We start from the raw sequence: 72,089 nt of genomic DNA on the forward strand, positions 1-72,089 counted from the left end.
ATCCTCCATCCTCAATTTCCATAAAGTATAATTTGATGTCGTTAATTTGACCATTGCTCCAAATCCTAAATCCTCCATGTAATGGACTTGAGTTTTTGGTTCCTACTTACTTAAATGATATTATTGGAGTGAAATCACACAAAACCGATTGCACGGTTGTGTCAGGAATGGCCCAAAACCTTATAAAAAAGTCCAACTCGATAAAAAAAATAGATTTGAAGCGGGTTGACTCTGCCTAAAAACCCGTTCCAGAGTGAGTTGACTTGGTAACGGAATATTACCTCACTGGAAAAATATTCCCTAGTTGTTATAACGCCGTTTATGCTAATGTGATGTTGATTACATGGCAGTGATGGGGCCCGCTACTGACATGGCACTCATGACGTGGCAATGGGACCCATTGATTACGTGATAGTGGGACCTATTGCTTACGTGGCACCGATGGTGTGGTTGTGGGAGGGATAGCTACTGTATGTATTTTGAAAATACAGAGGATGGGGAGGAGGAGGAGACACAATTCTCACTCAAAACTCTCTCAAATTCTCACTGCTCTCTCTACCTACACTACATATTAAATAAAAATTAGCTATTATTCACTGATATAATTTACATTCACAACACACACACATATTTGTACACGGAAGAGGGAACAATCAGTCGAACAATCACTCAAAATTTGCCAAAAAACATGCCCAAAAATCTCTCCTAATTTAGTGGAGAGAAATCCCTAGGAAATGGAGAACACCTAAATATCTGCTCCCATAATTTCAGCCTTAACTAGGGTATGAACCCATAAGAAAGTGGAGCACAATTTCTATTGAATGATGATGCCCAACTAATTTCTATTGAATGAAAGTGGAGCACAATTTTTCAAGTCATCTTAACTTTTATTATGATTGTCTTAGAGTCAATGGACAGTGAGTTCAAATTTTAAGAAGCCAAATAGAAAGAAAACCAAAATATCAAGTTAAAAAATGAATATGTACTATTCCACGACTAAAACATTCCCATAATACTACATATTAAATAAAAATTAGCTATTATTTACAAATCTCTGTCTTACAAATTTGTAACAATTTATAATACCTTGAAAATATACAAGAAATATCTACATTTAAAAAATAAACAATAATAAAGATTAATTAATTTTATAAAATAAAAATAAAAATATGGTACACACTCTTCTATAAGCCCACCGACTACAATAGATTAGGTCGTGTGCCAAGAATTCGCGAAATAATAATAATAATAATAATAATAATAATAATAATAATAATAATAATAATATATAATGTGTAAAATATGATATATTATATTATTATAATGATATATGATATAAAGTGTATTATTATTAATATTGTAGTACAATAGAATGTATAATGTCGCGACGTCCCCATGGAGCGAGAGTGCCCCGGGGTGGGCGAAATAAAAATTGTGGTTTTGATATTTTTGTGGAAAAATGGATGATGGTGGAATCGTCACTAACCTTTTGGAGCGTGGATAGAACACTTGATGACTACCCAATTAATGGTAGAATCGGTCTGCATTACCAAAACAGTGATCAGGAGTTCAGATACGTGATGGGAAGGTATTAGCATCCCCTACATGCATGTTATACGAACGGTACTTAATTTATTGACAACTATCCCCAAATTAAATTTAATAGCCTTTTTATTTTACTCATTTTAAACAATTTACAAAATGCACATGCAAATGAATAAACGACACAAGTATTTACATAGTATACAATGTAAATATTTCCCTCAAAACTAGGGCACGTAAGACTCAAAATGTCTGTACCCCTTTTTTGAAATCATAGGGAAGAAATCAATAAAATATGTTACGAAAATACACTCCCATAATTTTTGAAAAGCTTTTAGGATTTTCTAAGGAAAAATATTTTTTAGGAATCTTGGGAGGTTTTGAACTAATTTGGGATGAAGAGTCTTGCAAATCAAATTTCTTAACCTAAAAAATATATTTTTTATTAATTTCCCTCCAATATTCTGAATTTTATTTGTGAATTTTCTATATTTTCCCCAAATTTCAAAACAATTAAATAATATGGCACAAAAACTAATTTAAGGAAAATAATGAAAATAGAGTCAAAAATATTTGTTAGAATTTTTATGAATTTTTTTTTGGATTTTTCCAAAATTTTTATGACCTAAATAAGTAATATAATACAAAATAAATAGGGAAATAAGCCAACTGGTTTGAAATCGGTTCAGAGGTCAACGGATCAGGGGAAACCGGTCAAAGGTTCATGGGGAATTGGTTCGGGCCAGCTACTAAGGCCACGCGCCGGTAGTTGAGCGGTGGGTCAAATGTGACCCGAATAGAACACGTGGCCTCATTGTATTTGTTGTCATGAGGGGGCGATTAGACGGTTCTTAGAAAGCCACATGAGGCTGGGCATATGTGGAAGTGAAGATGTCAGGTGTCGATGATTAGGTGGGGGAACAAACATCAATGGGACTTCTGACATAGTGTGATCACAGTCGTTGTTGTGGTGTATGGATCCGATGGATCCGACGACTGTGGTGAGGCGCACCCGGATTGCTGACATGGCTAGATCCAAGGCGTCTAAAAAAAAAAAAAACACAGATCGTGCAATGGGTATCAAGGCGTCCTCAGATTGCTGATATGGCTTCATCCGGAGCGTAGATAGGAGGTTCAAATCGAACGGCTGCGTAGCCTTCTAATCGAACTGGAAAAAATGTGCCACGTGCTGGAATCCTATGGTCCCAAGGTATGAGATATTTAAGAATTTTTTTTTTCCTTTCTCTCATTTCTACCTTCTCCCTCTCTCTCGAGTGCTCTCTACCCTCTCTCTTCTCTCTTCCCTCTTCGCTTTTCCCTGTCTTTCCTAGAGCTTTCTAAAAAACCCTAGGGTTACTGAGATCTTCTTCCTTCTCTCTGCAACTTACCCATCTGAAACCTTAGCCCCCTACAACTCCCTCTCTTCTCTCACTCATCTTTCCCTTTGAACGAACCACTCTCAGATGCCTTCTCACTCTCCTCTCTCTCAAACCACTCTCAGAAGCCCTCGAGTGGTCTGAAACTCTACCTTCCCTCTCTCTCGAGAGCACTCCATTCTCTCTCTTTTCAACCCTAAAGCCACTGAAAACCCTAGCTCTCCCTCTCAATCTCTCTCACTGCTTCTCTCTCTTCCTCTCTCTCTTTCCCTCGGCTCACACTAATACCACAGTTTGTTTCTGATTGAACACCCGAGGGTGTTCAAGGTGATGAAGTTGGGTGCAAGAGCTCAGGAGGGATGGTCCATTTGGTTTTTGAAGGTTGCAACTAGATAAGTCTTATTCCCCTTTTTACTTTTTGTTTATTCGGTGTATGATTCCCTCGATTCACATTGATACGACAGTTTTTTTGTGATTAAACACCCGAGGGTGTTCAAGGTGATGAAGTTGGATGCAAAACCTCAGGAGGGATGGTCCATTTGATTTTTGAAGATTGCAACTGGATAAGTGTTATTCCCCTTTTTACTTTTTTTTTATTCTATGTATGCTTGTTTGTGTGTTTCACCATTGTCGCTGGGTTGAACGCTGGGTTGTTCAAATCTTTGTGTGTGCATAGGTGGTTTGGGGTTACATGTTCAGAAGCTAGGGTTCAGGGACGAGCTTGACTTGTTCAAACCTGGTGAGTGGTAACAAGGTTGACTCACACGAGTCAACTCGTAGGGTCGTGTGACTCGATTAGGCCCGAATAGGCTAAGGGGGCTCAAAGGGCTCAATGCCCTAGGCTAGAGTTTGATGGGCTCTCGATTTTTGAAAATGGGCTTGGGGTTTTTTTTTTCAAATGGGCTTCGTTTTAAGACTTGGTTTGGGCTTAGTGGGTTTTAAAAACAGAAGGCTGGGTTCGAGTCTGTTTTAAAATGGGTCTCGGGTTAAAATTTTTTTATAACGGGCTTTGGGTTTATTTTAAAATGGGTCTGGGGTTAATGTTTTTAAAACAGGCTTGAGTCGGAGCTTTTAAAATGGGCTTCGGGCTTTGGGTTGATTTTAAAAAGTTGGGCTTTTTAAAGACACATGGGTTTCAGGTGTTTTTTTTTTTTAAAGGGCATTAGGCTTTATTTTAAAATTATTTTGGGCTGGTTTCTAAAAAGGGGAGTTGGGCTTTAAAAAAAAAACAAGTGGGGGTTTTGTCTGGGTTGGGTTTAGGCTCAGTGGTCTAAACCTGAGTTCGAGTTCGAGTTCGGGTTCGGGGTCCTGGTTCAGATTGAGGCTCGGGTTTGGTTTTAGTCTTGCACGGTAGATCAAACCTGAGTTTGAGTTCGAGTTAGAAATTCGGGCTTTGCTTCTAACTTGGGCTCGGGGGGAGGTTGCTTCCGATTTAAAGGATTCAGACCCAATTTCAGGTTCAAGTTTGGGGAATTGGGTTCTATCTCAGTGGTTCGGCTCAAATGTGAACCTACGCCCTCGGTATGGGTACCTATATTAGCACGCACAGTGTAATAGGTTTTAATCATGTAATTCAAAAGAAGAGAGTCATTTCATTTTACCTCAATTCTTCCTCTCCTCCGATATTCTTCCTCCTTCCATGCCTGTCTGGGTGTCTGGGTATTCTGAATGTGTTCTGCTTTTGTTTCTGAATGTGTTCTGCTTTTGTTTCTGAATGCTACTCCGCCTTTGTTTCCGAATGCTGCTTTGTGTTTTGAATTCTACAGAACTTTCTCTTCCTTTAATTGTTCTATGGAGTTTTCCCCATTTGCTCTGCAGTTCCCTTCAATTTTTGCAGGGCTTCTCTAATGCTCTCTACTCTCTTTTTGATTGCTCTAGCTCTCAATTTGGCCGAGCTTCCTCTCCTTGCTTTTTTCTCTTTATTTCTGTAGAGTACTCTCTCTAAAGCTCTGTTTTTTTAATTTCTCCCACTCTCCCAAATTTCTCTCTAAGGCTCTCAATTTTTGTAGAGCCTTTTTCCCTCTCTATTTTCTCTATGTCCCAGTGCACTGTGCGAGATAGGGAGTTTGGTAGCTCATTTGGCGCCAAATTGGTTCACTCTTTACAAAATTCCCTTTCTTGTATTTTTTTACTATATGTGTTTGTGCTGCACCTGGGCATGTGCTCCCCCTTATAATAAAATGTGACTTCATGTATGCTTTCAAATTTTGACTAGAAACTCAAACCAGAGTTGACCCACCTTGCCTAAAAATGAAAAAAAAAAACTAGTAATAAAATTTGACCTTAAGACAAAATACCTGGCTTTTAAAAAAAAAAAAATTGAAAGACTTAATTTAAGATCTAAAAATTCAATTCAAACATTTGAAAAATTCAATTTAAAAATTCACAGACTCAAATTAAAGAATTGAAAACTCAATTTTTAGAATAAAAAGATTAAATTAGGGAACTCAACTAAAAGATTAGAATAACTCAGTTTTAAGACTAAAATTAAAAAGACTCAATTTTTTTTGGAATTTCAAGACTTAAACCACAATACCTACCCTAATAAAGGGAATTGATTTTGAAATTAAGGGGCCTCAACTAAAGTAAGTTCAGTTGAAAACTTAAAATTAAATGGACTCATTTTTTTTTTGAAAAATACAGGGCTCAGTTCATAATTATTTTTAAAATTAAGGGATCCAACCGAAAGTAAACGGTACTAAGACTCAACGTTAAAATTTAGGACTCAAAAGACTTAACTTTTGAAACTCGGGATTATTCAGAATTTAAAGTCAACCTTTATTATATCGGATCTTTTCAAAAAATGAACTAATTATTGTGTGTTTGCATATAATATTATAGTATATGATTTTGCCAAGAATTTCTTGACTAGAGTGAAAAAGTGGGAACTCTGGTGAGTGGGAATATGTAAAAAAGTGGGAACTCTGGTGAGTGGGAATGGGTTGAAAAAGTCTAGCCTCGGAATTGGTCAAGTCTGGCTGCTTCCCAGTTTCCACGCCCCTTCTACACGAGATACTCTCTAGTGCATAATAATTATTAGTTGTAAGAAAAATATTTTTTTATTTTTTGATTTTTATTGGAAGAATTCTTTATTTTATACTTAGTTTTAGCTTGTTTTTTTGTTTTTTTAAATCATATTGTAATTTTTATTTTTATATATATTTAAAAAGTATACTACTAATGATACAATAATATCTATGCATATATAGGGAGTGTTAGAGAGCATATATTTTGGAATTTGAAATTATTTTAGTGTAGATTTTTTTAAAAAAAAAATTAACTAATTTTGCATTAGGTCATTTTGTTAAATTTATATAAATTCAAATCAAAGATTCTAATTTTTTGCTCCATATTGAATATAGGCCTGTACTTAAATAATTAATTTGACGGACAAGTATTGAAAAACTTTATGAGCTTTGAATTTATATTGAAAAGTTTTAGTCATTTGCAAAATCTTTAAAGTGTTGCTCCATTATATCGTCTCACATTTTTGAAAAAAAAAAATTAATTTCTAAGTAATTATAATGTCATAACATTGGTAAATAATATTTGACAACATAAAAGATAAGTGGTTGGGATTTTCCTAATTTACTTGTCTAAGATTTGTTATACACTTAAAAGTTGTTACAAATTGATGAGATCTGGTTAAACTAGTTAAATGAAGGTGGTAGGGGCGGTACAGTATGAGTCCGAGCACAATATAATTATATACCAAATAAGGATATTTTGAAACTTTTATATAGGATTATATATAGTCCTAAAGCAGTTTTTCATTCAATAGTGAAAATTGGATAGGAATTCGGTCGATATAGGCATATTATTGTGTGTGTAGCATATATTCCCTTCATTCTTAGAAAAAGTATAGATCTTGTTGTCCATTTACGAAATAATAATAATAATAATATTTTGAAGTATCATAATATATATTAGATAAATATTGTATAATGTGTAAAATATGATATACTATATTATTATAATGATATATGATATAGTATGTATTCTTATTAATATTGTAGTGATTTTGCCAAGGCCTTTAATTTATTGACTAAAGTAAAAAAGTAGCATGACTGGTGAGTGGGGGTGAGTTGAAAAAGTCTAGCCTCGGGATTGGTCAAGTCCATGAGATTGATGACCCTCTTCAATTATAATTAGTAGCAAGAAAAATATTTTCTTTTATTTTATAGGAAGAATTCTTCATTTTATACTTACTTTTAGCTTGTTTTTTTTTTTTTAAATCATATTGTAATTGTTATTTTTATATATATTTAAAAATATATGCTACTAATGATGCAGTAATATTTATATATAGGAAGTGTTAGAGAGCATATGTTTTGGAATTTGGACTTATGCTTGTGTAGATTTTTAAAAAAATAATTAACTAATTTTGCATTACGTCATTTGTTAAATTTATACAAAGTCAAATCAAAGATTCTAGTTTTATGTTCCAACTTGATATAAACAAGTACTTTTATATATATATATATATATATATATATATATAGTTTTTAAGTTTAAAAAATAATTAATTTGACCAATAAGTGTTAAGAAAATTTATGAGTTTTGAATTTATATTGAAAAATTTTCGTTATTTGCAAAATCTTTAAAGTGTTGCACCATTATATCGTCTCACCTTTTAGAAAAAAAGGATTCAATTTTTTAAGTAATTGTAATATCCTATAATAAAACGTCATAACATTGGTAAATAATATTTGGCAACATAAAAGATAAGTGGTTGAGATTTTCCCAATTTACTTGTCTAAGATTTGATATACACTTGAAGGTTGTAGAACCTCGAACCCGAAAAATAAGGAAATAAATAAGAAAAGAAGAAAAGAAAATTTAAAAAGGGTAAACAGCAAGACTCGTTGACGAATCCCCTCTTTTCATCGACGAATTCCCTTCTGTGTTTCATCAACGAAATTCAGGCGTTGTTGACGAAGAGATCCCAAACAATAGGAAAATATCAAACTTAAGGTTCGTCGATGAACCCCTCTTTCGTCGACGAATGTCCTTCTGCAATTTGTCGACGAAGGCTCCATTTCATCAACAAATTGTGCCTGGTAGTTATAAATAGGTTTTAAAATTTCTTCTTCATTAAGAAACATAAATCTCTCTCTCTCTCTCTCTCTCTCTCTCTCTGATTTCTTGTCGTTCATCGCCTGATTCGACGATAGAAAACCGCCACGAGGATTTAAAGGAATTCTCTACAAGTCTAGCAGAGTGGATTTTTGAATGAAGTCTTTCCAAGCAACACTTCAAAATTGAGGTAAGGGTAAAAATAAGCTATCTGTTCAGCATGTAATTAGTTAAATGGGGTGTATGAGCCTGAGAATGTTTAATGGTTGCTAATCTAGGATTTGAGTTGATTAAACTGGAGGAAATGTGGTTTCAGGATTTTGAGCTCCATATCGCCGTAGGGTGGCCTTTAGGAGCGTCGTAGGAACCTTTTTAGTAAACAGGTAAGGGGATTATATTATGTCAGTTATTTTGTGAAATATGGACTGATTAAATGCAGTATATGTTTTTGGGGAAATTAAAGTGGGTGGTTTGATCATCTCCTATTTTCTATAAAATAAGTCGTTTAAGTTAAATAAAACTCTAGAGATGTTTAGACCCTGTTTTCAGCAATTTATGTCTTTCCCAGTCAGGTTATTTTATTTATGGTTAACAAATGAAAATTGTGTGGCATGAGAACAGTTTTAAATGACATATGTGAGCAGAATGTTTTAACTGATTTTTATACTGTATGTGATATAATGGTCGCGGGCCGAGTCTTGATATAACGGCCGGGGGTCGAGTTTTGATATAACGGCTCGGGCCAAATTTTGATATAACGGCCGGAGGACAAGTTTTGATATAACTACTGGGGAACGAGTTTTACAGAATATCAAGTTTTATATTAAATGAGTTATAATACAGTTTTTATTGTGTAAATTGTCATATATGATTCTAGAACCCTATGGATTTGCGATATGTGATATTGTGAGCAAGGTACCGTATTACCGTAGCTATATATGGGTAGTGAGTGCAATCACACGGACATGGAAGTGTGATAAGTCGACTGGATACTTGGGATGCAGTACTACTTTGAGGTTTTTGCTGAGGGGTCCCATCCATGGTATACCGGGTGACCATGGGTAGGCAGGGCCGACTCTTCACAATATGGGGCCCTAGGTGAATGATTTGAGATGACACTAATTCTTCTATTTTTTTTTCTTTCTTCGTTTTTTATATCTGGATTCATATTTTCTCATTAACATAATTAAATTTCAAAATTAACACTAACTATAAATTGACAAATTATGTAAACAAATAAAAATAAATTTAATAAATCTATAAAAATAATAGATTGAAACAATATAACCTGATTATTATTATTATTGCAAATCGATCGGCGAGCGAGACTTTAGAGATATCGGATTCTTACTGGATACAACGCTCTAACCTCAAAGCTTCCAAAATCTAAGAAAAAATAATAAAAAAAAAAATCAGAGTGAAAATAATAGAAAAATAATACACAAACATTGAAATTAAAATTAGAGTTGATGAAAATTATAGAGAATTGGAGGTCCGAAGATGATGAACACAAGAGTCAGAGCAAAAATCATGGAGAGACCAAGAGATAAGAGTGAGAGAGTGTGAGAGATGAAAAAAAATTTTTAGAGAGACTAAGAAAGAGAGATGAGAGTAATAGATAATTAGAAATATAATAAAGTTGTTAGTTGGAAGTCAATAAGACTTGAAAATAAAAAAGAATTAAATTATATTTATTTTATATTTTAAAATATAATTTTATTTATTTGTTAGTTGGGAAGTTAATTATGGGAATATAGCATAATAAATAATGTTAACATTATTTAATTAAAAAAATTTGGGGGCTCCAAAATTTTTGGGGCCCTAGGCGGGCACCTCAACTGCCTAAAGGCAGAGTCGGCCCTGTAGGTAGGTACAATTGTACTTGTAACGACTTGCTTAATTTCCACATATTTTTTTTCCTTTTAAAATAATAAAACACAATATCAATATATCAAATCCAGTAGGTCACAAACAACCTGAACCCGTGGGTATCAGGGACATACCAGAAACATAATACAGAAGCCTAAGCAGTAGGAAACATAAAATCATAAAATATCATATACTCATCATCACTCATCACAATATTAAAGTTACTACATCCATTGTATTTATATATACTTAATACACAACCCAAACGATGTCCTAGGGCCACTTCTCAAAAATTCCATCTGATCATATCAACAGTACTTACCTTTTTTAAAAAGAGCAGAATAGCAATAACTGCCTCAACGGAGCTTTATCCGCTCTCCTATTAGCGGCTCTTGAAATGATCATAAAATTAGGGGCGAGACACCACTCAGCAAGGAAAATAAACTAATACTAGTGTGTGGTAACATGCATTTTCCATGTTATACGTAAACCATATTTAAGCATATTTAGCAAACTGTTATATCATATCTGGGAAAACATATATCATCATAGCATGACAAAACATACTGCATTTTCATAAACATAATTTATCTCATATAGTAATAATACGAAAACAATCCTAGAGGTTAGCTGGTTGTTGTCATGTATTACCCCCACATGACTGGGTTGTGCGGCCCGAAGGCGGGACCTGACAATAGTTGGCCAACCACTGTCAAGTCAAAAGTACAGTTTGTAAGTCCGATGGGTCTACCAAACCTGGTTCGTACACTAGGGATGCTCACATTTCTTAAAACCACATCGACTACCCGTCCTTACGCTACTTCGTACAGCAGTGTTAACATAATATCGTGATGATCACGAACACATAGCAACGGTACTGTGCGAGTGCTAGCCTAGACCAAGCCAACCAGGTTCTAATAATATATAGCATATAATCAAACTGTGATACATGAATATTTCATACTTATAGTTGCCAGATTAATATCATCAAATCATTTTGCATATGTATACATATAATGAAAATCATTGGCCCGTACGTCGGCATTTCATATTTTAACATAGCTCGGCCCGTATACTTACAAAACATATCCATAGCTTGGCCCGTACGCTGGAAAATCATATCCATAACTAGGCTCGCACGCCGCCAAATCATATCCATAGCTCGGCCCATACGCCGGCAAATCATATCTATAGCTCGGCCTATATGGCGGCAAATCATATCCATAGCTCAGCCCGTATGCCAGCAAATCATATCCATATCTTTATCATATTCTCAAAAAACAGTATTTCATTATAAGTTCTACTCATGCCACATGAAATAGGTTTCATATATATATATATTTAAACATATCATCTTTTACAGCAGTATTTCCCAAACATAAAGCATGTATAAATATATTTATTTCCCGTTCAACACCCAGAAAATGACATTTCCCATAATTAAATTTCAGTATTTCTACGTGTACTACGCTTTCTATAATTATCAACAAGTCAAATATTGAGTAAAAAGTCTTACCCTGAATTTGTGATGAATTCCAAACTTGACTCACCGACGATCCACTCCAACAGATATGCAGAGAACTTCCCCAAAAGTGTCGTGGTGGCTTCGGATCGTCAATCCGATAAGAGATCGGCCCGAAATCCTAGAGAGAAGGATGGGAAACCGAAGAGGAGAGAGAAAATGAAGGTTGTGCGTGAATTTTCGGCCAAAAAATGAAGATTTAGCCTATTTATACATTGGCTCTCGTCGACGAGGTCATGAAGACAACTCGTCGATGAACCCTCTCATCGTCGACGAAATACAGAATCACCCAAAATCTCCTCTCGGTTTTTTCTCGTCAATTAAGGGCACCCTCGTCGACGAGCCCAATATGTTGTGTCGTCGACGAATGGGAAGTGTTCATTGACGAAGACCTGCTATGCCCCTTTTTATTTCCTTTTCTCCCTCTTTAAATACTATAATTTCTCTAGGTCGCTACAGTACTTGCAGTGTTAGTTTTAACTCGGTTGCAGAACCGCCAACTGCGAGTTGAGTTTAGCCTTCAGGCCGCACGACCCGTCATAGGGGGAAGCATGTCATATGAGTATGTGATAGCATAACGACGCTACTTCAGCAGTCCAGGTTGTGTATTTTATGCATATATGGGCAAATTTATTATAAAAGGGCTATATTGAGCTGTCAGTTTATTATTCAGAAATTATGAATTTTCAGATATACTGATTTCTATAGTTTAAATGTCATTTTCGTATATAGTTAAATGATGGAGGTTTATTTTCACACGAGAACTCATGCTAGTCACGCACTGATAATAATATAATTCGTCTTACTAAGAAGTGTCTCACCCCATTGTACAAATCATTTTCAGGACCTTTAGGGAATCATGCCTAGTGTACTACGAGGTAAGGATTATACATTTTGGGGGTGTTAGACAGACCTAGTGAGTCACCGGTGGTTTTTATATTGTCATTTAGTTGGGTTGTATTAAATTGAAAGGTAGTTAGATGTATGTATTTGAGAACAGTTATAACTCTAGTAAAGCGTTTGAATGTTTTAGAAATCTTGTGTTGTATGGTTTTAATTTCAGTAATGGCAGGTGCACCCGGGATTCCCTAGTTAAGGCGGGTTGCATTTATATATATGTAATGCCCCGGACCCGCCTTGGGGGGCCCGGTGCATTATGAGAACAACACGCGTCTCAGATACCTCCACACAGCGAAAAAAAATAAATATCTTCTATAGAAAATACAAGAGTGCTATATCTACATACATTGATCCATAATAATTACAACCTAATCCTTCATATTATAAATCCAGAATTAATACATATTAAACATAAACTAAATACATATCCAATTTGCTATATTTAACTCACAAAACTACCCCACCCTGAAGCTATCTAAGCTCGATCACCTGGATAACCTGAAAAGTTTTAACAAGTGACAGGGTGAGACACCTCTCAGTAAGGGAAATAATCTATAATAGTGTGTGACTAAAGTGTTTAAAATACAATTTAAAATATCCATATCAGGTGTACATACAGTTCACAAGAAGCCAGATAACATGCCCATAATCGCACAGGATCAACGTCCTTATCATCCAATCACATACTCATAACTAATTAGTATTTTAATGTTAGTTTCCAAGAATAAGGAAATCTACCGGCCCATACAAGTGGGTTCCCTTTACTCAAGTGCTAACACCAGGGCACTCACCTTTCTCAGTAAGCCTTTGGGTTATGTATTCAGGTAAAGTTATCGAGAAAGGGAAGATCACTCGCCCATACAAGTGACTTCCCTTTACCCTGGTATCCATAAATAATTACTAGAGTACTCGCCTTCCTCAGCAAGCTCTCAGGTGGAATAATCTACTTTACCCAAAATACTTAATTTATTAACATTCGTACACAGCCAACACAATCGCATCACAGAATTTCACGCATACGCCCATATCATAATCAATCCACACAGGATCAAATCAAATCACACAGCATCAATGTCCCCACAGGACTGCTCAGCTACAACATTAACGTCCACACAGGATCAAATCAAATAAGACAGCATCAATATCCACACAGGACTGCTTAACTACAACATCAACGTTCACACAAGACTGGTCCACACAGGACTAATCAAGTACATTATAAATGTCCACACAGAACTGTTCAAACCACATAGATTACAAAATAAACACCCCGTTCATGATAAGTAGGTAAATAACCTCCTCATACCACTACCAATGTTTACCTCCCAGTATAAACGTCCATATAACGACCTCCTCATACAACTGCCAATGTTATATGACGGTTATACCAGGTACGATATAATGACCTCCTCATACCACTGCCAATGTTATATCATCATTTACATGAATCACACCACAGATCAATTACAAACCTGCCCAATCAGCCAAGTCCATGCAAATACCACAGTATACTCAACCATTCAATATTTTCAACCAAACAATGTTCACAATCCAATCAATGTATTCAACCAAACAAGAATTTTAGTCAGATAACATTCACAATCTCAACAATTTCTTCATTCCACATAAATCACAATCATTTAATTAGCAAAATGGTCTCAACCACCCAATTTTTCCCAATTTAATACTTATAAAATTAAAACAGCATTTTCAATATCAATTTGATTTAGAAAAATTATACCTGTATATGTAGGATTTTATACCCAAAATTAGTCATTTTAATAATTACTAAAAAGCTATTATAAAATATTTCCCCTTACCTAATTCCTGAGAAGCTTCCTAAAATCACCAATCCTGCACCCGCAAGGTTCCCTGTTCAACACCCTGAAAACCACATCTCTCATAACTAAACTTCAGTATTTTTTCACATATAATATTTCCTACAACTAGGCTAAAGCCAAATTTTACATAAAAAGCTTTACCTTAGTTTTGGGATGTCTCCCAAACTACTCAAATCGAAGATCTACTCTGCCTATATTGTAGAGAATCTTCCCAGGAGTCTCGTAGTAGCTTCAGATTGTCGAACCGGCAGAAATCCGGCCCGAAATGGAAGAGAGAAGGTGGAAGAGCCGAAATTCCTAGAGAGAGAAGGGGAACATGCAAAATTTTCGCGCTGGAATGAAAAGAATTCACTATTTATACACAGGGATTCATCAACGAGACACGTCAATTCGTTGACGAGTCCTAGTACATAGTTCGTCGACGAGTCAGCCATCTCATCAACAAATTTCAGTCATACTAAGAACCCCTCTCGGTAATTCCTTGTTGACGAGACACATACCCTCGTCGACGAGTTTTGAACAACATTCATCGATGAGACCAGTTCGTTCGTCGACGAATGCTTGCTACCACTTTTTTCGAATTTATTCTTTCTTCCTTTCCCATCTTCTTTACTATTTCAAATTATTAAAAAATTTTCGGGTTGTTACAATATATGTGTGTGGTATCAGAGAGTATTTCTGTATTTATGTCAGTTTAGATTTTCGGGTTGTTACCAAGGTTGTTACAAATTGACGAGATCTCTCTTTTTGGTTAAACTAGTTAAGTGGAGGTGGCGGGGGCGGTATAGTATGAGTTCGAGCGCAATATAATTACACACCATATAAGGGTATTTTAGGACTTTAAGTAGGGTTACTTATAACCCTAAAACACTTTTTCATTTAATAGTGAAAATTGGATAGGAACTCAGTCGGTGTAGACATATTGTCGAACCATATAAATTCGTGCTCTTCTTCTCCTTTTTGATTTTCTCTAATTTGTTAACTCTGCAGTTAATTCTGCAATGATTTATTTCCTCTCCCATATTTTTTACATTGAAAGAATACATTTAAATAGAAAAATTCCAATCCTATTTTGGTAATACAAACATCACAACAATTGAGGATTTACATCTATGGCTATCTTTCCTAAATTTTAATTTCTCACAGCTCACGCCAACATAATTTTTTGTATTTATTGTATGTGTGTGTGTGTATAATCTTAGGAATAATTTGACAATATTATATGTGTTTTCTTGCAGTGATTTTTATCTTCCGATTAACAAAATAAATCACACAAAGATCATTCACGGAAAAATGGAGACGAGAGATTTTACGTGGTTCGACAAGGTTGCATACGTCCACAGAGCATGCACTTGGAGAAAAGTTCACTATGAAACAATAGCAGTACAAGATCTGATCAGTCTCTCCCCGATCCCAGATCCTCTGTACACGCCTTTATCTTCAACCCGTTGAAAAAAAGTTTTTCCTAGAGAGAACCCCCCTTTAGTTCTTCTTGCATAAAATGACAAGTAATCCCTACATTTTTCCATGACTTACAAACATATATATGACACCACACAATCGCTGGATTTTAGAGACGATCCAACAATTGTGATAAAAGCCGCAATAAATAAATAAAAATAAACATATTTTTTAACAATATGAATGCATTCACAAGTAATTGTTTAATACGCTTGGTGTGTGTGTGTGTGTGTGTGTGTATGTGTAGCGTATATTCCCTTCCTTTTCAAAAAAGTATAAATCTTGTTGTCCATTTATGATATAAGAATATTAATGGGAGATAAAAATTAAGAAGAGGATGCTAAATTTTACATTAAATTAAGTTGAAGTAGAGGAGCAAAGGATCCTAAAAGAGAATGAAATATTTGAGAGATTGTGTGTGAAAGTTTCAATATAAAAAGGAGTCAATTATAAAGTTCAACTCTATAAATTATAAAATAATTCGATTTAAACTTGTGTGCTATTTGAATTCAAGTCCAACTCAAGAGCAATAATAAAGTGAGTTAGTGGGAGCTAGCTTGTTAGCAGAGACCGGCGCCAGTTGAATAATGACCCAGCCACCAAGGAACACTATTTTCTTTTCTCTATGACCTCTAGAAATGAAAGGCCAATTTCTATACATATATATAGGGAGGACACAGCTGCGAATTGAGTAGGGTAAAAATAGAAGAGCAGTAACTAGCTAGCCATAAGCCAGTATTGTAATTAATAATGAAGGGCGTAAGAAGTAGAGCACACGGTACTACTACTGAGATGTTAGTGGTGGTGGTGGTGGTGGTGGCGGCGGCGGCGGTGTGGAATGCAGGAGGAGCAGCTGCGGGGGGTTTGACGGCGAGGCAGTGCAAGGCGGAAAGGGATGCGCTGATTGGCGCGTGTATGCCGGCGGTGGCGAGGAAGCCGCCCAGCACCTTCTGTTGCCTGCGCATAAGGGTTTCCCACACCGAGTGCGTGTGCCCGGAGATCACCCCCAAGGTCGTCTCCTTGATTGACATCAACTATGCTATCAAAGTCGTTCGTGGCTGCGGCCGCCCCGTCCCTCGACACTTCAAGTGTGGAAGTAACATCTCTCTCTCTCCTCTCACACGCTTATAAATTTGTGAAGTTTATAATTTTTTATTTTTAATCTGCTGTGTGTGTGTGTTTGGGAGTGAATTTAAGATTTAATTTAGACAAAAGTTAATATGATTTTATATTTTATTTTATTCAAAATCATACAAATTTAATTTAACATCCGGTTCCAAAGTGAAAAGTTAATTAATAAGTTTGGACAACAATTATTATGTGTGGGAGCATAGTCCTTAAGTTTTTGATTTGAATTTGTATACATTTGTACAATTTTTAATACAATTTTATATTTAAATTTTTAAAATTCATAAAAATTTAAATATAAAATTTAAAATTTGTATACATTGAAAACATATTCTCACTATTTATATATCCACATAAACTAATTGATGATTGATAATAATTAAATTGTGTATTGTGCGTGCAGGTATCACTACACCATGATCGAGCTGCGTGTAACCGTATTTATGTTATTTAATGTAATAATCAATAAATTAAGTATAATAAACGTGTTTTAATTTTAAATAAATAAACTGTGGTTATATCCACATAAACTAATTGATGATCGATAATAATCAAATTGTGTGTATTGTGCGTGCAGGTATCACTACACCATGATCGAGCTGCGTGTAACCGTATTTATGCTGTTTAATGTAATAATCAATAAATTAAGTATAATAAACTAGTTTTAATTTTAAATAAATAAACTGTGGTTTTGTATGTGTTTGTATAAGAGGATTGATGCGACAAAGGGATCGATCATGTTTCTTGGAACTAGCTTATAATCAATCTGCGAATTGGAATAATATATACATGTGGAACTTTTATTTTTAACATTTGTTATATATTTATTGAGTATATTGAACTACTTTAAATGAACATCACCACAAGTACACTAATTTTTTATTTTTATTTTTTGGGTTGTGACATATATGAGCATATATGGCGAACATAACATGCTCTGTGCCACCATGGCGTTCGACAATTAGTAAAGAGATCCTAATTAATCATTAAAAATAATCTAAGATTCGATCTTATAAAATGCTTTTATTAGGTAAAAATGAGGTTGATGTATGGTCATAAGAGAAGAATAATTAAAATATTTTTCCAAATAAGTATTTATAAGATATTGGTCACCTTCTTGTCAACATCTACAAGCTAATTTTAATAATAAAAAATGACATTATTATTGTAGTGACCCGAATTTTATATAGCAGAAGACTTCAAATTCATTATATCAAAGTACTAAATAACCTCATTATATCAACACTTACAAAATCAAATTTAATACGTCTTTAGAAATTTTAAGATAAACCAAAAATAATAAATTGGGTATTTAATCCAAACCACTCTTTCTAATCCTACCCACACTTCTGCTATGCTATTTTGAATTCAATTATACTTCTCAAGATATCTGAAATGTTTGATAAAAATTGGGGTGAGACACCTTTCAATAAGTAAGAACTAGATTATTATCAGTGTGTAACTAAAATGAGTTTTAGAGTAAAAATAATATAACTGTTAAAACTGCATTTGAATAATTGTAAATCAATTGTATAAAATTAAACTTACTTTCCTTTAAATCATAACTTAGGCCTAATAAATGGCTCTGATAACATAAATATATAAATATGTATAAAAGACTCCCTTTGGTCTTTGCCTATCATGTTTAACCCCCATGACCGAGTTGTGCGGTTCGAATACTGGATTTAGCCGGTTGGCCGACCAACCAACCAAACTAAGTCAAATATCATATGTTTGTAAGATCGATTTGCCTACCACATCTTGGTCCGGAAACAGGTGGGTACTCCATCTCTACTTAGGCCAAATTGACTATCCACCGCCAACACTTCCACAACAGTGTGACTGCACTAATATTCATCTCCACCTACAGTACCGAGCATTCACCACATTCAGACAATCAGGATTCTTAAAACATATAAATATAATTTATGCAATAAAAACATTATCATAATCTCGTATGTGTAATCCTACATAAAAATCCCGAACTTACTCATTATTCACAATCAAATACGTAATAAATATATCACCGTAAAAATCTCATCATTTTCCCAACAAAATCTCATCATTTTCTAAACATATTATTTGTAACAAACTCTCATCATTATTCTCAATAAAACATGTAATAAATATATTACTGCAAAAAACTCAAATCTGCTCAATTATGAAATGAAATAAAATAAACTCATACCACACGATTTGTATAACAATTATAATTTCATAATGTTTAAAAATATATTCAGATATATTTTAATAAAAATGCGGGTACGATCACCTTCCCATATTGAAATTTGTTCAAATCAATCCAAATCTAAATCTAAGGTCCGGAATTCATACTCTCGAATGCAATGAAAGAGTATGAAATATATATTTTAGGGATTGTGTTTGAAAATTATAATACATATGAATGAGTCGACTATAAAGTACCATTCAAGCTCAACTCCATAAAATAGTTTGGACTCAAACTTTTCTTCATTTGAGTTTGAGTCAAACTCAAGAGCAACTTGAGTAATTTAAGGTCAAATTTTAATTTGCAACATTATTGATTACCTCATGTGAACTTAATTGAGGTTAATTAATCGAGTTTTTAATATTTTTATTAGGCGCTCATGTTTTACATATCTGATACATATATTATAATCGCCTTCTGTACATATAATAATATAAAAATTTTAAAATTCAAATTAAGTTCAAATTAAGTAATAATCATGGTTCAGCTAGCTAGCTGAATCACGATGCGGGAATTGGCCCAGCTATGAAGAAACACGATTTTCTTTTCTAAGATTTCTCAGAAATGAATGGCCAATTTCATATATATAAAATATATATGGGTCAAATGTAGCACGGAGGAGGACACAAATGTGAATTGAATAGAATAAAAATAAAAGAGAAGGGAAAGCGAGCAGTAGCTAGGGGTGAGCAAACGGTCGGTTCGGTTAAATTCGGGTAATTAACCGAATTAACCGAAAAATTTGGTTAAATAATACCATTAATCGAACCGACCGAATTGACGAAGGACACTGAACTGACCCCGACCAAATTGCCCATTCGGGTAATTTGGTTAATCGATTTTAACCGAAATCATTTAAAATTAATTGCTAGAAATAGAATACAATTATAAATTTTTTTTTTTAAAACCAAATCCAGCTTAATTAAATACCTTATTATTAATTTTATTAATGAAAATAATATTTTACCATAGAACAAAGAATCCAAAACAAGAAAAACAAAGACAAAAAATAATAATAATAATGCCGAGTATAAGCAAGCTTAATTAAACTCCTTAATGCACTTGCATAAGCAAAATTTATATTCATAAATTATATTTAAAATCTAATTAATTAGTAATTCGGTTAATCACTTAATCGAAATTTTTTTTACCCTTAACCGAACTGAAACCGATTAACCGAAATTTTGTAGAATTATAACTGAACCGACCGAACCGGGATTTTTACCCGAACCGAACCAGCCAATTTCGGCCAATTAATTTGGTTTTCACCGAATTATGCTCACCCCTAGCAGTAGCTATCCTAGCTGGTAGCTACTGTCTGTCATTAATAATGAAGGGCATAAGAAGTAGAACATACACTACTACTGAGATGTTAGTGGTGGTGGTGGTGGTGGCGGCGGAGGCGATGGTGTGGGATTTAGGAGGTGCAGCTGCAGGGGGTTTGACGGTGAGGGACTGAAAGGTGGAGAGGTATGCGCTGGTGAACACGTGTATGTTGGTGGTGGTGAGGAAGTCGGTCACCGCCTTCTGCTGCTTGTAGGGGTGTACAAAATTTACCGAAAAACCAAAAACCGGACCGAAACACATTTCGGTTCGGTTTTTTGGTTTGCGGTTTCGGTTTCGGTTTTGGAATATAAAAAATTTCGGTTTCGGTTTGGGACCAAAACCGAACCGAAAAAACCGAAAACCGAATTAATAAAAATAATTATATAATTATATATTATAGATGCTGCTGGTGTTGCCGTGTTGGATCGCCAGTCGCTGGCGAGAAACCACCTCCAAATCCACCTCTGGTCGGTCTAGATGGCGAAGATTTCTGGGACGAAGTCCATGGCTCCATGCGACGCTTGCGCTCCTCTTCTTCGAGCTTAAGAGAGATGCCTCGGACACGATGGACACGACGGACAGAACACAATCAACACAGAACCCTTCTGCCTTCTGGATCCGTTTCATGAGGTGGGTGGAGAACAGGAGAAGCCGGTGATCTTGTTTTGGAGGCGCTTGGAGGGGATAATGGCCACTTCTTGGATGATCTTCTTGTTGGTGAAACGGATCCAGAACTTGCCGTGGAAATCCAGGGTCATGCGACTGCCGAGAAGATTTCTCGATCACCTGCCGGCTGCCGAGAAGATTTCTTCACCGTCTTGGTGTGCAGTGCACAGTGCGCACCTCCATCTCTGTTTGTGTGTGTGTGTGTTTGCGAGAGAGAGAGAGAGAGAGAGAGAGAGAGAGAGAGAGAGAGAGAGAGAGAGAGAGAGAGAGAGAGAGAGAGAGAGAGGCCGGTGGCCACCGGTGAACTGCAAAAAGGGCAAGCAGATCTGCGAAGGAACATGCAGCTGCAGGAACCTGCTAGCCATCCCACATCGTTTGGAAATGGGAAATGAACTAGGATCCCACCCTATATATTTTATATGGATCCTTCTTTGAACATGTATCAAGGTTTGGGCTTTGCAACTAAAGCCTTGGCCCAGCAGTTCTGTGTCGTGATGGGCTGTGGCTCCTAGGCCCGAGTATTAATATTATTTTGATATTTTAAAATTCGGTAAAATTGAAAATAACCGAACCGAGCCGGAAAGTTCACGGTTTGGTTTGTTCATAAACCGACGGTCTACGGTTCGGTTTCGGTTCAGTTATTTTGAAAATCGAGGAGTTCGGTTCGGTTGGCGGTTTTGGCAAAAACCGAACCGAACCGAACCGTGTACACCCCTAGCTGCTTGCTCTTGAGGGTTTCCCACTATGAGTGTGTGTGACCAATGATCACCCCCAACATCGCCTCCATGATCGACGTCAACTATGCTATCAAAGCCGTTCGTGGCTGCGGCTGCCCGTCCCTCGCCACTTTCAAGTTTGGAAGTAGCGTCATCTCTCTCCCTCTCTCTCTCCCTCTCACACATAGACGCACGTACACACTGACATACAATGTATCAAGTAGTAAGGGTGTCTTATGACTTTGGTGACCCCAATATCATGAGTTCGATTCACCTTTCAGAGTTTACCTTGATTGTAATGACCTAAAAAATATTTAGGTGTAGTGATCCTAGAAAAAGATAAAAATAAATAAATAAATAATAAATAAAATGAATAAATTAAATTAAATAATTAATTAAAGTAAATAAATAATTAAATAATTATTATTAATTAAATAATATTATATGTATATATAAAAGTAAAGCAACTTGAAGCTTAAAGCTTTAGGAAGCTTGTCCCACAATCCATAACAGAGCCCCCCCCCCGGTGCATCTCCTTCGTTCTCTCTCTCACTCTCCTCGATTTTTTCGACCAAATGGGCATCGATCAAAAATCGAAAAATACCACTGGGCTCCATTCTCCGTCACCAACATTTCTATCAAAATGGATTTGTCATAAGAGTGACGTAGGCATACCTCTTGAGGTAAGGTAAATTCTCACTCTTACCTCAATTTTTCTTAAATCTTAAATCAAATTGATGATCTTTAGAAATGATTCTCTACAAGTCTAACAAAACTGATTTCTCGTGGGGTTGTCATAAGTATAACCCCAAAACTAGGATAAAGGGGGGTATTTAGAGATTAATTGTTATTTAATTAATTTAGATTTGGAAATGTTAGAATATTGAGTATTCTGGGGTTGAACAGAGGTTATTGAATTTAGGATTCGGGTGAGCGCTGCGGGTATGATTTCAGGATCCCTGCAAGCGTAGTTCAAGAAACTAGGTAAGGGGAATAAATTATAACAGTAATTTGTGATTATTGATTGAATGATTATGTGAAAATTGAAGTTACGGTATTTTCCCTGAAAACTAGTATGTTATGAGTATTAGATGAAACTGTGTGGCATATGACAAATACTGAAATGTGTTATATGATGTTGTGTATTTTTCTGAGAAATGATGAAATATGAATGTACTGGTATGTGTACTGGGAAATGATAAAACGTGATGTATATGTGTGAGTATGATGATTTTTATGAAAACGAAAAAGTATGAAAACTGATTTGATCATGTTGAGAAGTACTAAAAAACTTGAAATGAGTTATATGCTAGCATGAGAATGAAATGAATGTTGAAATGAGAACAATGAAAGGGGAATATTGAACTATGAATTCTGAATTATGAATATGGAAATGGGAAATATCACAATGTAAAATTCTGCAATATGAATATTGAATTGTAAGAATTGAAATATGAAATTCTAAAATGTGTATATTGAAATATGAATATTGAAATGTGAATACTGAAAAAAGTATACTGAAATAAGAGTATAACAATATAAATGCTGAGTTGAGAATGAGAAAATGAGAATATTGCATCGTGAATACTGTAATATGGAAATTGAAATGTGATGATTGAATTGAGAATATTAATTGTAAATACTGGAAAATGTGAACATTGCAAAGTGCGAAAGTTGCAATGGGATCATTGAAATGTGATTGATGAAATGCCAATATTGCATAACGATTGCAGGTATGTGGTAATGATAACTTTGATGGATGGTTATGGAAACCCTAATGATGGGTTGTGATATTGAGCACGGTACCGTTGTTAGGGGTGATAGTGCAACCACACAAACTCTTTGAGTGTGTGGCGTGACAGTCGATTGAACTGTTTAGTAGAGTTGTTGTGCCCCCTAAGTCCAGATCAGAGCTATAGGTCGGCCAATCGTACTATAGACGTGGGATATATGATATGATATTTTGATCTAACCGAGTCGACAACCACGGTTAGATCCAACCTTCGGGCTGCACAACCTTGACCATAGGGGAAAGCATGGCATGGAAAAGAGATCCTCAGTGCAGCCATGAGTTATAGACGCGATATTGGTACTGGGTACCGAGGATACTCATGTGCTGGATAGTGAAATGGAAATGGAAAGTGAAAGAATGATAAAGATGAGCTGAAATGAGAAATGAAAGAAATAATGGAAAGTGAGAAATATAGAATGATGAAATTGAGAAATGAATATATGTGAATTAGTAACATAAATAATTGAGACGAAGTAAAACTCTCTGCCTGAGGGCTAACTGAGTAAGGTGAGTGCCCTGATGGGTATCAATTGTAGCCGAACCCGAGTTAATCAGGTAAGGTTACAAACGATATCAGAGCAGATGAGAGCTGTATGTATGTAACAACCAGAATAAAATGGTAGTTTAATAATAAAAGAAAAGGGATATGGAACTCGGAAACAGAAGGAGGCCGTTGACATTCGTCGACGACATTGAACTTTGGGAGGAAAATGGAAGGGGGATTAGCAAGACTTCGTCGACGAATACAGGGGATTCGTCGACGAAAGCTTTAAAGATTTCGTCGACGAACATAGGGCTTCGTCTATGAGAAAATGTCGAGAGGGGTTTTTGAGTTGATTGAATTTCGTCGACGAAATTTGTGAAAGACTCGTCGAGGAAGGACGGGCTCATCGACAAAATTCGCTGTTCTATAAATATGGGGAAATCCGGATATTTAAGCTTCTTAAAGAAGCTAACACTCACTCTCTCTCTCTCTCTCTCTCTCTCTCTCTCTCTCTTCGTTTTTGGGCTATTTTTACGCCAGATCGACAATCCAAAGTCACCACGACGCTCCTGACGGAGTTCCCTCCAAATCTGCTGGAGCGGATCGTGGGAGAAAGCTAGTTGGAAATCATCCCAAAGTTAAGGTAAGGCTTTTTAAGCCATATTTGGTCTTGCGCTAGTTATAAGAAATGTTGTGCGCATGAAAATATTGAAATTTAATACTGGGGGTTTTCAATTTTAGGGTGTTGAGTTAGGAACCCTGCGGGTGCGGGGTAGTTCTATTAAGGGCTTTCCAGGAATTAGGTAAGGGGATAAATTAAACTAGTTTCTGTTTTTGAGAAAATGCTTATATATATATATATATCGTTTGATTTATGGAAAATTTATATGTATATATATATTTTATATTTGCAAAATACTGTGAAAATGGTCGTATGTTAAATATGTGGAAATTCCGTTTGTGTGGCATAAGTATAAAATGTTGTGAAATACTGTTTTCTGGGAATGCGGATGATATGGATTTTTATGATGGAAAACCAGCGTACGGGCCGAGATATTTTTATATATATATGATTTGCCGGCGTGCGAGCCGTGCTATGTGGATATGTTTGCCGGCGTACGGGCCGTGCTATGTGGATGAGATTTGCCAACGTATGGGCTGTGCTATGTGATTTGCCGGCTTACGGACCGAGCTATGTGATTTGTCGGCATACGGGCCAAACTATGATAAAATGTGTAATACCGGCGTACGAGCTGATGATTTTCATGATACATGTATATATATGCAAATAATATGAATGATGAGAAAATGAATGATATGAGATATCTATGTATCACGATTTTAGTATATGTATATGATATCAGAACCTGGTTGGTTTGGTTTAGGCTAGCACTTGCATGGTATCGTTGCTATGTGTCCATGGTCTTCGTGATCATGATATTTGTGTTAACGCTGCCGTACGGAGTGGTGTGAGATTGGATGGTTGATGTGGTTATTTTCAAGAAGTGTGCTGTTATCGCCCCTAGCGTACGGACCAGTTGGGTAGACCCATCGGACCTACAGACTAGACTATTGACTTGACAGTGGTCAACCAACCATTTTCAGGTCCCGCCTTCGGACCACACAACCCAGTCATGTGGGGGTAATACATGACAACAGCTAGCTAACTTGTCAGGATGATTTTTATGTTATTATTATTATTATGATATGAGATGAGAAATGTTTATGCAAATGCAGTATGTTCTGCCATGTTTTGATATACATATGTTTTCCCAGATTTGATAAACAGTACTGAGTATGATATGTATGGTATATGTAGCACATGGTATACTCATGTTGCCACACACTAGTATTAGTTTATTTCCCTTACTGAGAGGTGTCTCACCCCTAAATTTCATTAACTTTTCACGAGCCCTAGATAGGAGAGTCGGAAAAGCCCCAATGACATAGTGTGGATTATCAGTCCTTTTTGGAAGGGTAAGTTTTTGGTAGGGACAGTTGGGTTTTTGTAAGAATTGTCCCTAGATTCCATTTTTTGAATGTATATACGGAGAGATAGTTTTTGTAGTACTCTGGTATGTTGTATTGCACATTATGATGAGATGTATATGATTTTATACTTTCTGCTGCGTAGGCTTCTGTTATATGTTCTAATGTATCCTTGATACCCATGGGTCTAGGTGGATTGTGATCTGTTGAGCTGAAATGTGAGATGTGTGATGTTGATATTATTATATATAAAATAAAAAAAAAATATATGTGAAAATGAGCGGGTCGTGACAATGTATGGGCGTGCAATCTTCCCTATCCTCAGAAATTTCACTAGTAAATATGAATTATATATGAATGAACTTGAGAAATGATTTTAAAACTTATAAAAACTTGTGTTTTATATCTATATGATTATGAGCATATATATATCAGTGTATTTTCTCAGATGAATTGATGATTTGAAAAGTAAAATGTGTTAAAACTAAACTCATATTGCCACACACTGTAAATAATTTATTCTGACTTACTGAAATGTGTCTCACCCAAATTTCTAAACTTTTTAGGGAATAGAGACAGATCAGGTGATAGAGCTCCGATATAGTGGGGAGCTGGGACCCTGATATACAAGGTGAGTTTTTGGACTAGGGAGGTGTGTTTCCCCTAGGGTTGTATTGTTTTTGGGTATGAGATAGAAATATATGTACATGGATATTGATACTCTGGGTTTTATATTCTGGATGGTATGTACATTATGTCTTCCGCTGTTAGGTTAATATAAATAAAATGCTTGTTCAGTCGGTACCCAATGCGGGTTGGGTCATGTGAGTGGTATCAGAATTGTTAACGTGACCGATGTGATGTTTGATGTGTATGATTCAATCATTATTGATGATTTAAAAAAATGGCATGAAAAATCGGGGTGTCGCATTGATGAATTACCAAGGGTGTGTTAATGGACGGGGGACTTTCACCCTCCTAGATTTGGTGCTACACTATAGTGTCCAAAGTGGAACGATGGTGGCTGGAGTCATCGAATTAAAAAAAAAAAAAAAACAAAAAAAAAAACATCTTTGACTTTAATTTTAGTTTTTTCTCTTCAAAATCTTAATTTGAATTTCTTCTCAAATAAACTAGTTGAAAATTTGAGTTTAATCTTGATAGAATTCATAATCCAATACAAAAAGGAGAGAAGGGAGAGAGAGACAGAGATTGCAAAGAGGGAGAAGAAGAGCTGTGCACAAGCAAGCCTTCACAGTTTATAGAGCACACTAACAAAGAGCAAAAATACATAATATTAGAAACCTAAACTTAATATATGTACAAAGACTAAAATACCCCTAATGAAATATATATATATATATATATATATATATATATAATCTAACATCCTCCCTCAAACTCAAGATGGCGCACCAAGAAGCATCGAGAGTTTGCCGAGTAGAAACTGGAAGTGACCAATAGTATGAGACTTTGTGAAGAAGTCAGCCAGCTACATGGTTGAGGAAATAAATGGGAGAGAGATGTACCAAGGCGAAGATGATGACGTGTGAGATGACAATCAATTTCAATATGCTTAGTGCGTTCATGAAATACAGAGTTATTAGCAATCTGAATAACACTTGTGTTATCATAATACATAGGAGTGAGTTTAGTAAATAAGAAACCCATGTCAGCAAGTAACCAACACAACCAAACTATTTCAGTAGTAATTGAAGCCATGACACGATACTTTGCCTCAGTAGAAGAACAAGAAACTAAATATTGCTTCTTGCTTTTCTAGGAAATGAGAAAGTCACCAAGAAAAATACAAAAACCAGTTGTGGACCTACGGTCTGTAAGATCTCTAGCCCAATCAGCATTAGAATAAGCATTAAGTTTCAAAGTAGATGTAGAAGGAAGTAATATACTTTGATACAATGTCCCTTTAATATAGCGCAAGATACAAAGAACAACCCAATGAATCGTAGTGGGAGAGGAAACAAACTGGCTTACAATATGAACTGCATATGTAATATCAGGTCGAGTGATGAAGAGATAAACCAAACTGCCAACAATAGTACGATATAAAGTTGGATCCGCCAATGGAACCCCATCAGAAGAGGTATAATGAACATTGAGTTCAAAAGGAGTTTCCACAGTTCGAGTATCAGTAAGACGAGCTTTTTGAATGACATTAGCTGCATATTTAGACTAAGAAAGGAGATAACCTTTAGGAGAATAGGCTACCTCAATGCCAAGGGAGTATCTCAGGGATCCCAAATCTTTTATTTCAAAGTGGTGGTGCAGCTCGGATTTCGATTTTGCAATCCCATCTGTATCATTTCCAGTTAAAATCATATCATCTACATAAAGAAGGAGAATAATACGCCCAATAGATGTATAGCGAGTAAACAAAGCAGAATCATGATCATTTGAGTGGAAGCCAAACGAACAAAGTACTTTAGAAAACTTCTCAAACCAAGCCCTGGGACCTTGTTTAGACCATACAAAGTTTTTCTCAGTCTATAGACCTCCCTTGGATGATGAAAAACACCAGGGGGTGGAGACATATAAACTTCCTCTTTGAGATTCTCATTTAGGAAGACATTCTTTACATCCAGTTGTGAGAGGTTCCACTGGTTAATAGAAGCTACCACAATCAAAGTACGTACAAATGTCATCTTAGCAACTAGTGTAAATGTCTCCTCATAATCAAAACCAATTTGTTGAGTCAACTCTTTTGCAACTAAACGAGTCTTATATCTTTCAACAGAACCATTATACTTAGTTTTGATCTTGCAGACCTAGCGACATCCCACTATCGTTTTACTAGGGGGAAGAGGTACCAACTCCCACGTGCTGGTCTTATACAAAGCAGCAAGTTCTTCATTCATAGCCTGTTGCCAAAGAGGGTCAAGAGCTGCCTCCTTATAGGAAGCAGACTCACAATGGGAATGAAGAGAAACTAAAAAAGTAGCAAAATTAGAAGAATAATAAGAATTAGATGCAAGAATATATGAATCAAGATGAGAAGGGGGCTTATGCAGTCGCGTTGGATAACGAGAAGATGCAGGGTCCACAGGATTGGAAGATGAAGAGGAGTCCACCAAGGAGGATGGGGGATTTGTACCTATAGAAGAAAGTGAAGAACAAGGAGAAGAAATAGGAGCAGTTGGGGAAGACTCAAAATCAATATCACAAGCAAACAGATCAATATTAATAAGTTCATACTCATTCAAGATGCTAAAGCTAGTTGGAATAAAGAAGAAAGGAATAAGTTCAAGAAAGGTAACATGACAAGAAACATAAAGTTTTTGTGTTACCGAATCATAACAACGATATCCTTTTTGTCCATCACTCTAACCAAGAAACACACACATAGAGGATCGTGCAGATAACTTAGAATGCTCAGTATGAGGACGAAGGACAGAGCATGTGCAACCAAACACTCTCAAATGAAAATACTCTAGGGTCTTGTCGTACAATTTCTCATAAGGAAAGACTCCCAAATTAAGAGCAGTAGGAATTCTGTTAATCAAATATATGGCACTAAGAACTGCCTCTCCCATAAAACTTTGGGAACATCACCAGAAAGAAGAAGGGAGGGAGCTATCTTAATGATGTGTCGATGTTTTCTTTCAGTCACACCATTTTGCTTAGGAGTGTCTGTGCACGATGATTGATGAATGGTACCATTAGAGGTAAGTAGGGAGAAAAACTCAGTAGAAGTAAATTCCCCTCCCAAATCATACCTAAAACACTTAATGACAATTGAATGTTGTGTTTGAATCAATGCATGAAACATTTTATAGATGCCAAGGAAATCAGAACATTTCTTCATAAGATATATCCAAGTAAAACGAGTATAATCATCAATGAAAGAAACATAATATCGGGACCCTCCCTTTGAGGTAATAGGAGTTGGTCCTCAAACATTAGAATGAATTAGATCAAAGGGTGAAAGAAACGCTGATGTACTTTTATTAAATAACAAAGTAGAGAATTTTGTAAGCTTACAACAACTACAATCAGAAATATCATGAAAGGATAAATTTCCTAAGACACTTGTGGAAGCCAAAAATTTCAGTCGAGAACTAGAAACATGTCGACGTGAATGTCATAAATAAAAAGTAGAAGAATGGGAACTCAAATGAAAAGAAGACAAGTCAACACTAGAACTAACAAATTCCTTAAGCCGAAGCTCTTCGAACACATACAGTCCCCCCTTCCTATGGCCTGTCCCAATCAACTTCTTGAAATGTGAATCCTGCACAAAACATGAGGTTGGAGTAAAAGAAACATTGTATCTAAAATCACAAAGTTGGATAATAGAAATCAAATTTAATGAAAGTTAAGGAATGCAATAAACATCAGAAAAACACAAACAGGATGAAATGATAGAATCAATACCTACCAATGACATTGAGGTTATCATTGGCAACCAAGATAGACGAATGTGTCAAGGTAGAAGATATTGATGTAAATAGAGAAATGCTATTTGACATATGATGAGTAGCACCCGAATCAAATACCCAAGTAGATGGAGATATACCTGAAGTGGATGAAGAGAACAAAACTATGGAGGAAGAAACATATATGCCATTAGGCTCTGATGTAGAAAGAAGCTTATGCAACTGCTCTGTAATAAGAGATAGTTTAGACATAGTGAGAGACAACTCTTCTGATGATGTAGTGGCTATAGTGTGAGAATGCCTAACTTTCCAAGTATGTTGTTGTCCCTTTCTTAGTAATAATAAGCATTGAACTTTCTAATGATCCTTTTGCTTGGAATAACTACACTCATCAACGGTAACAACCATCTTAAAAAATAGTACTGCACTTATTTATTACAAACCGCACACAATTTCAAGCAAACAGAACCCAAATCCTCTAGAACTAGCAAATGCTGATGCGGCAAGTCTTAGTTGCTACAAATTCAACGAATCTCCATTCCACATTGAACACCCATTGCTGCCATTGTAAGTATAAGCACTGCTTCATTTATACAATTGCTCCAACATGAATCCATCCAATCAGAAGGAAACCCCCCACGTTCACTCCAACGCTTTTCCACCATAAGCTTCTCTACTCCTCACTGTATATCAATAAAACACAAAAGAAATTCCGATTGATTGCTAGTTCCTGCAGCGTCTTCTCAATACTCCGAACCCTCTCCTGCAGGCTTCTCATGCATTGTAGTTGATAAACAAGATACAAAACAATAAAAGAAAACCAAAAAATTACAAACTCCAAACAGATAACGTTGTTTCGATCTGAGGCCGACTAACAAGACGACACCTAATTTCCGATTGCCAACAGACAACGTTGTTTCTGATTGCAGTCGCCGACTTATTGATCTCCGACTCTATGAGCTGTTCATCCGATATGAGATTGACAGATCAGAGACGAGACGAGAGGGAAATGAAAGTAAGACCCACGGTGTAAAACTCCAACCGAGACTAGAGACGAGACGAGACGAGAGGGAGACGAATTGCAGAGATGCAGTATTCGGAGAAGCACGGCGACGATGTTTGCAAGAGCTCCGAACGACCACAACGACGGCGTCTGCAGGGAGGAACGGCCACGATGACGGCTTCAGTGCTGGGAGGAAGGTCACGACCACAACGACGACTTCAGTGCTGAACGACGACGTCGTTCGCGAGAGCTTTGTGCTCCAAATGACCACCTATCAGCGAATACGAAGAAGATCGGCTGCTCTGATGCCATGATAGAATTCATAATCCAATTCAAAAAGGAAGGAGGGAAGGGAGAGAGAGAGAGACAGAGATTTCAAAAAGGGAGAAGAGGAGTTGCGCATAGGTAAGCCTTCAGAGTCTACATAGCACACTAACAAAGAGCAAAAATACATTGGAAACCTAAACCTAATATATGTACAAAGACTAAAATATCCCTAGTAGAATACATATATTATCTAACAAACCTAAACTCGAAGAACCCTAAATATTATTTTTAACCTCCATATTTTTCCTTCATTGCTCAAAAGGACTTGTTTGGACTATTAATTTTATTATGAAAAAAAGTATTTTTTATTATATTTTCTTTATGGTTAATATTACTAAGAATGAAAAATAATTTTGCTATGATTAAAAATTTTAAAGAATCAAACACTAATGATTTGTTGAATCAAAATTTTGTTTATTAAGTACATATTTCATCACAAATATATTTTTTGTATTTTATTTTCCCCTTTTTCATTAATGTGTTTTTACGCAGAAGTGAATCGGGGCTGTTTGGGAAGACTTCTTAAGAAGCCTCTCTTCTCTTACCGCTTCTAACTTCTTATTCGGGCGGTGGCTGGTTGGCCTGGTTTTTAACTGAACTTGGTTCAGAGGGCGTGTGACCCGATGCGAGTGCCCCCACCCCCCCCCCCCCCTCTCCTCCTCCTCCTCCTTTCATGACTACTTTTCCTTCGCTTCTGTAACTCCCTTCTGTCTCTCCCCTTCTTCTTCGAAAAAGATGCTCCCTATCCCGTAAATTTCCTACCAGATTAAAACTCAGGCGGCCATCGAACTCTCGTTCGGTCGATAATCAGGCGAACGCAGGACGAGTATTTTAATAGCAACAAAGATTTGAGTTAGAATCGTGATATAATCCAGCGACAGCCAGGTAAATTAATACGTTCGTGGTAAATCATCGTAAATTTTGCGATTAGTTTTCGATCTTTTCTCTTCGGTGCTTGATTTTTTAGGTCTAGGGTTTGTGGTTTGATTTCTATTTGCTTTTGTGGAGATCTTAGGGTTTGAATTAGGATGAGCCCATAGGGATCGTGGTTCTTATTGTTGTTATTTTTCCTGAAATTGGGGTTGGGGATTCATTTGTGCGGGAGGCAAGCGTTATTCGTTTTTTTTCCTTTTTTTGAACGTTTGAATCTGGTTGCCTTTGTATTTATATAGACGAAATTGATTTGAAAGCAATTAGTTTCCCGAGGTCACATTTTCTTGATCATGCATATCCTTAGTTAATCGGATCTGGATTTTCTTTGGAAAACAAGGAAATAAATGAAAACATTCGTCCTGATTGATTGTCACAAAATTATTACCTTTCTTTTAATAAGCGAAAAAAGAAATCTTCACAATTCCCTTGCTTTTTACGGTTTCAATATCAAGGAATGTTGCTTATTCACAATTATAAAGCACAGGCATTGAGTTCCATTTCAATCTCTAAATAGCTTGTGAGCTTGCTTGTCAGACAGTGGATTCCTGTAAACAGCCTAAACACATTAATGGAGAAACGAGTTGATTCTAGCTTATTCGTTAATGATGGTTCATTCATGGAGAGATTCAAACAACTTCAACAAGAGAAGGAGAAGGAGAACGAGAATGGCAGCACCTTAGGGGGGCCTAAAGCAAGCATGACTGTGTCAAGGACATCATCTCATAGTCCTGTCATTAGTAAAACCATCACTGAATCTAAGGCTAATGATAAACGGAAGCCCACATTGGCTGCTTCGAGTGGCAAACTTGCATTCAGCTTGAAACAGAAGTCAAAGCTTGTAGCACCTGCTGTTAAGTTAGGCGAAGATGAGGATGAAGATGACCCAGAGGCTGGAAATATATCAGGTGATGGACCAACAAAAAAACAGAAATTGGGTCAACCAGATGCTTCTGAGCAATCGTCAAGACAAGTGGATGTTGGTAATTACTGCTTATATAAATGTTCTTTTATCTGGTTGTGTTGGAATGGGCAGCTCTGGAGGTCTTTGACTGTATATTTTTGGAATCAAATCTGCAAGAAAGAGCTTGTCAAAATATGCATTTGTTATTGTTTGTTTAAACTTTCTGGCCTTCCTATTTTTGTGCCTTACAGCCTTCGCATATTTATAACTACGCATGGAAGTGCTTCTGCTCATCTTTGAATGTTGTTGCTTGTCTAAGCTCTACACACCTTTATTTGCACCAAGTAGCTTGCATCAGATTTCCAATGCTAGTTTCTTTATCTTCTATAATAGTTATATATTTTTTTACTGGATTTGTTTTTAACTATGAAATCCAAATTAACTGCACATTTGGTGCATAGAAATGGAATGGAATCGAGGGGAATGGATTTGAATTTATCATTTGATTTTGTCACTCTCTGTACAAATTTTCATTCTATCCCTTTCCCACCCCATTCAATTCTGCAAATCAAACAAGATGTAAGATATTTTGCATATATTTACTTCCATGATTCATAATTGATTAGATAAATAGAGTTTTTTGGGGATGTTATGTTTATTTATTTAGGCTTATAGGATTTAGGTTAATTAATGAGAAGGGTACTGTCCCATATGTCAAGAATTTCTAACCCCTGTTGTTGGTTATTCTTAACTTTACACTACCTTAGTGGTATTTGTCTTCTAGACAAAAAAACGTGTAAAGTTTGATGCTTAGAAGTTATTGAATTTATATTTTTCTAATAAACAATGACTTCCTGGATAAATTTTGCTTCGATTTTATTGGGATCCACTGATCTTTAGTTGTTAGTCTGGTTGATCCCTTTGCAGCTTGTGGGTATATATACATTGAGAACAAAAATTTGTCTGCTCACCATTATTTAGAAAATTGCCTGAGGTTGTGTCATCGCTACTCTTGAACTGGTGGATAAAGAGGACAAAACCTTTTTGAATATTTTCTGTCTCATGAATGCAGCTTATACATTTAATCCCCATCAACATTGGTGGAAACAGATGTTCAATGAAAGATATGGAAAATGTGGCAGGCCTGCTACAAGAGTAATTTGCATTTCCCTTGTTCATGCTCTTGGTATTAATCAGTTCTTTAAGTGACATGCAGCACCTCCTTCACCAAGTGATCCTGCAGTGAAGAAAGTTGCAGACAAACTAGCAAGTTTTGTGGCAAAAAATGGAAGACAATTTGAGCACATCACACGTCAAAGAAATCCTGGAGATACTCCATTTAAGTATGCACTTGTTGACTTGCAGTTATTTAGATGGAATATTAAAATTTTCTTTTCTGTCACTCACCCATCCTTTTTTCCCTAACCATGATGATAGAGCTGGTGCATAAGTAATATTGTTCAATGCAGAACTTGTGAACTGCTGTTATGGATCTATGTGCTGTTGCCTTACTGCCTGCTTATTGATTTGCAAATATATTGTTGTATAAGCTTATTTTTCCCAATGTGACACTTAGCAATTTGAGAAAATTGAATGATTTGTCCTTAATCTGTCTCCCTCTTTCTCCGCCCCCTCCTCTCTGCCCCCGCCCTCCACAATTATACTTCAAATTTTATAATGAAATATGCAAATTTTCTTACTCAGATATTTCTATATGTACATAAAAAAATGCACTCTATAATTTATTTTTTCAAAGGCTAATGTTTTATTAAATCCAAGAGGTTTTAGCGGGTAGAAATTAGCAAAATTTATTAAGATGTTGAATTACCTAACGTCTTACTTAATATCTCTAGTTTATACAGAATTTTTTTTTTTGCTTACTCTGCGTTACTGAGCCCTCTGAATAATATTCTTCTTCGACGTTATTTTGCTGGTTTCCATCTTTATTTATATGTACACGTGATGTTTATTTTAGTTCAAATTTGCAGATTTCTATTTGATGAAGGCTGTGCAGATTACAAATACTATGAATATCGGCTGATTGAGGAGGAAAAGTTTCTCTCACAAGCTGGAGAATCACAAGCATCACATAATGATTCACACCTGAAAACAGAAGTAGGAATTGCTTCTGGTAATGCTCAAAAAGCTCGTGTTCATCACCCTAGTCTATCATATATAATAGCTTATATGGCATTTGAACTTGCATGATTACATTCTTTGTTGTACTACATTATGCAGTTCTTTGTCTCAGTAATTTTTTCCTGAATTTTCATTAGAACTTTCCTCACCTGCATTTTTTAAATGAATAAAGTGTAAAGGTGCTAAAATTCTAGAGCTTTATGCCTGTATATATGTTTCATTAATCAATTGCATCAAATAAATAAAGGAATAATCCCAGTTCAAATTTCTGTCATGTAAAAAACAAACAAATATTAACATATATTCCTGTGCCATTCAATTGACAACAACATAAGAATAAAGGAAATCTAAAATCTAAAATTATTATGCTCATTGTTTAGCATATGGAGCATTTGTTTGATTTGAATGACCTTTGAATAGAGGTTATGATTCGGGGAACCAGTTAGACATAAGATCTTTTGGTGGCAGATATGAATTTTCTTAGAATTCCTTTGATATAACTTCAGATTTAGTGGTTATTTTTTTCAATTTTATCCCTTGTGAAAAATGAAAATATAAAAAACTGAATGCCCAAGCGATTAAAATTGTAATAATAATTTTTTTATAATAATAAATTATATTTTTTTTTACATGTAGTTATTAAAATATATGACAAGAAAAATATTATTTATGCTAAACTAAAAATTTCAGCTTTTTTATTTTTTTTATTTTAAAATTTTATTAAATATTTATGCTCCAAAACTTTGAGAAAGTTAAAATTGAAAAACAACAAATATTTAAATATTATATACCAAACAATTAAAATAATTTAGGTAGCATTTGGTTCAGAGTTGGAATCGGAATCGGAATTGGAATTCACTGGAATTGGAAACGGAATTGTCAAATTCCTCTCTCATGCTTGGTTCGACACAAAATTAGAATCGAAATTGTATTATAGTGTTTGGTATATGTAGACATAGAAATCAGGAGACAAGAATGAGTCTAGTTTATCAATTATCTTATTATAATATAAAAAAATTTATTCAATTAATTTAATATGGAATAATAATATTATAAATGTATAATTATTATACAATATTATTTTATTTTTTTACAGTAAATCATTTTGATAATCATGTACTTGATTATACTTTGCATATTATATTTTACTATATTTATTATTTTTAACTATATTATTAATATTATATTTTAATATGTAATTTATTAAATGTAAATAAAAATTTCATATATTATAACACTATAACATAATTTATTATTTAATATGAAATAATAATATAATAAAACAAGCATCATAGCATTATATTTTACTACATAATCGTATTTTATTCTTGACTTGTATATTGTATCAATATTAAAATTTTCTATTTTATATTTTTATTAATGATATTAATAATCAATATTTTATTTTAAGGTTATATATAATAATAAAATAAATAATCATTCCACAATTATGTCATAGTATTCTATAATTTAATACTATTCTGTTAGTTTTTATGTGTTTATAATATTATTATGTATAATATGACTGTTAATAATAATGATTAAAATATTTATATTTAAAAAATTATTATATATTTATATTTAATGATGTCATAATATTAATGTTATTTTTTAAATTTATGTAATATTATATATAGTATTATATTAATATTATTTTTAATTTTTTATATTTATGTAGCATCTATTTTAATATATTATATATAATATACATTATAATATATATGTACCTGCACATATTTAATATACAATAGTAATATATTTTTTTTCTATACTATATCATTATTAAATTTTGTTATTATAAACTTACAATTGATGATAGTAATAAATATTTTATTTTATTTTATTTTTAGTAGTATAAATAATAATATAAGAAATCAGTACTCATACCACAACTATATCATAATATTTAACATTTAATCCTGTTCTATTAATTTCTATATGTTATAATATTATTAAATGCAATAAAAATATTAATAATGGTGATTTAATATTTGTATTAAAATATATAATTATATTTTAAATATTGATAAAGATATCATAATGCTAATATTATTTTTAAAATTTATGTAATATATATTATATAATATCAATATAAATTATCATATTATAATAAATATTTTTTTTCTAGGAATCAGGATTTGATTCCAAAGTAACAGTCAGGAATCAAAATGTAGGTAAAAGGAGGAATCCAATTCCTGCATGGAATGGGAATCGGAATGAGATTATTGTAAAACATATGTTTTGAATGGGAATGAACCGTTCCGATTCCGATTCTGATTCCTAGAGTTGATTCCAAATTATCAAACCCCACTTTAGATTTTAAATTCAGTTGCCGGTTCAAGTTCAATTAAGAGTTTATTCACAAAATCATATTTGAATTAAATGTTCAACACTTAACACTTAATTTTACCAAGCGTCCCCATAGTATACTCTTATAAATATTTAATTAACAAAGCATAACAAAATTTATATTAATCTCACATTGTTTCCAGCAACCAAATAAGAAAAAAGAAATTCACTAGTAGGATTGAGTAATAATGATTTATCCCAGTGAATCTCCAAGGTTTAGTAGGGGGGCCTACCCTGCATCTCCAATTTCCCTTGTTTTCAAAACAGTGTCTCCTATTTGTTCTCATTTTTTTGGTGAAAATTTGAGAAATATATTGCTACTTTGTTTGGAGAAATTATTAGGTACACCCAGTGTACCACCTAGAATGCTGATTGGTACACCGGGATCAATCTGATTTCAACATGTGTCTGGTTTGTTGGACAAAAAATAATTGTTACTGCCTAATTCAGTTAAAATACAGACACAGGTTGGAATTAGATTGGTCCCATGTACCAATCAGCATCCTAGGTGGTACACCAGGTGTACCTAATATTTTCTCCTTTGTTTGTCCTCTGCGGAAATGAAAACTGATTACAGATTAATAGATGTACACACGGACACACATTATTTCCACTTCTATGTTTTGAAAAAATAGAAATAGAGAAATGTAAACAAAAACATTAACTATCAGTCCTTTAAGTAAGTTGGTTATTGGAACTTCCTTTAAAGCTGATTTTGGATCAATTCTCACATCCCAACCTACTTGTTCTATGTTAACATTTACATTGTGAGATCACCTTTACTCCAAACTGTTCTAGAGATGGTACTTTTCCTAGGAATTGCTGATTTTATACAAAGTTAATGGAAGTATTATAAACTAGGCTTGAGCACAAATTGTTTTTTGATCAGATGGGGACTAAAACTGAACTGGTGTGGCTTAACTAGTTGTGAACATCAATTTTTTTGCTGTACAAATCATAGTTTTTGGGTAACCACATCTTTTGAAAAGGTTCTAGAGTTGTTAAAAGTTGAATTTAGTCGATGCCTTCCAAAAATCTCATTCCTTGAACATGCTGGCTTCTAGGGTTGTGGTATGGGTGTGGGGAGGGTCTCCTACCTAGCTTGTTTAGTGGTTTGTGGGGAGTAGGTGTGGTTTGCTATTTGGAATCATGTTGTGTTTTGAAGTACTTTGCATGTACTTGGGTGCCTTACTAAACATTTTAGGTGGTATAGTGATTATTTCTCATAATAAATGTCCTAGATTGTTTACCTTTTCTATTTCTTTCATTTATAACTGCCTTGAGATTCAATTTTCGCCGTGTGCTCAAATTTTTAATTCTATTCCTTCACTTTCTTTAATTGAATATGATCTCCAATTATTGTAACCCTGATCGCATGTCATTGTGATCTTGGATGTGAGAGTAGCATGAATTTGGAATGTGATTCTCAATCACAGTTGGAGGGTCAATATAGAGATCCTGTAGCTATGGTGTGATTTCTAGATCTTTTCATCATGCTTAGTCTTGTTGTTGAATGGGATATAATCCAAGAAGATTAATTATTTTTTTTTTGTTGGTTTATGACAAAGTGACTTTCATGAAAAGTGTGTGCATCTATTTGATAAATGTGAAATGTAAATATTGATCCTTGCTATGGCATTAAAAATGTAATGTGGGACACTTTATCTTTGTAGGTGGCACAAACACTTCAGCTATTAAATTCAATGGTGGTTCTTCAAGGTCAAGTCAGAACAATTCAAATTATCAAATTCCTGCCTCGGCTTTATATGAAAGCGTTGAGGACACAAGGGCTTCTGCAACTTCAGCTCATGCTGCATCGTCTGGAGGAACTGGTTATGGTATATAACATTTAATCTCCATTTTTCAATTTTGGGTTTTATGTTATTGTTTATCGATGTTTTTTTTTAATAAAAAAAGTATTTAGTTGGTTGCGGTGCTGCAGCAGGGTAATTATTCTAATTACTAGTTTTAGTTCATCACAATTTAACTCCGATGTCATTTAGTATTGATAGACAGATAGAGATGCAGTGGTGCACTAAAAGAATGCCTGATTCAATTGACAATAGAAGCTAAGTGAAACCAATTCTTGTTGTCTTGTTGCAGAATTATTTTTTAAAAAAGATTTTTTCAATGGGCTCCTCCTAATGCATGATATCTTCATGTATTTTTTTTTTTTTTGCATTTTGAACTACCTAACCAACTCAACTTATCTTGTGACTCTGATTTTGGCTTTTGTAAGGAATACCCAATTTTCCAACAAAGCCTGCTAGAGTCAACGAGCTAACTTATTGTGCCTTAATCCCAACTTGCATCCACAGAGGATTGCAAAATTAGTTATAAGCAGGTCCTAAATTTCCGTTTCAACTCAAATTTTGAAGCTCTAAAAGTACAGAAATTTCGATTTCAATTTGAAAAAATAATGGAAATAAGTAGTAAAGGATGGAATTCTTTTATGAAACTTTAGAAATGGTTAATAGACATAATAATATAAGTTTTAGGACTAATATATTACAAGTTAAATACATCTATGCTGTGTATGCGGTGGAAAAGTTGTAATATAATATGTGTATTAAACATATTTGTAAGATAATGTGCATTAAACATATTCAGTTCATACGAATGAAATTCCTAAATCATTTACATATTGTTTATTATACAAATAATGATAATTTAGATATGAATGGTTAGATAAAATGTTGTTGCAAGTTTATTTTTTCATTTAATTTCAAAAGCCCTCATATTGATCTTTTTTGTTTCAATAAAAAAATAAAATAAATTAAGAGAGAAATTTCACTTTGCATCTCTCATTTGAATTATGAGGAAATTTCAGTCTTTGGTTAAAATGTCAACAAGTTTTGCTAAAATTTCGAGATTTTGATAAGTTTATGTTGATTTGTTGATATTTTGACGGAAATTATGTAAAATGGAAACTAATTTCTATTTCAATTTGAGGGTAACGGAAATCGGAAATTTAGATGGAAATTTCGACAATTTTGTAGAAATTTAAGATCATGGTTATAGGCCTCCTTACCTCCTTACTATGTAATGCTTGTGTTACAAAGCCTTAATTTGGCACTTCTTGCTTAGAACCTTGCACTAATCATGATGAAAAATGTTGCTTTCATCATGATAGAATCTTGTTTGATTCATAAAAATCTGAAAATATATTGGTAGGCATATGCCAGAGAGTTTTATCATTTTGGATTATGGTGAAAAAGTTGCAATGCAAGTTTTACAACTTGAACATTGTTATGCCAAAACTTTATGTAATTATGTTGTTGTCTGTTGGAGTTATGTTTCTCGTTTAAGAATATTATATCTGTTATTTTATGGTTCTATACATATTTTACCAATATTTTATATGATCGTACGAATATGCCCCTTAGATGCTTCTAACCTTTTAACTCTTCAACTTCTTCTCCAATCTCCATCCTCACCTCACCCCAACCCACACCTACATCTGCCTCTGCTTCATATAATTATGTTGCAAATTCGCTGAGTTGTGTTGAATAGCACACTGCTCAATTTTGGTTTGAAAAAACAATTAACGAGCTCCAAAAACAACATTAAACTTGCATAATTTATGCTACTAATTGAGATGAGGTGGGGTTAACTTGGTTTGTTTAAATTTTGTAAGCTTGGCTTTGAGATTGACCACTTTTAAAACATGGTTGAGAATTAATATGGTTTGTTCTGCAGAAAATATCTGAGTTGATCTGGAGATTGGCTCAGGTAGCTTAGTTTGCCTTGCTGTCCAACGGACTGTAGCTACTAGCTACCATTCCTTATAGTTGATCCATCTTGGACTTCACATTATCATGTTTGGAAAAATATTGTGGTTTCATAATTTTTGAGTCAAATTCAGTTCACATTTACCGGTGCATTATTCTTCGTCTACTTTTTTTTTTTTTTAAATATGAAGTCTAATTTTTTTGATATGAAATTTAATGTTTGTGAGAAAGCGATGTACAAATTGCTATGCATTTAGGTAAACAAAAAAAGAATAAAGCTAGAAAGGGGCCCTCTATGGCTACTGGGTGGCTATTTCTAGGAGAGGCTTCTCAAAAGGACCAAAAAAGAATGGGGGATGCGTCTGCTCTGCTCTATGTATTGCTCGATGCACTTCAAATTGTATAAAAAAGCATACTGCGATACATTCTGAGCTGTGTTGTGTTGTGCTGGGTTTGACCCAAATTTGGAGCCAGGGGTGATACACGCTTGTTGGGATCCTGGGGGTTAATGTTGTCTTCCTACTGTTCTAGGATTATTCAATGTATGGTTCTTGTAGGCAGTGCTGCATCTGGGGTTTTCCAACTTTGCCCATTGTGGTATAGTTAGTGAAGGATTGATGGGCATTCTACTCCACAGTGAATGTTGAGAGCTGAAACTCGTGTGACATATCTTGGGACCTAGTGTACAACCTAGATAATTGTTTTACCTGGGTTTTGATGTTTGATTTTTAGGCTTAAAGAGTCATAAAAATGGCTCAAATGTGTACTTAATAGTAGCAACTGTTAGCCACCAACTTGGACCCTGTGTTTGTTTCTTCATGCAATCTAACCTGTTTCAATTGGACGCCTGTGGGAGGTGTGGTTGCGCCAGATGTCCCATAGGTAGATGGTCAATTACTACCAGACCTCTGATAGAAAAAGCTTGGTTTTTTAAGCACCTCTTAGCTTTTAGATTAAATTTCAGTATCGTCATTGTATAGTCAGTGAAGGATTGACGGGCATTCTATTCCACAGGGAATGTTGAGAGCTGAAACTTCTGTGACATGCATTGGGATTTTGTGTACAACTTGGATAATTGTTTTACCTGGGTTTTGGTATTTGATTTTTAGGCTTAAAGAGTCACAAAAATGGCACAATGGCACAAATGTGTACTTAATAGTACCAACTGTTAGCCACCAACTTGGACCCTGAGTTTGTTTCTTCATGGGATCAACCCTGTTTCAATTGGACGCCTGTGGGAGGTGTGGTTGCACTAGATGTCCCAGAGGTAGATGTTCAGTTACTGCCGAATCTCTCTGATATAAAAAAGCTTGGTTTTGGCAGCACCTTTTAGCTTTTAGATTAAATTTCAGTATCATTATAGGTACAATATGTGTGCATAAAATGTTATAATGCATCTGAATTAATAGGATGTTTTGATAATCTACATGTCAAAATATTTTTCTTGGGATTCTGTTTGGTCAACAGATGTGCTTTGCTCAACATTTGATATTGTTGAAAATTTGTATTTGCAGGTGAATCTAGTGCGCCATCAAGTTCAGACCCTATAGCAATGATGGAATTTTATATGAAGAAAGCTGCACAAGAAGAGCGGAACAGGCAGCCCAAACAATCAAAAGATGAAATGCCTCCACCTGCTTCTCTTCAAGGTTTGTAGCTGCCATCTTGATTGAGCCAGGGGTTTATTTGTGCTCTTGAAGAAACATACTTCCTGAGTGCTTGTGTGGGCTAGCTATATTATTTGAAATGTTAGCACTAGAGGGTTTAAGCCCTTGAGGTTTATTCTGTTGTATGCTGATCACATTTTTCTGATTTTTCATTTTAAAATTTGGAAGCTCCTGCGAAAAAAGGTCATCACATGGGTGATTACATCCCACCGGAAGAGCTTGAGAAGTTCTTGGCAACCTGTAATGATGCGTCTGCACAGAAAGTTGCAAGTCATGCTGCAGAAAAGTCAAAAATCCAAGCTGACAATGTTGGACATAAACTCTTGTCAAAAATGGGCTGGAAAGAAGGTGCTTTTTCTTCCCACCCCCTTTTTTCTCCAAGTTATTTCAGGTGTATTTGCATATTTTATGTAATAAAGTTTCTGATTTTCTGGCAGCAAATATGATAACTTTATTTTTCTATGATCATCCATTGGAACTTAACTGTTTTGATTTTTGATAAGAAAAGAAATTCTATTTAAGAGAAGGAAGAATATTCAAACAGGACTAGAAGTCGTCCTAAACAATACTAAAAAAACACAAAATAAGGGAAAATAAAAATAAAAATGCATAAAATCAAATCAACATAGAACCAATAATTCTGAATATCAGAGAAACCAAAACTAAAACAACCAGGAAAAAAAATAGTGATGCAAAAACTACAATTCTATCCATAACCTAATCAGTAGGCAGAGCAACAAATAATTGCTTTCTTGCGCTTCCCAAAACCTCTAAAAAGCTATGAGCGAAAAAGTATTCAAGGAACAAGGACCATTTCAGGAATTGTTCGTCATCCTTTTGGGCCTAATTACCGTATCAAAGGTGTAGACTTTCAACGAAGCTGTGTTCTCTCTCACGATGAGCTCCTTTATGAGAAATCTCCACTGGAATCACACACTCTATTTCCTTTTATTTTACAATCATACTAAACGGCACTCATCTCTAAATTAGATTATTTCACCAGAAATCCTCAGACCAGAAACACTACTTGTCTTATGCCCTGTCATGCAACCTGAGCTTTAGTCCTGAGCCTGAACCTGAATCTTTTTCAAACCTAGATTCCATAGCCTGCCTTGAGCTGTACATCAATTGAACCAAGGAATTGCCAAACCCTTGCTTTTGATTGACAAAGAACAGTTCTTTTTTTGAAGAACATGAAGTTCTTGGTGTGTTACAGAGAAAACCAAGTGACTTCTGTTCTCCATCTCCTTGTCAAATGAGGAATGTCGTTGTCTCTCCAGGAAGCTGTAATGGTTTTTCTTTTTGAAAACACTGAACCAATGGGTGTTGACATTTAGGGCACCCTACCACTTCATTTTGATTCACTTGAGACTTGAGAGCTAATGTCTCTGGGCACTGTATATCATGGAGAGAACATTGGTTAAAGGGTCCATTTGGAGTATTTGCATATGAAGTGAGGGCATTGGGCTGCAACCAAATTCTGGGAAGCAACTCTTTGTAAAGCAGAGGAAGGTACTCCAACCAACCTACATCAGAAGCTAAGGGCCATTTGGTGTCACTGTAAAATTTAGAGAAACAGAACCAAAAACCAGAAAAAGAAACAAAAACTAGAAGCCAACAACCTATTTGGTTAACATTTATAAAACTAATACAAATTAAAAACTTAATTAAAAAATACTCATTTTCATCCTTAAATAAAGTAATATTAGAAAAATATGATTAAAATAATAAAATTACAAATAATATACATTAAAAAATTACTATAATAAAAATAAAATTTATTATAATTATTTTACTTAATTGTTCTACTTTCAAATTCTACTTTACAATAAAAATTTTATTGGACATGACAATTGAAAAATTGTAAAAGTATTTTTAAATTGGCTTTATTATTATGCTTTGAAATTTATTTATATATATTTTTGATTATATTTAAATTCATATGATCATTTAATTTTGATTTTAATCTAAAAGTGTATAAAATGAATAATTTAATTAAAAAAAACTATTGCTAGATATTAAAAATTTCTAACAAGAAGTTGCCAAAACAACTGAAAACCATAAAATTTGGTTTTTAGTTTTTGGAAAACAACTGAAAACTGATGATAAAAATAGAAAATTGACAACATAAACAAACGTGTTTTAATAATCTGTTTCTTTACTGTGGAGAAACGGAAACAGAAAACAGAAAATGGCAATGATAGCAAACAGGCCCTAAGGTGTCTTGAATGCGGCTCTATGAATGTGGGTAAAGCATAGTGAGACTTCTCCAAGAATGAAAGCTTAGCCTCGCTGGTAGTTGAGGAATTCTAACGAGTTCGGTTGAGGAAGAAGAAGTGCTGGGAATGGAAATTCTAACTGCGAGGAGATTCAAAATGGAAAGTTTCTTCCTAGAGTGAGTAAACTTATAAAGTTGAAGTTCGCACCTGATAGGTTTGATCCTCGAGGCTTCAGGCCCAATGCTGGTAGGGCCCATAACATCAAGAGTAGTAGGCCCAATGTTAAGGCTGGTTTTAGGTTTCAAGACGAGGGTGAATCCTGTTGAGCAAGTGAAAGAGGCATGCAAGACAGATCATCTTAGGGACAAGGACACACTTGTGCAGGAGGTTCCTGAAACCAAAGGTGCGGTTTTGCCTAAGGTCCAAACTGCTTGGGCATACACAAGTTAGGAAGAGAAGGAGAAGCCCATGAGAATTTTAGAAGTAGATATACCTTGAATAGTGGTGGCAAGCAAGTCATGGGAAGCTTAGGAATCACACCTAGTTGTACTCTCATTGTCTGCACTTTGAATTGGCTTTCGGAGGCCTATAACAAGGTGAAATCAAAGCTAGTGGCTGGAAAAAAGGTCATGACAAACAAAGGGAAGTGGATGGTGGAGTCTGAAGGAGACACATGTTCTTCAAGCTTTGAAGATGAGGATTCTGAGTTAGACTATTGAGCATTTGTGGGGGAATGATGGTGTGTCGATGGACAGTTCGAAGAAAAGCCATGTGTCAAGAGGATGGGGTGCGTAAGGCATCATTTGGAACCACTTGTGGAGAAGTGTTTTTTCAAAGAAGTGCTGAATTTCATGAGTGTTGATAATAAGTATTGTGAACTGAAAAAGTGTTGAAAGTCACAAGTGGCGTATGATTGTGTTTAAAATAAGTGTTGATCATAATGTTGATGAACTAAGTGGCGTTTGGATGCCCACTTTATTGCAAGTGCTGTTTGAAATTTATGCTATATTACATCAATGATTAATATGATTATAATATATACTAAAATGGTAATTTGTTTTGTAAATAATATTCTTAGTTTAAATTATTAATTTTTCATTAAAAAATTCAATAAATATTTATTTTGATTAGCAATTCAATTAATATTTTATTTTGATTAAAAAATTGATTAACGTATAAATATTTTTTATCAAGTAAAACAACATATAATTATAATTTAATTAACAATAATATTGTTACTAGTGTATATTTATAACATACAATTAAGGGTGTACAAAAATTACTGAAAAACCAAAAACCGGACCGAAACCAGACCGAAAACATGAACGGTTCGGTTTTCGGTTTCGGTTTCGGTTTTCGAAAATCAAAATGTTCGGTTTCGGTTTAGGTTTTATATTGAAACCAAACCGAAAAACTGATTTATATTAAAAAATATGTAATATGACTAGTATGTATATATATATATATATATAGGAGATTAGGGATATAGGGTTTTCACTTTCACTCCGCTGTCCAATTCCTCATTTCTCTTCTTCCCTGTCCTCGACTCCTTGCACCGTGCGTCCGGCCTCGTCTGAGTCGTCTCTTACTCTCTCTCACTCACTCGTCTGCGATTCCCCCACCCCCCTGCTACTGCTACGCTGCCAGCCTGCTTGCCAGCACCCAGCGACCAGCACCACTGCACCAGTAGCCACGCAGCCACGCTGAATCTCCCTCTTGGCAATCTCCGCTATCGTTGTCTCTCACTCTCAGTCTCTCGTCTGTGATTCCCCCCTCCCCCTGCTAGGTTGCTAGCCAAGTAGCCAGTCCCAGTAGCCACACAGCACGCTGAATCTGCCTCTCCGTCTATCGTCGTCTGAATCGTTTCTCACTCTTGCCTCTCGGATCTAATCTCAGGCTCAGCTAGGTCTTGGTTAAAAACTGAAAAACCGTAACCAAACCGGCAAATTTTCAGTTTTCAGTGGAAGAACAACTTCGGTTTGGTTTCGGTTATTAATACTTCCTACTAAAAATTTGATTAATATTTATTTTAATTAAAAATTTAATTAACATAATAAAGTTTTCTATTACGTAAAAAAACTACATACGGTTATTATTTAATGAATAGTAAAATTGTTAAGTGTATAGTAATTATAATAATGTTAATTAAATTTATATTTAATTTAATAATAATTTGAATTAATATGCCATCTTCATACTTGCGAGTGCAAGTGGATTCCAATGCAACCTGAATCATCCAATATACCTGATGAAAGGCATAGATGGATCTTTAAGGACTTTCCATCTTCCTCTGCAAAGAGTTCTATAATACAGTAGCAGCAGACCCTATACGCTCACACCTGCAGCAACTCCAATGACTTGTGAACGTAGAGCGGTGGCAACAATGGCGTTGACAGCTTGGAAAGGAAGAGGATATGGGGGTGGTGGCGTTCTACAATCAAGATCTAGAAAGAAGAGGGTTCAGGGGGAAACAGAGGTAGCGTCGTTCTACAAAATTGGCCAGACCAATTGTGGAGCACCATTATTGACAACGATAGAGTGAGAGCTTGGAGAAGGTCGGTAAGGGAGGGAGCAAGAGGGAGCTGTGCAGAGGGGTGGGGGAGAGAGGGGAGGAGATATCACTTTAAAAAGTGGTTGTATAGTACCACTTTTTATAATATGCACTTATTGCAATGCAACCAAACACCACTTTTTTATAAAAGCACTTATTTTAAGTGATAATTACCATAAGTACTTATTTATTAAGTGCTCCCAAACAGGGGTTAAGGGGGCTATGGAATCTTACAAAGGTGGTGGTGATGCTATTTAGAGAATAAGTACATCTTCAGATGTTATCTCGGATCAAGAAGGTCTTGGCCATTCTTCCTTGGGATCTTAGCTTCTGTCCAGCCATTTTCCTGCATGCCCATTGTCTTGAATTTTGTCCAAACTTCGGTGACACACCTTGTTGATGATCCATTAGAAGCGCACTGGGTAAATAAAGTTTCTTCTGATATTGATTCTCCCAAATTAGATGTTGTCTCAAGCATATTTTTTGTCACCAATGTGCCATAAGGACAATTTTATTTTATTTTATTTTTGTGGGGGAGGTTGGTAGTGGGTCCTGCAAAATTGTGGACCCTTCAGAAGATGAATGAGATAACGAATTGGGTTAGTCTTTGGTGAATTCTGGTGGCGAGTGTCCAATGGATGGCAGAGTAGCTTCGGGATAGAGCGAAGGTATTGAGTAGAGAATAGGAGCGGTTAGCTTGTTATGACATGGGTAGCAGGTCCTTGGGGTTTCGTAAGAGTGTCAAATGAATATTTTTTCTTTGAATATTCAGGATTTTCTAATTTTTTTTTTGAGTTTTTTTTGTTTTTTTTTTTTTTGGGGGGGGGGGGGTGGGTAAGCAAATGGAGAATGGTGAAGAAATTAGTTAGGGACAAAGCCCTGTTGGGACCAAACTAGAAATTATTATGTCGTTTTATTAGAAGCATTTGGGAGTTTAATGGGGAGAGGTTGGGTGGTTCTCCCTTCTTCAAGTGCATCAGTGGGTCATATTGTGATATGGGGCTTGAGGATTGTTTCCCTTAAGGTTTGTCTAGCAGGACTTTTTATCTGTTGATTTTGCTTAACCTTCGAGGTTTTGGGGAGTGGTGGTTCTCATCTGTTTGTATTCCATGGTGTGTGTTTGAGGGTGATTTCAATGTTATCTGCAGTTCCAGGGATAAAATTGGGGTTTCTAAGGTGTCTAGTAGTACGAGGAGATTTGAATTCTTTACTGGAGATTGTGGGATCAGTAATATTCCTCTTTATGTTGGCCGTTTCACTTGGATAGCATTGGGAGATAGACAGGCTTCACAGGCTTTTTTTTGTATTGATTGATTCCACTTCAGCAACATGTGGGAAGATGTTTTTTCATCTGTAGTGCAGAAGGCCCTCACGAGGCCTTGTTTCAGCCCACAATCCCATGCTCTTAGATTCTAACTTGATATGGTGGGGTTCTACCCCTTTAGATTTAAGAACATGTGGTTGATGCACCCCTTGTTCATGGAGTGTGCGAGGTGGTAGTGGGGAAAGTGTCAGATCGAGGATTGGGAGGGCTTAAACTGCACAAAAAACTTGAAGTATGTAGATAATTAGTTGAAATAAGGGAATAAAGGGGTTTTAGTAATGTTAAAGAGGCTAAAGATAAGGACTAGTCTTTGCAATGATTTGGAGATGATGTTATTTGAAGGACATGAGTTGGTGTCAGAAATTGAGGGTGAAGTGGACAGAGAAGGGGATTATTGTTTCAGTTTCTTTCATAGAGTACCTAGTAGGAGGAAGGAAAAATAGGGGCATAAAATTTTTCCTTAAAATGTATACTACCTGGGGCCTGAGCCCAACATGAAGGCTTTAACATAAATTGCAAGCCAAGCCCTAATGAGCAGGCCCACAAGCAAGGCTGGGATGAGCAATTAAGGCCTCCTGAGGCAGTGGTTTTTAAAAGAAACCCAGGGCCTGACATTTTCTTGAACTTTTGATGTGGGACAAACATCTCCCTGATCCTAAGCATGCAGCGCTCTCCTCTCTCCATCACTTTAACCTCCCAATTCCCATTATGAAATCTTGCTGGGTATCCCTATAACTATATAACCCCCCTTCCCCACAGAAATTTGTCCACTGCAATGCATTTGAAACCACTGTTTGGAAAGATATCGAATATCGATAATTTGAACCCTTGTGGGATTCTAATTATGCAATTGTAAGAATGATTATCAACACAAAAGCCTTAACCTTGAAGAGAAGCTTAGGCTGTCCCGTTGTCTAAAATGGTTTTGATTTTTCATTTCTAGTTTCTAAAGAATTACAAAAATGCCACCTTGTTGGTGTCAGCAATATTAAGAATGGCTATCCACAAAAAGCTTTTATCCTCAAATGAGGCCCTCCACAACCAATTAGCAAGAGGGAAATAATAAAAAGAATGATTAAGATGAGAGTGAAGAATTACATGTATAAAGCCTAGAATTCTTCAAACATCAGACCCTAGCATCCCCCAAATGAAAGTATCTGAAAGAAGCCAGCAAATGTAAGAGAGTGGAAAGCTCCTCAGTCTCCCAATCATTAAATTTCTGCAGAATTTTAATGCTCCCACGTATTTTAAAATTGTTATTGAAATGCAGGTGAGGGTTTAGGGAGCTCCAGAAGTGGTATTTCGAATCCAATAAGTGCAGGGAATGTGAAAAAGAACCACTTGGGAGTTGGTGCTCATGAACCTGGCGAGGTGACTTCAGAGGATGATATTTACGAGCAGTATAAGAAGCGGATGATGCTTGGTTATCGTTACAGACCCAACCCTCTGGTATGACTTGTATCCTCCTCCTTTTTCTTCTTCTTCTGTTTTGCTTTTCTATGTTTTCTTTGGCATTTTGGAAAAAATTCCCATCTTAAATTTCTCCTTACTAGGGGCACCAAGCACCATTCAGCTGCTCTTAGGTTATCTTTCTTCTATCCCTATTGGATGGATGGTAGTGAAACTTATGGTAATCAATGTTACAGAACTTTTGACTTTTGTTCTTTTTATTTTTTGCAGAACAATCCTCGAAAAGCATATTACTAAGGGATTTACTTGTGTGAACATTTTCAAAACTGCTTTCTAGTTGTTCTATGGTAGTTTTTATCTGAGACGATGATATTGGGATGGTGTCTTTGTGACACAGAACAGACCATAATAATGGAGTTTCGCTTTGAGAAATTTGGTGTCTATTGCTTATTTATATTGTTTCGTTTTATTAATTAATGATATGGTAATTGTTCATTTCAACGGTGGTTTTACTTTTGTAATTTGGCTTTGATGAGGGCTAGATTTAAAAGATTTTATGCTTATACATTTGCTGAACGTAACAGGGTGGGAACAAAATATCTGTTGCCTAGGTATATAATTTTAGTAGCTTATGAAAAATGTCATGATAATGTAAAAGTCGGTGTTTGGCAGCATATAAATTTTGCATATTTATTTGCTTTAAAATGGTGCTGATTTGTTTACAAATTTCTTCTTTTCCTGAGAGCTGACTGGCCTATGGCCCATCCATTCTCTTTAGCCGCCAATTTTTCTTACTTTGAATTCTCTCAACTGAGATGAAGGAACGCTAGGTTATGTGTGCTGCTGAATACGTTGTAGAGGTTAAAATTGAATATAGCTCGATTGGGAAATACTTGAATATCAATTAAATTTAATTATAAAATTCGGGAAAAAAATGTCTTTGAAAATCTCGCTCACCTGATCAAATGTTCTCAAGTGGGTCTCCTCCAATTTTAGGTTGTGCTGTCGTTGGTCCTTTTGTAATAGTTGAAGGAATGGGAAAAGCAAAGAAATTTCACCGGGTGTTATCGGCAATGAGGGTCAAGGAGAATTCAGAGGGGCTGGAAGGCCATCGGAATCCCAGCTCATTCAAACTATGAATAAACATAGGCTTCATAATAATTTCCAAGATTTCAACTCCAAGCTCATGCAGCGGGAGTAAGAAAATTCCTTTTTTTCTTTTACTTATTTTTTTTCGTTCCTAAATAAAATCTTTGGTTGAGAAGACCAAAATGGGAATTCTACAAATTTATAATTAGATGATTTTAAATGGTATGCAGATAAGAACCGTCCTCTTTAATATTATTCAAATTCAATAATCCCTTAAATTGTCTGCAGTAAAGTTAATACACTAAAATGACATATGCGTGCGCTTATTTGATAATGTTATGTTACCAGTGGTAAGTATTAATATATATATATATATATATATATATATATATATATATATATGTAGATGTAATGCAATTAATATTCCATTTTCGAGTTTCCAATTATGGAAAACAAAGAACTAAATTAAAAGGCTGAAACCCCAACAAAGAGAAAGGCATTGGGCTGATTGATTCCTTATCAACAGAATGCCTCCATATCTCACTACAAAAAATATGCCTCCATATATGTCTCTTTCAACAGTATCCAATTCTATGTATATCTATTTAACTACATATAACCACAATAACTACATATTGAGAATCATCTCTCTCTCTCTCTCTCTCTCTCTCTCTCTCTCTCTCACGCACAAACATAAAAAAAAGACCCATTTTTTAGGGAATTAGGGCTTAGAGCAGCATATGTATGTAGTGTACACTAAAAAGTGGGGTTTTGGATGAATGAGTGAAGCATGCCGCGCATATTGCTTCCATCTCTTCTCTCTTGACACACCACCTGATTCCTAATAGATTTTCTCTTTTCTTCTTCTTCTTCTGTCCTCCCCTTTTTCTCTCTGCATTGAGAGAATCGATTCCAGAACCTACGCCTCGAGGAGGACTTGACATAAAAAAGTTACATTGCTAGCGCTAGCTGCAGGTGATGCCAACTCATTATCGGCATAATTATAAAAGAGTGAGGTGCAAAGTTTCCACTTATTTGGGTTTATTAGATTTGGTGTGATCTCGATGGGGTGAATTGGATTTTAAAAACATTTTGACTAAATTAAACATTTATGTCGATTCACCACATATTATATTTCATTTTAATTATGGTCGTGTATGTAAAACAGAATAAGTAATATGTGCAGACATACACGTGTATCTCATTTAAAGTGAATGTGTGCATGCAATTCGATATAATCATAAAAAACAAGCATACACATGCTGAATTTAAAATGCATAAATTAAATGAGATAAGAAGAGAGAGCGACATACGATATTTGTTATCGAGGTTTGACCAAACCAGCCTACGTCCCTGCCTTGGGCATGCCCCCAAGGATTATACTATCCTTGCTCACTTAAATGGGCGGAGCAGAAGCCGTTTACATCCTCTCATTATGGGACGAGGAAAACCTCAGTTTAATTACAATGTTGAGCCCAACTTGTCTCACTTATGGGGTTGAGACTCTCTAGTTTAATTTTAGGCTGAACCCAACCAGTAAAATAAAAATCATATACAAATTAAAATGCTTTTAAATACAAGCATAGATGTACACATTAAAAACTCTAATGCACTCTCATATAATATGAAATTAATGTCCGGGGTATTTTTGAACTAAGTATTTGGGTGCCCAAGGATGGTAGAAAAAGTTACATTGAGCAATCGGTCGACCGTGGACAATCAGTTCAAATTAGGTTTGATTGCCTGTGTAACGACCTGCTATTTAACTGGTTTTTTTTTTTTTTTTTTATAATAATAAATTACTCCAATACCTGCATGTAATGGGCACCCCTATGTCGCGGAAAAACATAAATCACATAACCACATATACATGTATATATAATACCAGAATTCAGTATTTTCAACCATAGCTACATAATACATCTCTCTCTCTCTAGTGTCAATTACCCAAAAATACAAAACCCTACACAAAACTTACCCTATAACTAGGGTGACCAAGTGACTCTATTCGTGAGCCTGATCTACTCGCCTAGCTGGCTCACTTGAAAAATGTTAAAGTAATGGGGTGAGTCGATGCTCAATAAGTGGAAATATGCTGTTACTAGTGTGTGGCGACCGAGTCATAAAATTATAATAATAATATTTAAAATTGCATGATCTAGAAAATCTATAAAACATATGTATAAAAGCTTAAAACATTTGTATCATTTGAACTTTCTATCATTCATACTGCTATAACATACTACATACAATAAAAACTATAAATTTGTATACATATATATAACTGTGTTCTTTCCCTAAGACTTTGTATGTCATGATTTGACCCCTCATGATAGGGTTATGTGGCCCGTAGGCCGGACTTAACCTAGTTGGCCCTCCAGGTAAGTCATTATACTCTACACTACCTTAACCTGGCCAAACTGCATCCACTCCTAAGCGCGGGACTGGCTGCTATCTCGTCTAACCGGCCCCTTCTACCCAGTGTACTGGGGAGCTGCATCCTCTCCGAGTACGGTTAGATGGTACCCACACACTATCTGAGATATGTGGTTGCATTCTATCTGTATATAGCAACGATACCGTACTCTGTAAACTATATCTGTCAGTAATAACTCCACAGGGATCTAATACTATATAAGTACATATATATATATATATATATATATATATATATATATATATATATATACATGTTTTGTTTTCATTATGTTTTCAAAATAATCATAACACTATAATTCTATACTGTAAAATCTGAGTAACTGTAGCATCTCGATGCTATAACTGTATAATCTGCCTTTATAAACTGTGTTATGGTATTCAGGAAAACATAGCATTCTGTAAAAACTATGGTATACTGATCTGAATAAAATCTATATAAATCTATCTGTTAATCATATGTGAATAAATGAATATACATGCTATATAACATTATATGCTGAAGTATTGTATAAATTTTACATCAGGTAAATATCTACTCAGGCCACACAACATTAAAACATTCGTTCTATAGAAACTGCATAATAACTGGTATATATGTATCTATGAAAACTCTTGCTAATATTCTTAAAACCCTAGCATAGCATATTTCACTACCTAACTCCTGCTAAAATCCCCTACTGAGACGGGTCTTACACTCGCAGGGTTTCCTACTCGACACCCTGAAAATAATTTTTACAGAACAAAATGTCACTATTTCTACATCTACAACATTTTCTACAACTGCTAGAAAGCCAAATTCCGAATGAAAGACCTTACCCTGGATTTGGGATGAATTCCAACTTTGCCCCACCGACTATCCGCTTTGGCAAACTTGAAGAGAACTCCGCCACGAGTGTCATGGTGGCCTCAGATCGTCAATCCGATGACTGATGGGGCCAGAGTCGAAGAGAAAAGAGGGCGAGGCCGTAGGAGAGAGAGAGAGAGAGAGAGAAGAGAGCGGTGCTGATTTTTTGTGATTAAAATGAGTTTAGGGCTATTTATATTGCGAGCTTCGTCGACGAGTCACGTCATCTCGTCGACGAGTCCTTAAATAATTTCGTCGACGAACCTTACCCTTCGTCGATGAAATTCAGAGTAGGCCAAATTATTCTCTTGGTATTTTCTCGTCGACGAGACGGGACCTCGTCGACGAGGTCCTAAAGAACCCTCGTCGACGAAACCCCTGTGTTTGTCTACGAGGCCTGGAAATTTCTTGAAATTATTATTATCTACTGCCTCCTTCTGTTCCTCTTTCCATTTTCCTCCCTCTTTATTATTAAAATACTATTATTCTTTGGGTCACTACAGCCTGGGCCTCAGTCAACTTTTTGACTCTTTACACATTTGGTCGCCTGAACCATTTTAATCTTCTAAGTTCGGTTGCTTGAAGCCCTTTCAAAATTCAAATTATGTTATGATTGGCTTCATAAGTTTTGTGCCTATAGTTATAAATGTGATATTTAATCTTTTAGAGATTCATTATGTGCATGGGGACCTATGGTCAGTCTACGACCTAGGCTTTTTAATATAACCCAAAAATCCAGTATCGGTCGATCGAAGGTTAGCCAAAGTCATGTTTGGTTCCCTACAGTCAATCTATAGTTCTATCTGAGCATTAAGTCATATCATGCAAGATGTATGCTGTTTTTACAGACCAAAATATAAAAATTAAATGCATATACAAATTAAAACAAATATGTCTTCTTCTTTGCTCTTCTGACATCTTGGAATACGCCTGAGTGTATAGTCTTTACATCCTTTAAGGTTTTCATTGCTAGTATCCTTATGTGTGTGTTGAATTATAACCTGTTCAATCACTAAATACACACATAAGAAACATGAGTTTTGTCAGCATCAAAACAGGGATCAGACTCAAAAAGTCAACAGTACATATCTAAGCAGAGATCTGACATATTATAAAATTAATATACACTGTGCCATCGAAAGGTGGTTCAGATGGTAAACTCAAGGTTCTCCTAATTGAGTAGAGTTTGAGTATTGGGAACTATTGTAGGAATTCGAACCCAGAAAAGAAAGATAAAAGAAAAGAAAATAAATAAAAGAGAAAGGAAGAGAAAAACATGGAAATGGTTTGGTTCAGCACCAAATCGTTGACGGTTTGAGGCCATCTCAGAAAATCGTAAACGGTTTCAACTACCGAGAGCTTGTAATAGGAAGGTTTGGCCTGGTAAGTGGCCAAACCATTGACGGTTTCGTGCGTAAGTCATTTTCCATTTAAAATTTCAAAACCTCTCTCTCTTTCTCTCTTTCCCCCTCTCTCTCTCTCTCTCTCTCTCTCTCTCTCTCTTTCTCTCTCTCTTCCGTGCATCTCTCTCTCTCTCTCTCTCTCTCTCCTAAAGCCTCTTGAGGCTTTGACTAGCCCTCTGATCATCTCTCGACTTTCTCGGCTTGCCGATGGCCTTCTCCTCACTGTATTCAGGAGCTGGGGAATTGTTCCAGGGAGCGGGATAAGCAGTTTTTCAAGAACAGGTAAGGGGAATAGATTATGTCTGCTTTTTCTTAAATTTGAACCGATTAAACTCGAGTATATGAACTCGTGTATGTTATATATGACTTTCTGAATGATTCAGGCATATGAAACTAATGGTTTTACTTATTATAAGTATTTGGGAAAAAACCAAAGTGAGTAGGGTTGATCATCTTCCTTTTCCTTAATAGTATTTTGATTGGAACAACATTATAAAGATGATCAGACCTAGTTTTCAGGAAATATATATATATTTTCTCAGGCAGTTTATAGTATTACCAATTAATGTACAAATCGTGTGGCATGAGGTTAATCCAGTTTATTGTATAAGTGAATCTGCATATTAGTATAGTATTATTCAGTGAAAAATGTGATTTATATGGTTTTATGGAATTATTGGAAATATGATATGATGGCTGTATGCCAGGGTTTGATATGACGGCTGTTTGTCAGGTTCTGATATAATGACTGTATGCTGGGTTTTGATATGATAGGTTTTATAATGAACTAAGAAATGAGTTTATATAACATTTTTTATTACTTAAATTGCATTATATGGTTTAAGAACCCTGAGAACCAGATGTGATGAGAGCATGGTATCATAACCAGTATGTGAGATAGTGCAACCACACTGTTATGGATAGAAGTGTTGGTAATGAAAAGTCGATTTGGCCAAGGAAGGGTTGTATACCCCATGGAGTCTGGACCAGGCTGGGTAGGTAAATTGGACTTGCAGACATGAGGTTTGACTTAGCCTGGTAGTAGGCCAGCTAGGGTTAGGTCCAGTCTTTGGACCACACAACTCGATTATGGGGGTTTATACATGATGATGTTGTATGTACAAAAGGGCGTTTCTTCTACGCATATATGTGAATTTATGTAAATGTGGTTAGTTATCAGACTGTTTTATATTATGAAAGAAATGTGTATTTTCAACTGTATAGGTGTGAGTTATACTGTACATATGTTATATCTGTGAGATAAAGTAAATCAAAGAATGTGTTTAAGTTCACTAAAACTCATGCTAGCCACACACTAATACTAATCTATTTCATCTTATTGAAATGTGTCTCACCCCAATAAATATATCAATTTTTCAAAACCTACAGGAAATTGAGTCTAGGAGCTCCCGGGCGGGACCTAGATGATCTAGCCGAGAGTGGGCTGGGTAGGATATTATTTTGTTATGCTTAGTTGTTTTTGAACATTCTGGGTTGTATAATGTTTTGGAAAATTTTAGTATGACTGGTTGAGAATTAGTACTCTGGTATGTATGGTTGCATAAATATGCTTTGCCTCCGTTGGTTGTATGTTTATGTTAATGATGGGATGGTATGTCCTTGGACCCCACTGGGTTAATGGATGTTGATATTATGGTATTGGAGTATTATAAGGTTATTTATAGAATATTAGCACTCTAGGCCCCACTGGGTTTGGGGCGCTACAGCTATGAATTTTCATTTGAGATAATACCTTACTATTTGAGTGGAGAAGTGTAAAGAGGTGGGCCCATTATCCCAACGAATTAGTTGACTATCCAAAGAATTTCAAATATCAACATTTAAAAAAAAAGTACCATACACTTTTTTTTTTTAGTAAGAGAGGGAGACACCTCCTATCTTTATTAGAAAACTCCTCACTTATGACGGAGGAATATCGTGGTTCCAACTAACTTAACCAATTTATTCAAAACCAATAAACCAAAGACGAACAACCAAACAAATAAATAAGAACTAGATAACTATAAGTGGAAAACTAACAAAACTCCGAAAGATCTCAAGAAATAAACCATCCACTACAGCCTTCACAAACACCAGCACAAAGCATCACGAGTGCAAGGAAGGAAATCCCAACAAATCCAATCGAATCATTCCCTTGACTTGCTGTGGAAGATCATCTTGACAACTATATGATTGAGATATACCAGATGCACCCTGCTTGGCAAAGAAATCCGCACTTTGATTCGCCTCTCTGTACATATGTACCACTTTGTAGTGTATGCCTCTTAATGCTAACATAAGCTCTTTCCACAATTCCCATAAGTTCTAAGCCGAACTATAACGACCTGCTTAATAAACTGGGTGTATTTTTTTTTTTTTTTACTATAACATTCTACATGCTCTGATACCCTACTGAGTTAAGCCCATCCATAAACCTAAACAGTAAGAAGTAGAAACTGAATAAACATAACCATAAACCATTATATACAATACAAAACCAATACCAGAGTACTACCGTGTTCCCCAAAATATACTCATATCACTGTTTTCCTAAAATACCCTCAACTAGTTAGGGAAATACAAAAATCCTCCACTATACTCACTTTGCTGACCGGGTACTATAGACGACCCTCTATTTGCGAGCCTAATCTGCTTGCCTACCTGGATCACCTGAAAAATGTTTCAACACTGGGATGAGCCAACGCTTAGTAAGAAGAAATATGCTATAACTAGTGTGTGGCAAATGAGCTACTATATATATCATGAAATTTGTTTTCATATAAACATGAATAGCTGAATACAAAGTATAGTACCAATAATAAAATACACCACCCCTTTTCCATGTTGCTTAATATCGCAGTATTATAGATTATAATTCAAAGTACTTTTAGTGTACATAAGTATGGTCCCTGTTTCTGTAAATCAGTACGTATGTAATAGTAACTGAAACTGTTCCCTGTGGCTATCTGTGTGTCATGACTTGCCCCCTCATGACAAGGTTGTGCGGCCCGTAGGCGGGATTTACCCTGGCTAGCCAACTAGGAATAAATCACTGAATTCCGTAAGTCAATCTGCCCACCTCAACCTATATCTGGATGGGGAGCCTGACCTCTTCAAGGGCCTAGGTAATCGACCTTACCACGTATTATCTAAATAGGTGGTTGCACTCATAAAGTAACATAGTATCTGTAGCAACGGTACCGTGCTCTATAGCTGCAAGTTTAATAGGGTCTGATATCATATAATACTTTTCTGTACATATCTATCTGATTTACCATGATTCTGAAGTATTCGTAATAACCATGATGCTGCATAACTGTACTGTAATTCATATGTCGTAATACTGAAAACTGAATAATCATAACACTGAAACTGCATAATTATAATACTAATATTTGTGTAATCATGGTATTGAGATCCGTATAATCATGGTACTAAAATCCATAAAATCATGGTACTAAAATTCGCATAATCATAATACTGAAATTCGTAAAATCATGAAACTAGCATTCATAAAACATATACTTGTACCATATTCATATTCACAAGCCACACCATACATAAATACATAATTTTCATAATTAAATTAGCTGTATAGTATTTTAAGAAATACCTAGCATAACATATTTCCTTTACCTGACTACTGGAAAGCACCTATGGAATACTAGCCTAACTCCCGCAGGGCTTCCTACAAAATATCCTGAAAACAATATATGCCAGAATATAATATCAGTATTTTTCTGCCTACATTATTTTCTATAACTACCATAAGGCCAAAAGGGGACTAAAAGGCCTTACCCTGAATTTGGAATGAATTTCAAATCTGTTTTCCCGATGATCCCCTCCGACAGATTTGCAGAGAACTCCACCAGGAGCGTTGTGGTACCTTCGGATCGTCGATCCGGTGACTGGTGGGGCCGAAATCGAAGAGAGAAGGGAGAGGGAAACGTAGAGAGAGAGAGCGGCACGAGAAATGACAAATATCCCAGTTTCCTTCCTTTTATACTGCCAGATTCATCGACGAGACACGTCACCTCGTCGACGAGTCTTTCATAAAATTCATCGACGAAACCCTATATTCGTCGACCAAATTCAGAGCAGCCAAAAACCTCTCTCGGTATTTTCTCATCGACGAAGCCCTGTATTCGTCGACGAGTCCTTCTGTTTTTGTTTCTATTTTCTCTCCCTCTTATTATTATTAAAATGCTATTATTCTTTAGGTCACTACAAAAGCAGAGTCACAGGCAATCTCCACTTGATCAAACCCAAGATCTTTGCACAAATTAATCCCTATAATAATTGCTTTCAATTCAGCTATATTATTGGTTCCAAAACCTAGTAATGAGGAAAAAGCTACTTTAAATAATCCTTTTTCATCTCTTATCACGCCTCCACCACCACAATTACCTGGGTTACCTCTACAGCTTCCATCCACATTCAACTTAATCCAACCTATCCCAGGTTTACATCATCTGACTACACGAGGAATACGAACCCTTACATTTTTTACTTGAATATCCAAAGCATGATGGACTGCAACATCCGTGCAAGAAGCAGGTGCACATCTAGATAATTTGTCTGAAATGGATCTCATCCAATATTTAATATCAAGCCACATAATTCTCACTGAATCATGAATTGATTCCATCCTAACTCTACATCGATGAGTCCAAAGTCTCCAAATGATGAGACTAGGTATGAGACCTACCAAAATGCCTAACTGTAAGGCCCGTTTTGCACAACTAAACTAGAAATTAACTCCGACTTTCCACGTATTCGTTGCCATACAACTAACACCCAACACCACTGCTGCTTGTTTCCAAACCTCCTAAGCAAAAGATCCCGTGCAAAACACATGGTCTAGAGATTCAATCTTGGCATTTGAACAACAATCACACCGAGAGGCCATCTGAACACCAACTTCTTAAATATGAGTATGTAACAACCCGAAATATGAAAAATAGGTTTAAATATTAAGAGAGGGGTAAAATTGGAAATTTCCTGAGTCAAAGGGCTATAAAAGGAAATTCTCATTTCTTCCAAGCTAAGAAAACTTAGATTTTTATCTCTCTCTCTCTCTCTCTCTCTCTCTAAACCTCTCCCTACTCCTTCTCTCTAGACTTCTTCACCGATCGTTGACAGAATCGAAAAACGGAAGCTACCACGAGGATCATGGAAGGATTCTCTACAACTTCTACGGATTGGAATCTCGTTTCGGAGATTTTTTAGTTTCGGTGTAAAATCGAGGTAAGACTCGATTTTCAATTCTGATTCTGTAGATTTGTAGGTAACTGTCTTGTGAACATATTCTGTAGTGTGATTTATAGGTTTTGGAACTCGGTTCGCTGTTTCGGAACCTTGGAGTTCGGGATTTGCTTACGGGGTTAAGGTAAGGGGAACTATGTTTATATTGGTTATTTTTGAAATCGGACTCGGTGGAATTGTAGTCCACGGTCCTGTGTGTGTTTTGGCAACTCATTTTGGGGGATCTAACGGGGAAAACTATGGGTTTTTCATTATTACAGTTTTGGGAAAAAGGGGGCGACGGGCTGAATCTTGGGTTTTGTTGAAAACCGAGTATATGTGTGATTTATACTGTGATATTGGGATGGTCATGCCTTGACTTTGTTTAAACTGTATTTTTTTGGAAAACCATGATTTAGATTACCAAATGAGTGTGGTTTGTTTGGTTATATGAGCATGCATGTGTGTGTGATATGTTGAAATGCTAGTAGGAACGCGGTTCCGAAATTGTCCCAGGTACTGAGAGTGTCTAGCTCTATATCCGAGGGTATGTTATCGCCTGCCATATAGGCAAGAGTGTCCGACTCTATATCCGAGGGCATGAGCCTATTCTGGCAGATTAGGTCGAAGGGTGTGAATCCACCAGTTTAGAACTGGTATGATGCCATGGGAGTCGGGGACTAGCTATGTGTCGGTGGCGCCGTATTCGCGGGTTGGCTATGGGACAACTCCGTATGTCACGGGCCAGCTTCGGGCCGAAGAGTGTGACGACAGTGAGGATTACTGATCATGTGTATGTATTGTGATGGGGCTGCGTATAAATGGCCGCCGTATGTGTGCGTGTATGCACTGTGTAAATTAGTACTGGAATGCATTTAACTGCGTGTATGTTGTATCATGATAACACTTAAATGCCACACACTGATATAACCTGTGTTCTTTCTTACTGAGAGGTGTCTCACCCCTACTGTACGTACATTTTTACAGGTCCTTCGGGTAATCGGAACTAGCGTCCTGGTGTAGGGAGCGTAGTGGCCGGTGTACTGCGTTAGCGCTTGGGTAAGTGCTAGGACTGTAGTTTTATTGGATTGCCATTTTGAGTTGTATTTGGGCACCCAGTTTTTACGTTTTGTTAGAACCATGTTCTGCTCTTGTATAGACTCTGGTATGGTACTGCATATGTTGATATAGAATGACTTTTCCCGCTGCGTATATGATTATGATTGGATGTGTTTAGGGTGCCTGGGAATCCCATGGGGTCGGACCCTCATCCTTTGTACTGTATCAATGATGATTTGTATGATACAGGGACATGTTAGATTATATTTTCACCCTCGGGTCCTATTTTCGGGTTAGGGACGTGACAGCTTGGTATCAGAGCTAACTAGGTTACTAGATCTTGTAGACTTGGTTAGGCTTAGTTATGAGTACATACCAGAGTATAGGATGTGGATATGGGTAGAGTTGGTTGAGGGTTGTTTCGGTTGCTAGACCGAGATTTTTCGATGATATTCCTTGTTTTTCTTGGGATGACGATTCCAGTAAAAGCAGGGCAAATCATTGATGACTTTCATGTCAGTGTGATAAGACAGACCTAGACCTGGCAGGAAGTAGTTAACACGATTAGTGTAGATCATTATGTTAACAGTATGTGTTATAGGAATACTGATAGATTCCTATTGTGTTGGAGAATGGAGCCCAAGGATAATAACCTGGGAAGTGGCTCCGAGGAGACTGCGAGTGATGAGTCTCCTTCTGTGCCTCGGGGTTTGACGAGGCAGGTATTGAGGGAGATCGGGCGGAGTGTGAGGAGACGCGAGCGCTCTCCTACTGCTGCGGGGTGCACCATTGAGTGGTTCACACGCATGCATCCTCCGATGTTCTCTGGAGGACCCAACCCGACGACAGCAGATGACTGGATGGAAAAGACTGAGAGGATCTTAGAGGTCCTGCACTGCACAGATAGGCAGCGAGTTCTTTATGCTACCTTCCAGCTGTTTGGGGAAGCGGGTCGATGGTGGACTGCGGTGAATCTGTTGGAGAAGCAGAGAGCTAGTCCTGAGGACATGACGTGGAGCCTATTCAAGGAGGTTTTCTTTGACAGAAACTTCTCGGCTTCCGTACGATATGCGAAGGAAGATGAGTTTTCTGCGCTAACTTAGGGGAGTTTGACGGTGCAGGGGTATGCGGCTCGATGCATAGAGCTATCCCACTTTGCACCATGTATGATCTCGAGCGAGTATGAGAAGACTCGAAGGTTCAAGAAGGGTTTGAGGAAGGATATCCGCAGACTAGTGGGTATGCTTCAGATCTTGCGAGTTCACGGTGTTGGTGGATAAAGCGATGGTGATCGAGACTGGTCCGAGAGAACGAGGTGGATTAGGAATCGAGGAAGAGGACGGTACCTTCTGGTTCTCAGATAGGATCTCGTCAGGGATCATGGAAGAAAAGGAGCAAGGGCTCGGGTTACCCCCAAAATACCGAGCGTCAAGACTCTCAGATGAGCCAGACCGGTGGTCGTTGTACCAGATGTCACAGGTGGCAAAAGGGAGAGTGCCGGTCATTTGGGAGTAGTTACTACAACTGTGGCTAACCAGCCCACATGTCTCGTGATTGTTGAGCACCGAGGCGAGACATGCTTGCAGTTAGTGGGGACCGAGGGAGTAATCAGATACCTCAGGGAACCGCTCAGAAAAATACAGCTCCGGCCAGAGTATACTTTCTTACTCTAGCGGACGCTGAGTATGCAGGTAACGCGGTGACAGGTACCTTATTATTGCTTTCGAATAAAGCTTCTGTTCTGTTTGATTCGGGTGCAACTCATTCTTTTGTATCTGTAAATTTTGTGGGACGGTGTGGGATTAACACCCAAGACATGAATGAGGTATTAGCTGTTACTGTAACGACCTGCTTAATTAACTGATTTTTTTTAATAGCAATTAACTTACTCTGATACCATCGTGTTAACCTAAGCAGCGAGAAGCAGAATTATATAAACATAACCTAAACCATTACATTCAATACTAGAGTTCTGAAATGTTTTGCAATATATACAACATAAGTGTATCCCCAAAAATGGCCTCAACTAGCTAAGGCTACCTAAAATCATTCCCAAAAATGATACTCACTCTCAGATGGGGCATTACTGATGCCCTCTATTTGCAAGCCTAATCTGCTCGCATACCCAGATTACCTGAAAAATATATCAACACTGGGATGAACCAACGCTCAGTAAGAGAAAATATGCTATTATTAGTGTGTGGCAAATAAGCTACTATATATCATGAAATCTGTTTCATATAAACATGAATAATTGAGTACAAAAGTACCGTATAAATGATAAAACACACCATCCCTTTTCCCTATTACTTAACATATCAGTATTATGGTTATAATTCAAAATACTTCTAGTGTATATAGTAGGATCCTTGTTTCTGTAAATCAATACGTAAGCAATAGTAATTGAAACTGTTCCCTGTGGCTATCTGTGTCATGACATGCCCCTCATGACGAGGTTGTGCGGCCCGTAGGCTGGATTTACCCTGGCTGGCCAACTAGGAATAAATCACTGAACTCCGTCAGTCAACCTGCCCTCCTTAACCCATATCTGGATGGGGAGCCTAACCTCTTCTAGGGCCTAGGTGGTCGACCGTACCACGTATATCTGAATAGGTGGTTGCACTCATAAAGTAACATAGTATCTGTAGCAATAATACCGTGCTCTGTACCTACAAGTCCAACAGGGTCTAATATCGTATAATATATATTTCTATATACATGTTTATCTGATTTACCATGATTCTGGAGTACTGAAATAACCATGATACTGCATATCGTACTGAAATATGAATAATCATAACATGGAACTGCATATTCGTAATACTGGAATTCGTGTTATTATGGTACTGAAATTCATAAGACCATGGTACTGAAATATCGTAAAATCATGGTATTGAAATTCGTATAATCATGGTACTGAAATGTGTATAATCATAAATTCGTAAAATCATGAAACTGAATTCATAAACATATCCCCATACCATATACATAATCATAAGCCACACCATACTAAAATACATAATTTTAGTAAATAAATAAACTGCATAATATTTAGAACTTTCTTAGCATAGCATATTTTCCTTACCTTATCTCTGAAAAGCCCTTACTATACTTTAGCTTGATACCCGCAAGGCCTCCTACAAAATACCCTGAAACCAATATTTTCCAAAACTAAACATCAGTATTTTTCCGCCTATATCATTTCCTATAACTACCACAAGGCCAAAAGGAGACTAAAATGCCTTACCCTGAATTTGGGATGATTTTCAACTCTGATTTCCCGACGATCCGCTCTGGCAGTCTTGCAAAGAACTCCGCCAGGAGCGTCGTGGTATCGGATCGTCGATCCGGCAACTGTGGGGCCGAAAATGAAGAGAGAAGGGAGAGAGAGTCATAGGAGAGAGAGAGAGAGAGAGAGAGAGAGAGAGAGAGAGAGAGAAAGAGAGAGGAGAGAGAGAGAGCGGCGAGAGAATGAATAAAAATCCCGTCTTTCCACTATTTATATAGCCCAACTTGTCGACGAGACACATCACCTCGTCGACGAGTTCTTCATTAAATTAGTTGACGAAGCCCTGTGTTCGTCGACGAAATTCAGGCTATCCCAAAATCCCTCTCAGTATTTTCTCGTCGACAAAGTCCTGTGTTCGTTGATGAAATTCTGAAGGCCTTCGTCGACGAGACCCTGTGTTCGTCGACGAAGTTGGCAATTTCCCTGAAATTATAATTATTTAATATTATCTCCAAAATGCAATGTCCGACTCTATATCCGAGGGCATGTTATCTCCTGCCATGTAAGCAAGAGTGTTCAGCTCTATATCCGAGGGCATGAGCCTATTCCGGCAGATCAGGCCAAAGGGTGTGGATCCACCGGTTTAGCGCCAGTATGATGCCATGGGAGTCAAGGACTAGCCATGTGCCGGTGGCGCTGTGTTCGCGGGTTGGCTACGAGCCAACACTGTATGTCGCAGGCCGACTTCGGGTCGAAGAGTGTAACGACACTGAGGATTACTAATCATGTGTATGTATTGTGGCGGGGCTATGTATAAATGGTCGTCGTATGTGTGCGTGTATGCACTGTGTAAATTAGTACTGGAATGCATTTAACTGCGTGTATGTTGTAATGACTGCTTAACTAACTGGGTTTTTTTATTTATTTATACTATAATATTCTACATGCTCTGATACCATACTGGGGTAAACCCAACCATAAACCTAAGCAGCGAGAAGCAGAAACTGAATAAACATATTCATATGTAAATATGTACAACACCATACCATACAATACCAAAGTGCTACATGTTTCCTCAAAATATACACATATCCCCAAAGCACCCTCAACTAGCTAAGGCATACAAAATCATTCCAAAAAATGTACTCACTCTCTGACAGGACACCACTGAAACCCCTTTACCTGCGAGCCTGATCTGCTCGCCTACTTGGATCACCTGAAAAATAATTCAACACTGGGATGAACCAACGCTCAGTAAGAAGAAATATGCTATTATTAGTGTGTGGCAAATGAGCTACTATATCATGAAAATTTATTTTCAAATAAACATGCATAACTGAATATATACTGAAGTATAAGTGATAAAATCCACCACACCTGTCCCTATTGCTTATCATGACAGTATTGGAGTTTATTATTCAAAATACTTCTAATATAAGTATGTTCCTTGTTTTTGAAAATCTATACATACGTAATAATAACTGAAAATGTTCCCTGTGGCTATCTGTGTGTCATGACTTACCCTTTCATGACAGGGTTGTGCGGCTCGTAGGCAGGATTTACCCTGGCTGGCCAACCAGGAATAAATCACTATACTCCATCGGTCAATCTGCCCACCTCAACCCATATTTGGATGGGGAGCCTAACCTCTTTAAGGGCCTAGGTGATTGACCTTACCACGTATTATCTAAATAGGTGGTTGCACTCTTAAAGTAACATAGTATCTATAGCATCGGTACCGTGCTCTGTAGCTGCAAGTCCAACAGGGTCTGATATCATATATATATATATATATATCTATTTGATTTACCATGATTCTTAAGTATTGAAATAACCATGATGTTGCATAACTGTACTGTAATTCATATGTCGTAATACTGAGAGCTGTATAATCATAACACTGAAACAGCATAATCGTAATACTGATATTCGTGTAATCATGGTACTAAGATTCATAAAATCATGGTACTAAAATCCATAAAATCATGGTACTAAAATATCATAAAATGAGGATACTGAAATATCGTAAAACTTATATTCGTACTATATTCATATTCAAACGCCACACGATACTGTAATACATAATTTTCATCATCAAATAAATTGTATAATATTTTAAAAATACTTAGCATAGCATATTTCCCTTACCTGACTACTGGAAAGCCCCTATGCAATACTAGCCTAATACCCGTAGGGCCTCCTACAAAACACCCTGAAACCAACATATGCCAGAACAAAATATCAGTGTTTCTCTGCCTACATCATTTCTTATAACTGTACGTACATTTTTACAGGTCCTTCGGGTAACCGGAACTAGCATCCTGGTGTAGGGAGCGTAGTGGCCGGTGTACTACGTTAGCGCTTGGGTAAGTGCTAGGACTGTAGTTTTGTTGGATTGCCATTTTGAATTGTATTTGGGCACCCAGTTTTTACGTTTTGTTAGAGCCATGTTCTGCTTTTGTATAGACTCTGGTATGGTACTGCATATGTTGATATAGAATGACTTTTTTTCGCTGCATATATGATTATGATTGGATGTGTTTAGGGTGCCCGGTTTCCCACGGGGTCAGACCCTCATCCTTTGTACTGTATCTATGATGATTTATATAATACAAGGATAGGTTAGATTATATTTTTAACTTCGGGTCCTATTTCCGAGTTTGGGGCGTGACAGAGTATCAACCGGATGACAAGCGAACCAAGACTTCCACATACAAATTGACACCCGTTTTGGCAACATAGGATGCCATATCCATTTTGAAGTTAAGAATTCCTATTTACGCTCCCTTATAATTTCTCAAGTGCTTGCCATGGTAAGTTTTCCATCTATCGGAGGTTCCCAAATTACTCTATCTGAATCCTCCTTGCAAGAAATAGTAGAGTTCATTACTTCCCCAGCCTGTTTTTCATCCAACAGATCCACTAATAAATCAACATTCCACCCATCTTTATCCCAACAATCTCGTGTTCGTTGCTTATGGTTTATGATTTCCTAAACCTTAGCACAAAGGGGACCGGAGGCTAACCAACGATCAAACCACAAAGAGGCCGACCCTTCTTTAATTTTAACCCAAACATGCTCTAATACTTTAGGTATCACACGTGCAATCGATCTCTAAAATCTAGTTCCTTTATCTGACTTCATTTCTCTCAAGTGGTGTCTATTATTCAAATACTTGGCTTTAAAGAATTGGGTTCACAGATTATCTATAGTTAACAATCTCCACACAAAATTCATATGCAATGATTTTTTTACTTCCTCAAAGTCCCAAATACCCAAACCACCCTCACAAACAAGCTTACATATATTAGGCTAGGAACACCATTTCTTTTTTCCTTTTATCATTTACTCCACTCCAAAAACAATTCGATAACAGAGAATTTATCTTTGTGAAGACAATATTAGGAATGTCAATTACCGCCAATTGATGAACCGTCATTGATGATAATATATGCTTAATTAAAGTTAAGCGGACCTCTTGAAATAAAAGCTTAAATTTCCAACTCGCTATCTTTTTCCTCAATTTAGTAACTAGAGGCTCTAAAATATGGGCTGTAAGACGACTCGATACCAAAGGAACACTCAAGTATGTAGCAGGGAACTCTCCTTTCGCAAAGCCAGTCATCCTTAACAAGAATAAATCGTTGTATTATTTTTCCAAAGTATTCCTTCTTTTTTCAAAAAGAGTACATTCGTGATTGGAAGATCGACCAAGGAATAATTTACGTTTATTTTTTGTTCTATAGAGAGAGATAATTCTATATCACCTTGTTGGTTTATAGTCAAACCATTTAAAAACTTGATATGTAATTAATCCCTCAATATATGCATTTTCTAGGAAAACATAATATATATATATATATATATATATATATATATATATATATATGTATATGTTAAGCTAGTCTAATTATGAATTAATTAGGGAATCAATTGTATTGTGGTTCTATTCTATGTATGTGTATTTTCAAGGTGGAGTAATTTGCTCTTAAAAATAATCTTAATAATTATTCAGGTTGGGATATTATTTATGTGAGAGGAAATATTAATATCTATCCTTGTTTTGGTTTAAGAGTTTACACTGTAAGATGCACAAATTAATTGTTAACCATGATTTTAATTAAAAGTTCATTGTGTTTCCTCTGAAACCCTCTGATTGATCAATAAACATTTCAAAGGGATTTGTGATAAAGAAAGATCATAATGTATGTAGATGCCGTGTTTTTCTTTCCTCAATCATTTAAAAGGAAAAAAGAAAACTTCTCAAACATGATGATGCCCTCCTCTCTTCAAAAAATTCTCACAACCTATTAAGTTGTGCAAAATATTTTTTATTTTTAAAATAATTACGAAAATTCCACTTTTGTCTTCAATGTTCCAAAATTTAAAAAAGAAATTAAAGAATATTAGTATGGCATATTGTAATAATTTGGAAGTCCCAAAATGAAAAATAAATCTGTTCACCACAAGTGAATTGACATGACCTTGGTTTTTCGTGAAAATGCCTAAAGAATTTTTCAACATCCTTTCTTGCCAAATGTCGGTACATTCCATTTATTTATATATTTTGGTGAAGGAAGATTCAAAAGTGGGCAAAGCGACTACTAAGTTATCTTGCTCATCATATAGAACAAAGTGTTCAATCGGAAATGTGCGCGCAATGACTACATCAATAGACATAAAAATTATGTTCAAATTGACTCACGAATATGCGCATGTGCACGCACCAACGACAAGTTTTGAAAATTTTAAATATTTTTAATAGAATTTAATCGCTTAATAATTCTAAAAATTTGGAGGGGCTAGGGTTGTGGAAATAATACATGTCTAGCTCTAGCTAGCCACTTGTTAATGGCTAGGAGAGACTTTAGCCTTGGCTATGGACTAAGAAGTAGAAGATCTTTGTTCCCTTTGTTTAGGTATGGTAGCAATTAGCATTATTATACAAAATATGTGAAGGGTTTGTAGCCGAAAGGCAAGTCATGATCTTGATGAAGAGTTAATTAATTTATTTATTTCTACTTCTCCATCTTCAAGAAATCATATTATAAGTTGTATAGTGCATTATATATGCCTGCCTAGCTTCTCCTCATGCCACTCTTTCTAGCTAGGTCACACCTTTTGGCTTAGTTAAAGGAGATGCAGTTTATGGTTTTGAGATTATCTTGGGAATTAGCATTACATCATACATTCGCAAGCATACACTTAATTAATACCTAAAAACTTATAATAAAAAATAGACGATTCGTGCATTCAATTCGTCAAATTATCTTACATAGAAAAATTTCTTTAATTTATATGCTATTGATTTTTGAAATTTTTTTTTGTGTTTTTTAATCATATCTAAATATTTTCATTCAAATTCATATTTGAGGTATATAATTCAATGGAAAATTAATGGCTATCAAAACACAAAATTAAAAACTTGAATACAAGAATGCACCAATTTTAAGTTCATTAGATTTCAACTTCATATTCTATATGATGTCATAGATATGTACCCCATGAGTTGAGGCAGCTAGCTAGCTAGCTAGCCATAGATTATAGATATATAGATGTGTGTACCTAGCTTGGTGGTAATGCAGTGTTTGGTTTGAGAGCTTTCACGCTTGCTGGTCACATTTGAGTTTGACTGAAATGAGGCCACCAACCAAACCCATTTTAATGGGAATGAAATGGGACAGTAGCTACCCTATTGCATTTGCATTCCCATAATTTGGATTCAAAGAATCGAAGTGAAATTTTCAAAACCCACCTCCCTTTTAAAAAAAAAAAAAAATTAATTAAGTATAACATGTACATTTGGTGAATATTTTAAAAAAATTTTCAAAGTAAATTTTTATTTTTGTACGAAACTTTTAAAGGATCAAGATTAGATAATATTAATGACAGAATTACTTCTTTTCTAGATTATCTTG

At 35.9% G+C, this 72,089-nt stretch overlaps 2 protein-coding genes and 1 long non-coding RNA gene across 6 annotated transcripts; 2 read left to right on the forward strand and 1 right to left on the reverse strand.

Moving 5' to 3' along the window:
• Positions 1-16,106: 16,106 nt before the first annotated feature.
• On the forward strand, positions 16,107-17,525 carry LOC131165063 (uncharacterized). 2 transcript variants are annotated; one of them, XM_058122719.1, is made up of 3 exons: positions 16,107-16,683; positions 17,119-17,170; positions 17,293-17,525. In XM_058122719.1, exons 1-2 carry the CDS (start codon positions 16,338-16,340, stop codon positions 17,133-17,135), a joined length of 363 nt encoding a protein of 120 aa, XP_057978702.1. In that variant the 5' UTR covers positions 16,107-16,337; the 3' UTR covers positions 17,136-17,170; positions 17,293-17,525. The 2 variants fall into 2 exon arrangements, with proteins under 2 accessions (XP_057978702.1, XP_057978704.1); XM_058122721.1 differs by lacking the exon at positions 17,119-17,170 and having other exon boundaries at positions 16,173-16,683.
• Positions 17,526-29,855: 12,330 nt separating this feature from the next.
• Positions 29,856-31,761, reverse strand: LOC131165064 (uncharacterized). The gene is made up of 2 exons (XR_009139400.1): positions 30,450-31,761; positions 29,856-30,164 (listed from the first exon to the last, which is right to left on the reverse strand). It is a non-coding gene; the product is annotated as an uncharacterized LOC131165064 (long non-coding RNA).
• Positions 31,762-32,195: 434 nt separating this feature from the next.
• Positions 32,196-51,364, forward strand: LOC131165065 (SURP and G-patch domain-containing protein 1-like protein). Of its 3 annotated transcripts, none has more exons than XM_058122722.1 (9): positions 32,196-32,524; positions 33,107-33,552; positions 34,690-34,816; positions 35,462-35,604; positions 39,635-39,799; positions 43,207-43,341; positions 43,528-43,707; positions 50,724-50,902; positions 51,134-51,364. In XM_058122722.1, exons 2-9 carry the CDS (start codon positions 33,141-33,143, stop codon positions 51,158-51,160), a joined length of 1,368 nt encoding a protein of 455 aa, XP_057978705.1. In that variant the 5' UTR covers positions 32,196-32,524; positions 33,107-33,140; the 3' UTR covers positions 51,161-51,364. The 3 variants fall into 3 exon arrangements, with proteins under 3 accessions (XP_057978705.1, XP_057978706.1, XP_057978707.1); XM_058122723.1 differs by having other exon boundaries at positions 32,200-32,524; positions 33,111-33,552; XM_058122724.1 differs by having other exon boundaries at positions 32,231-32,524; positions 33,087-33,552.
• Positions 51,365-72,089: the final 20,725 nt, after the last annotated feature.

This window comes from Malania oleifera, chromosome 9 (assembly GCF_029873635.1).
Source record: "Malania oleifera isolate guangnan ecotype guangnan chromosome 9, ASM2987363v1, whole genome shotgun sequence".
NCBI lineage: Eukaryota > Viridiplantae > Streptophyta > Magnoliopsida > Santalales > Ximeniaceae > Malania > Malania oleifera.

Coding starts and splice junctions, on each gene's coding strand:
- LOC131165065 (XM_058122722.1), top strand. CDS start 33,141: ATGGAGAAACGAGTTGATTCTAGCTTATTCGTTAATGATGGTTCATTC. Junction 33,553..34,689: donor GTCAAGACAAGTGGATGTTG/GTAATTACTGCT, acceptor AGTGACATGCAG/CACCTCCTTCACCAAGTGAT. Junction 35,605..39,634: donor AGAAGTAGGAATTGCTTCTG/GTAATGCTCAAA, acceptor TTATCTTTGTAG/GTGGCACAAACACTTCAGCT.
- LOC131165063 (XM_058122719.1), top strand. CDS start 16,338: ATGAAGGGCGTAAGAAGTAGAGCACACGGTACTACTACTGAGATGTTA.